The 72,089-nt window shown below is 37.8% G+C and overlaps 1 protein-coding gene across 1 annotated transcript; it reads left to right on the top strand.

The window, feature by feature from the left end:
* Positions 1–28,874: 28,874 nt before the first annotated feature.
* RORB (RAR related orphan receptor B) lies at positions 28,875–69,969 on the top strand. The gene is made up of 10 exons (XM_053932671.1): positions 28,875–28,914; positions 37,647–37,732; positions 42,023–42,164; positions 45,228–45,629; positions 60,141–60,262; positions 61,526–61,658; positions 63,850–63,957; positions 65,057–65,167; positions 69,220–69,332; positions 69,814–69,969. Exons 1-10 carry the CDS (start codon positions 28,875–28,877, stop codon positions 69,967–69,969), a joined length of 1,413 nt encoding a protein of 470 aa, XP_053788646.1.
* Positions 69,970–72,089: the final 2,120 nt, after the last annotated feature.

The following is a 72,089-nucleotide window of genomic DNA, read 5'->3' as shown; positions in this document are numbered from 1 at the left end:
TTTAGACCAATTTTTCCCCCCAAATTCAAGATTTCCTTATCAATAAGTGCTCCTGGAAAATTTTAGGAAAGAATCTCACTCACAGAATGAAGGTTTGAGAATAGTATATCATATTGTCCAACCTGAAGTCATGACCAAAACTAAACTGTGTTGCTGCTAACCCCAGTAATCAAGCTTTTCAGATTTGCTGTGCTTTGCCCCTGAGTGTAGAAATACCTGTTGTGTTAGCAAGTGCATGTAACATATTGTTTATGGCAGCTTAGAAGGCGTTCCAAAGTAAATCTGGAACCAAATCCAGTAATTTACAGTTTCAGTCTTTTCAGCTGGTGTTTTTCTTCTAAGTCAGAGCTGATCAAGGCGTTCATGCCCCCATGCTGCAGTTCACCACATCCTGACTTGCTTTGTAAGAACTGTGCTGTACACTAGGCTGTCCAAATCATCAGACATACTAACATACTAGGGGCAAGAGGGGGAAATGTCCTTTAGCCCTTAGCATCACCTTTTGGAGCAAACTACACTGTACTGAAGGCTGAGTACCTTACCCTAAGTACTGTGTAAGGGTGCCTCGTTCCTAGAAGGACATCAGACTCCTTGAGCTTGTCCAGACAAGAGTAACTGAGACAGTGAAGGGCTTTGAGGGCCAGACACATGAGGAATGGCTGAGGTCACTTGTTTTGTTCCCCTTGGAGAAGAGGGTTGAGGGGTGACCCCATCATCATCCACATCTTCTTAGGGCAGGTAAAAGGCAGGCACTGGTCTTCTCTCTCTGAGGACCAGCAATAGGACACAAGAAAAAGGAATGAAACTTAGGGAAAGTTCAGATGGGATGTGAATAAAAGGTTTTTCACTGAGACCACGGTCAGTCACTGGAACAGGGCACCAAAACTGCCAGAGTTCATGGAGTCTCTGAACAACTCTTAGCTGTGTGGTTTAGTTCTATGTAGTCCTTCCAGAAGCAGGTTGTTGGATCTGATGTTCCTTATGGTCCCTTCCAACTTGAGATACTCTGTAAAACACTAATGGTTTGATTAAGAGTTCACTGATTTACAGACATACATATCCTTCCATTATCATGGAGGTTCATCCCAAGGGCACTATATTTTGCACATGTGCTGTAGAGACAACTGCTTCATGGCTAGTAGGATGGCTAGTTGCTTGGAATTTTTGGTCAGCAGTTGGTATAATATACTGTAAAAACAAGTATGTTCATAATTTTAAATATTAGAATACCAGTGAATATTTTTAAAAAACCAAAAAGGCTAATGAGAAAATTAGAAGTTCTCTTTTTAGAACAGCATCGTGTAGTAAATAAGACTCCAGGCCAAACATTGAACAACTAGCAGAAAACAAGCTATTGATTCATTGTTTTTCAATGAACACTGCTTACCCTATGTATTATGTGAGGTAGAGTTCTGTGGAGAACAATAACTGAGTCTTGTAATTCACAGCTGTATCATAATTCATGCACACCAGAGGGGAAAATTGTTTCTAGTATTTCCTATTTTCAGATAGCTTGAACCTTCTTCTTGTGTGCTATGCACATTTTGTAGCATGAATGATGACACTATCAGACCATGAGATGGTTCAGTGTGGTCCAAATGTTAAGTCAGGAACACTTCAAAAATACAGTATTTTGCTTCATCAGTGAATCAGATTATATTCTGCATTTCTCATTAATGACAACAAATGTAAGAGGAGACTGGTCTTGCAGAGAGTTGGCTCCTTCTCTGGTGTTTTGTATTTATGATTCCCTTTGGGAGAGTTACTTTGTCAGCCTCTGATCTTGGTTATGTTGGTAAGCCTGAAGTAATTAAATCCAAAATAAAGGAGTTTAACTCAATTTATATGACCACAACAGAACAAAATCTATCTCTGAAATTGCAGTGTAAGAGCTAGAGAAGATACAAATATTATTTATTGTTTTGTTGAAAATATAATTTTTTTTGGTCCTCACACGATTTCTCTAATTAAGTTTTAACGTGTATTTGTTTCCTATACCTTCTACAACATGGCAAAACAAATAGTTTTGGAGGAGGAGGGAGTATTTTCCTTTCTCTTGCAGCAGGTTTTCAAAGTTAATATAATCTTTCAAATATCATCTGTTCCACTCAGAGAATGGTTTGCAGTATGTGAAACTGCTGTATTGAAAACAATTAAATCATAGCATCCTGCCATCCTTGAAAATGCTGCATTGGAGCCCAAGTTCTGCATTTTGTTTTCATTTAGTGATTACTTTAGACTTTGTGGAAAGGTGCATTGCAGCCTGGGATTATGCTCTGTGTACAGTGGAATCTTCCATCTGTGAAAGGGCTGCAACAAGTCTTCCTGATGGAGTAAAATACATCTAGGTGATAATTAACACTTAAAATTATGTAACCATTCAAGTGGTAAATCATTCCATATTTTGGCTTTCTGCATCGAGATCTAGCTACATCACTGCCCCAATGGAGATAAATGGTCCAGAGAATAAATTAGTTAAATCATGAATTATGAGCCTTTTTTAGCCACTCTTGTTTAGAACAGCAACAGGTATGTACAAAGTAGATGGCCCTGCAGAAAGGTTTATACACAAGTTTTTTAGCACTTTTATATGTACAAATGTACCTTGTGTAAGGGAGGGAGCATGGGTACAAGTGGAAATCCAACACTTGTATCATTGCAATAGAAAGACTGAGTGAATCTAAAGTTGTAACAATGTGAGAGAAGGCAGAAAGAAGGTGGAGCAATTAATGTGATTGCTAGCATACCCATGGTTAAGAGATGGAAGCTCCTTTGGTAAGCATATTGGAGCCATTTATAGAGGTAAGAGAATTAGAGAGGTTTTCTTTTTTTTTTTTTTTCTCACTGTTAAATCCTCTTACCTTGAAGGTTTAAATTAGTAGTAGTAGTTAACCTGATCTTAGGTAGGCAGCAGTGTGAATACCAGTAATAAAGCAATTTTTCTTTCATTACCCAGAACTGAAGTGAATCTGGAGTTTCATACAAGCCATGTAATCCTTCTCCTTATCTGCTCTGCTTCTCTTTACCTAAAATGCTGATAACAAATAGACACCTATTGTGAAATAAAATCAAGGTAACGGGTTTGTTCGTAATGAGGTAGAATTGACAAACTGAGAGAGTGTAGTTTCTTGATTAAATGAAAACACTTTTGCACTTTCGAAGTTTTTCTTTATGACCAGTCCCTGAGGGAAATCACTAATTCAGACTTTGTTCATATTCCAAAATGGAATTTTAACTTGTTGACTTCACTACTAAGTATTTTCAGATGTCAGTCTGTTTCTATTAGCTATGTGACCTACTTTTCTATGGAAGAAAGGTTGCACCTCAAAATAAAGGCTTTGGTATGTGAATACTGTGAGTAGGGATCTGTGGAAGTATTTAAAATTCATTGGTCAATAGATTTGTTTTATTTAGTACTGCTGATGACAGGCACTTGAGTTTTGCTTTCTTGTGGTTGAATCCACATGAGACTGCAAATGGGATGCAGATACTTCCCACTTCCCACTGAGACTGCATGCCTGAATACCAATATAGCATGGGGTCTGGAGTGAAGATAGGGCAGGAGGCTCTCTCCAGGCAGTTGAAGCTGAAGTGATCTTTTGAGATGTAGTAAAAACAAGTAGGTAAATTACAACTGGATCATGGTTGTCGGGGAAAGATGCAGCAGCAGATCTCCTAGGCTGTGTCTTGTGTGACAGTTCTGCTAGGACTGTGGTGTGGACCAGATGAGACCTTTCCTTTCAGTTACCAAGCTCTGCCATGTGCTTTGGACATGCCAAATTTTACTCTATATTCAAAATCAATACTGAAATGACGAGAGATTTTAGGTGCTTCCTGTTCTACAGTTTTTACATCCACTTGTTTAGTTGACGTTGGAGAAACCACTATGACTCCAGTGCCACCTACGGATCTGGAAAACCTGATACACCACATTCATGGAAACTTAGCAAAAAAATTGTGTAAAGAGATTGGGAGTCCTCCTAGAGCTAGGGATGTATCTAAAGTGCCCTCTTCTTCCTGTAAAGGAGATCCCTGTTAGGAAAGAGATGTTTAGGTGAACATGACTATCAAGTTCATATTTACTGGCCTTTTCAAATTCAGAGTATTCCTCCTTAGCTAGAAAAAAAAAGCAAGTTAAGCAGCATTTTGAAGTGCATTAAAACTGATTCTGAGTTGAGGAAGTCAAATGTGTTGAAATTTGGAATGGCAGCTTGACCCCATTTGTCTACTACTGTAGGCATGACTGAGCCCACCCTCTGATGAATGTTCTGTGCCATCATGTCTCTGGGAGTTATTAAAATTTATCACCTATAAAATATTAATTGTACAAATATTATGAATCCTCAAAGTTCACTCTATCTTAGAGAGTGGGTTTGGGTTTATTTTTTCTGCAGAATGACAGGAAGCCCTGGATATTGTGAACTCAAAATTAAATGTGTTGCTCACTGAGTTGTTCCTTAATCTTTTTTCTTAAGATAGTGAAAATGTGGTAGGAACTGTTCAAAAGTGAGCTGTATGGACCTCTGTTCTTTATAAATTTTTTTTTACTGAACGATATGACTGAGAAGTACTGTTAAGCAGTATTGGATGGATTGAAATATCACCAAGAATCTGTAATATGCCATATCATTATCATCCTTTTCTCCTACTGCTTTCTTAAACCTTTTTCTTCCTTGGATAACTTTTATTTATGTAGCTATTTGTATGTGATAAACCTTAATAGAAACAGGCCTCCTTTTCATGTTTTTTTAATAAAAACTTCTCAGAACATGGCCAGCAGACATGTAATGAATCTGATATGTAAGTTTAAGGAATCAAGCCTGCAACCTAATTTCATTTTGCATATTCATTCTGCATGCATGGTAGCATAAGTAGCAATCATGCAAAGAAATAATCATTGGATTATTGACGAGTAATCATTGGTTGCTGGAACTGAATTTGTGGTCACAGGGATATACAGACAAATCATTGTGTATTTACACTTTTATATGTACAAACATACCCTGTGTAAGGGAGGGAACATGGGTACAAGTTGTAGCCAACACTTGTATCATTGAGGATGGTTTCTGCATCACTGAGGTTCAATATACAACTCGTAATGTTTGATAGCAACTCGCCAACAAGTGTATGATTAGTTGTCACGGCTTGCAGATTTTTCAGTAATAATAATGTAAAAAAAAATGAAAATATTATAGTCTTTTATGTAACTAATGATTGTTTATGTAAATAATGATTGTTTTGCTTTCTTCTTTGTGGGAGGAGAGAATTGATGGACTGTTAGTTTGACCAGTGTGGTTGGAGAGGTGGCAATTTCATCCTCCAGTCCACTGCCACTTTTGGAATTCTATATACTGCGAGGTCAGAAATAAAAGTTCCTTCCTTTTGCTCTTTTGGTCTTAGTGTGCGTGCGTGAGTTATTTCGTGTTGTAGTGCAACAGATTATTGTGAGAAGAAGTGCATGTGGAGCTTCACAATGCTATCTTTAGTGAGCTTTTGCAGAGAAAAGCTGAACTTCAAGAAGTTTTATATATGAGCACTGGCAAGTATAGCCAATGCTACTAAGGTTTGTTGTGAACAGTAGCTTAAGGGTGGCAGGAGCTACCCAGTGGCAAAGGAAGGCATGCTAAATAAGTATCTACAGATTGCTTCTTATTTTGGCACAGGTTTATGAGTGAAAGGGAGGATAAGGCAGCTCACCTTTAATATTTTGCAGAACCAAATTATTCCACCCACCTGTCATGAAATAGCGAAACAACAGACAATAAAGATGGTTGCATTTTGCTCTCCAAGTAATTCATGTATCCACTATTTTGCAGTCCAGGCCAGTCAGTTAAAATTATTTAATAAGCTGGTTTAGTTATTCCAGAAAAATTTAGGTCTCTTAAATTTGGCCTTGCTTAAAAACAGTGACCTACAATATGGGTCTCTTGTAAACATTTATATTTTAATAATCAGAACTGTTCCTTTGCTACCCAGTCTGAAGGCAATCATCAGTTACTGCACTGGGGAAACGAGATCTCTATCATTGCTAAGCAGAATTTCATTGTCACAATGATTAAAACCAGCTTCAGTTTCACACTGTAGTTATAAAGAAAATATTTACATCCTGTGAAGAAATAATGATTATTTTCATTGGAAGAAAATATAAAGGAGAAAATGATACTTAAAATATGTGGGGATGACATTTATCTATTAATTAATATCATAGCTGAGAGCCAAGTTCATAACAGAAAAATATTGTAGGCAGATTGCCATGCAGAGAAGAGAAAAAAGAAAGTTGCTTTCTAAAAGGCCTTGATGCTACTAAGATTTGTGTTTCTTCTTGACTAGTGCTTAAGGTTGCCTAAAGCATTGTAGGGAATCAATATACTGTCTGAAAGGATCTCATAAAGATCACCTTGAATGTGACTACAAGAACAAGAGAATAGACATTATCAAAGACTGAACATAAATGAAGGTACTATTTTGTAATTTAACAGAGAACAGTTCATCAGTACAGTTCTGTAAGGTTATATAAAACTGTCCAAGTATAAAGCTAGTCAAGAATATATTTTGTTGTCATTATCATTTTATTCACATTTGCTATATTTCTCTCCCTGGAGTACTGACACTTGGAGGAAATTTTTAAAATGCATAAGGTTGTTCAGCAAGGCTCACTTGTGACCTGAGTTTGACTTCCATCGCCCCTTTGGTTTTGCACTGGGGTAGATAAATACTATGGGCAATTAACATGTTTCCATGTGATGTTGTCAGTGAACTAGAGTTTCCTTTGCTATATACTTTTAAAGGTAGCTATGTATTTTTAATACATTTGAACAATAAAATCGGGCACAGCTTTGACTCTGAATTATAAAGCTGAAAGGAAATTAAATCGGTTGAGCTGGACTTTCCCTTGTAAACCCATGCTAACTATGACCAATGACTGCATTGTGTCTCAAGTGAATTCATAGAATCACAGAGTGCTTTGGTTGGAAGGGACCCTAAAGACCATCTAGTTCCAACCCCCCACCTCCACAAGCAGGGACACCTGCTACCAGACCAAGAGTCTCTATACCCCATCCAGCCTGGCCTCAAACACTTCCAGGGATGGGACATCCACAACTGCTCTGGGCAACCTTTTTTAGCAGGCACTGGTAGTACATAATTCTTGTCATACATACATACATACATACATGCTATGATGTAATGTTTCAATATCTATATTGAAATACATATTTTTGTCTGCTTGCTGTAGAAATATGTCTGCTTTAGCTCTTTGAGAAGTAAGTGGGACAGAATTTTATTGTTAAGACAGCACTGAATAAAAATAGCTGCATTTGTTCCTAAATAGCATTTTAATAGCAATTTGCAATTTTTGCAAAGGTCCCATTTTTCTCAGAAGTCTATTGGACTATATATTTGGACTATTTGGAATATATTTGTAGATATATCAAACTAGAGTAAATTGTTTACCAGAGTAAATTGTTGGAGCCTTCTCTCAAATCTTTTCTTGATCTGTTTCTGTTTCATTCAAAGAAAGAACTCATTTTCTTAGGACTGAAATCTCACAGACCATGGGTATTGTGTTTTTAGGGTCTTTTTAGTTCATTTTTGTGTGGATTATGGGTTATAATTTTTTAAAAGATTTTTCTTTATCATATTTATCCCCTGCTGTGGATTTTGGAGTATTTCTTCCTTGTCTACTAGATTATTCTTCAAAATTCTTAAGCTTCTTTTCCCAAGAATATTTATGAAATATCTGTTTTACTCAAAATAAGATTTGATACAAAATCACAGAAAACCAAGTTAGTATTTGATTATTTAGATAGTATTTCAAAGCAACTTACAATAGACTGCTTATGCTAGGAAAAGCATCCACTTCAATGAAGCCTTGTAAGAGGTTCTTTGAAAAAAATAGTTTAAAAAGATATTTGACATGTTTCCTCTACTGTGGTGAACTTCCTGATTTTTTCTAAGTTTCTAAGGAGTGTGGCTAAACACAACCAGGAGGGCTTTTCTTACCATTTGTTTAGCTATAGGGTAAATGAAAATTTAAAATTAATATAATTTATAATATATTTCACTTGAGCCTTTTCTTAAGAGAGAGTCAATGAACTGTGGTCCATTTTCAGGTCATCATTAGCATGAACTTTTCAATCTCTCCCTGAAAAGTTGAATTTATGCAGTGATGATTTTAATTACCATTTTTTCCCTTTTGCTCTTTCAGATCAATCTACTTCACTTTGGGCCAGGTTCTGCTGATGAGTATTTTGGAATCTGTGCAGTTACTGTATAAGTATACTGTGGGATTTTTTGGCTTAGTTTGCTTAGGTTTTTATCATGAAGAGTACCATTGTTGCTTTTGCTGTTTTTGCAACAAAATGGCAAAGCAAAGTAAAGAAGATGATTTTTGAATACCTGAGGGGTAAAGATAAAATGTACCCACTTATGTGGGTTCTATTGAGGTATCTTATTCAAGTTGGATAACTGATTAATCATATTCCCTGCAAATCAAGTTTTGTCGCTAGTCACCCATTCTTTGGGAAGATAGTTTATTTGTAAAGTCTGTCTTTAAGGGTGGAGATTGAAATAAGCCATGCAGGACCAGTTGATGGCTGGTAGGTGATTCTGCATGGTATTGCAGAAAACATTTATGCAAGGTACATTTGATTGTTAGCTATACATGCATATTTCTAAAACCTTGACTTGTCAGCTTTGTGTAGCACCAATCCCAGTCACACAGTGCTGTCTCAGATAAAGAAGAGCATCTCTGTGGACTTGTTGTTCTCTCAGGGTCAATTTTCCATATTGGTCCAATGCCAGATTGCCATGGTAAACAGTGGGCACATACTCCTTGTGAAAATGCTGTTTGTTTACACTCCATATAAGTACCCTGGTGTTGAGCACACCACCCCAGCATAATTCTTTTTGAAATTGCTATTAGCAATTCCCTTTGCTCTGTTGTTTTGTCTAAGAAAAACAGCTGAAACATTTACAGTGTTGTTCCTTCAGTTTTTGTCTTGGTCACTGCTCCCCAACAAACTTATGTCACAGTCTTTGTTTAAAGAAAAAAGTTAATTAGCTGGGTCATAGCTATTTCTTGGTATAGGATGCATAGGATTTATCATACAGTATACCATGTTGGGTGATGAATTTGCTTCATCCCTTAACAGTATCAGTGGAAAGTTCTCCTGGTTCTGGCCAGGACAGAACTAACTTTTGTAGTAGGCAGGAGGGGGCATGGCTTGGACATGGAGGTTATTCTGAACCACTTCACAAATTTTCCAGGGGCTGAGGAAAGGGACTATCTCCCAAGTAGAAGGAGCTTCTTCCAGACAAATAAACATGGCAGAGAGGAATTCACTCTTGTCTATTGTTGAGTAGGGGTATTCTTGTGAAAAGTTACTTTTCTTGTACCCTCTGTCATTGGTATTGTTGCAGCTGCTGTTTGTTTTCTTATCTCATTGCTGTTTACAGTAAATTGTTCTTACCTCAACCCACAGTCGTTACCTTTTGTGCCCCGAATTCCTTGCTCTGGTGCACTCAGGGGAGAGGGGAGGCAAGAAGGGGAGCAGTACGAGGTTTTAGTGGGTTTACTAAATTGGAGAATACCATTTCAAAAACACAACACAAGTTATTGTCCAAATGTACTAGGTGTTTATTTCAAAATGCTTGGAAGAAAAACATAACTGTTCAGGTACATAGAGATGAAAGATTATCCTATAATTATTATTTGTCAACCTGTGCAAACAGTCCTTAAGCTGTATGTTACTTCAGTTCTTCTTATCATACAGGGATGATAAATTTTAGCAAAGTGAATACGTAATTCCAGTGGAAGTACATTATTTTTAATGTGACACCATAACCTTCAAATGATATAATACTGGTTTCACGTTCATTGCTTGTGTTTTTTCATGAGTTGTGTACTCAAAAATTACAGTGTGTACATGGATGTTCTCAGTTCAGTCAGAGAGAAAAGAGAGAGAATTCTCCCAGGCCTAGCCTGAGAATGTTAGGATGAGGAATGAAAACAATTATTATCTCTCTTTCTGTTCATGTTGTTTATAGATATGTTCTACCACAGTGTGCTATTCATAGTGCACCAATGGTGTGAAAGGTTTTCACTTTGAGACCAATCATATTTCACCTTAGCGATCCTGGTTATAAAAGCACGCTACTTCCTGCTAATAAAAATTATTCTTCTTTCAGCCTTCTGAACATCATGGAGTCTTTTCTTTCCATCCCTGCCTCAACAGCAACATGTGTAAGCTTCATGTTCTGTCTAATTGAGAATTTTACACTTAGGATGTGCAGGTGTACCTGTTGATGCAGAAAAAGGGTACATCAGAATCTGAAATTTTCCATGTGTAATGTTTCTAATTTATGTAAGTAACCTACATTGTATTACCTCTTTAAAGTTGCCCATCTGTATGTCAAGGATGATAAACTACATACAGATGTGAACATAAGATATTAATCCATTTATGGCTCCAAAAAACTTTGGATACTCACAAACCAGCATTATATCTTGGAGCAGTGAATTTTGTATTTGGGTCTCCTCAATGAATGAAAAATGCATGTAGTCTGATGTATCAGCCACTCTGCTGTGAGTGGTTGATGCACCTGAAGGCTATGCTGCCATTCAGTGGGACCTCAATAGGCTGGAAAATTGCCTGGAGAGAAACCTAATGAGCTCAAACAAGGGCAAGTGAGGATAAACAAGGGCAAGTGCTGCACCTGGGGAGCAACAACCCCAAGTACCAGTACAGATCAGAGGCTGACCTATTAGAGTGCAACTCTGCAGAAAAAGACCCAGGAGTTTTGGTGGATGACAAGCTGACTTGGATGACAAGTTGACTATGAGCCAGCAGTGTGCCTTGCAGCCAGCAGGAGCAATGGTATCTTGGGGTGCATTGGGAAGAGTGTGGCCAGCAGGTAGAGGGAAGTGATCCTCTCCCTCAGCCCTACTGAAGCACATCTGGATTTCTCCACATCTGGGTGGGTTCCTCAGTATGGAGATGAGGAGAGAAGGAGCTATTGTACAGGGTCCAGTGGAAGTCTACAAAGATGATGAGAGGTCTAGACTGTCTCCTGTGAGGAAGGACTGCAGCAGCTGGGCCTGTTTTGGCTAGAAAGTCATAGACTCATAGAATGTTAGGGGGTGGGAAAGGACCTTAAAAATTAGCTAGTCCCAAGGCACTCTGCTATGCGCAGCAGCACCCCCTGCAAGGACTAGAACTTTAGAAACCAGAGAAGAAGAAACAGTAGCGAAAAACTTACCTGTCACAAGGAGTGTCCAGCCTTGCACATCATTGGTATCTGATTGGCTAATGCCAATTTTCAGTTGTATTGCTTGAAGTACCCTATATAAACTGTTACCAGGGTTGTATTGCTCAAATGAAGCTTGGGCTTGATGTGTGACTCAGGAACAGATCTTGGATCCTTCTAAAGGTAAAGGGACGGCACAATAAAACTGCAAAAAGGCCCACTGGTGGACTGACATCAGCCACTAGTGATCAAAATAATCATCATTGCTTTTGGGCACTGTTAATCAGGGTTATGAGAGGGGTGTAACCTGGGATTTGCTACTTCTAAACAGTGCATTTTAGAAAGATCCAACTTGCTCCTGAAACAGAAAACACATTTCTTAAATTGTGGTTGTATAAATTATTTCATAGTTGTATCAAGATAAACACAGACAATTGGTTTAGTCAGAAGGCTAAATCTAGGAAAAAAATTGCCTCTGGTTCACTGTAGATAAAAAGAGAATAGCATAGATCTAGGTAATGTGTGAAGCTAGGTAAACTTTATACAGTCTTGAGAGTGTTGTGTTCCAAATTTTCATTTCTCTTTCTTGTAATAAATTCTTAATTGTAATTTTTTTGTTTGTTTGTAATACCATTACATTGGAGCCTCTGTAATGAAAACTTTGGGCTGAAATTCAGGTATTCAAATTTTATAGTAACTTTAGTCCAGAATTAATGTTTAGTTTAATCTTTATACTTTTGCTGGACTTGTGAGTTCCAAACGAAGTGAGAGGGGGTTATCTATGTTCTGCTTGGCTTTGTATTTCAGCAGGTTGATTGTTAAATTTCAAATAGTTACGGCCATTCAGGTAAGGAGTTTGCACTTTCTATATCACCAAAGACTAACCACAAGACAGTGGAGCCAGAAATAAAGGTTATTTTTCTACATAAATGGTTTACTGTTTATGAAATAAAAAAGAATCTGCTGGATTATCAGGTGCTGCAATTTCAGGACCTACAATTAGAAGAAAAGGAAACAAAAGTCCTCTTGCAATGAAAAAGGAAAGAGGGAATTTTTAATGCAGGGTTTGAGGGATTTTCTACAGTTTCATAAAGCCTTTTTAACTGGTATACTAAGTACTAAATCTAAATATTCCCAACATCCTACATCTAGTCCCCCCTTCTACCTTGGAACATTACTTTATTTCTGATGGTTTCCTGTTCATTTATAGTTCACAAATTTGTTGTCTTTCTGAAGTCATCCTCTGGGGTAAAATAAATTGAAATACCAGCAACAGATTTAAGGAGTTATCTTTCTGGCTGGGACCTGTACACATATGTACCATAGATTTGAAGCCCCAAATAAGATTTTTTTATTAATCCCACAGAATGATTCCTCATGGTTCTTGCTACTTGCTGTGCTAAGCTTCCCAGTGATCCATGGCCAGCAAAGGAGAGATAGAGCTCAAATAGAGCTGTAGCACCTGATAAGCTTACCTGTAAATCAGAATGTTCATAGAAGCCTCTGTTAATGGAGTCCATGTTAAAGAAAAAGCTGAACCTATGGCAATGTAATCCAGAATTAAATAGAAAAGTATGTTTGAATAAGATATTTTCTCCGGAGATATGTTTATTCTTGTATACTAGCATCATCCCTAAAACAAAAACTAGTCCTTCCTCTACCAACTACCACCTTTCTCCCCTCCAGGCACCTTATCCCTCTTAACTTAATTCTGAATACTCATGTCAGAAAGAGCTCAGATTCTCACTACCTTTCTGTAACTCCCTGTTTAATAACAACAGTAACAATTTAGACTGATTTTCTAAGATCTCTGAATGAGCTGGTTCTTTGTTAACCTCAAAATGGCTAAACTTAGCAATGTCCTTTAAAAAAAAAAAAAAAAAAAAGGTTCTTTCCCTAAATGTTCAAAACTGAAGCATTGTCTGAACTCTGATTGCAACTTCTCTTTCTACATATGGATTGCAGGTAGGAGTGACTCAGGCACATGATTCCTCTGTACCACACTGACTGACTTATTAAAGGCACTCTGCACTGAAGGGCAGTTCGTCATACTAGAGTATGTACTTGTGTCTTCTGAACTGAAATTTCCTTACAGAAAATACAAGTAAATTACTGTTCCTGTGCTTCATGTTTTTTGTCATGTGAAACCTCTCACATAGTCTAAAATTCCCAGGTCCTGGAATAGAAGAAAGCTCCAGAATTTATATGCTTCAGTTCTGAGAGAGATAGAAATCTCATTTTAGACATTGCTGAGGCATTTTAAGTAGTTTCTGAAAGAGATGTGCCTTCAAATCCCTTAGGCAACAAGAAATACTTAACCTGCCACAGTCATTAACTGATATGTTGGTTAAAAGGAAGCATCATCAGCATCTCCATTTCCTTGCTGATTCTGCATTCAGATCCATAAATGGTTTGTCCTAAGAGGGAATACTTGTTTATGATTCCAGAACAGGTAAGCAAACACCTAGTAAACAAGAACCCTGGAGTAGAAGAGATTATGTACCATGAGTACTCATGAGTCAGGATATTTTTATTGAATATGTCAGTAACTACTACTTAAAGATTATGTACCAGGGAAAGTAGTCTAAACTGCAAACTTTTTGGACCTCAATACTCTCCTGTCTGTAACAGGTTTGCTTTTCTACAGTCCAAATGTCTTTATCAGAAGAAACATGCATGTCTTACAATACGTCAACATACTTCAGTAACTCTGGACACACACAAAGTTGAAATAATTAGAATGATTACATCACAGTTTCAGGTACTCACAAGTCAGGATATTTTTATTGAAAATGTCAGTAACTACTGCTTAAATACCCACATAAACATAATTCTGCTCTAAAAGGGTTATTCAGGGTTATTGATTGATTTGCATTGTTTTGAAGTTTCTATAAAGAAAAGCTGTAACTAATATATTAGCTTCAGACAAGAAATTGTTTTAGGTACTTATGGTCAACAAAAACATAATTATCAAATGTAACATGATTGCTGCTTCAAAATCCCTAGTTAACTCTTCATTTGAATCTGTGTAACAAGATACTCTCTTCTAGGTGATTGGTGAAAATTGTCTTTTACAACCTGTGACATCTATGCCTTATTTGCACTTTGTGATTTTCATCATTAGTTTTGATTCAAAATAAATTGTGTTTGAAGTCTGAAGCAATTCTGTTACAGAGGGTTTTATTACAAACACCTCTAATACATTTTGAGTATTAAAGCACCATGGGTAGATGCTAATAATTTTGCAATTATGACATCTTCCAGTAGCCTCTTGTTTTTCTTCAAACTTGCTGTGGCTGGGTAATTTTCATTTGAAAATATTTACCAAGGACTCTTTTTGTTCTAGTTCTACATGGCAAGATCTGGGCCCTGATACTGCAGTTATTTGCTATGTACAAATAAATATTGCAGCTTACAGAACTTCTTGAAACACTTGAAAAGATTACAGAAGAAATCCGAGGGTGTGGTATAGCGTATGTGCAGTGACTGACCAGAGTGCAGGGCAGGTGAAGGAGTCATTGGCACAGTGGTGGGTGGGCTGTCAGGTGATCTTTCTCCTAAAAACCTACCACCCACTTTCTAAACTGCACATTGCATGTGGAGCCAGGGGTGGCAGTGACAAGGCAAATGGAGATAGTCTCCCATTTGTTTATTCTGGCTCTAGGAAAGAAAGAGGAAACTGAAAGAAAGAATACATGCAGGCAACTTCTACTGGAAAGCAGAGGGGAACTATGTTTTTAAAATGGCTGTATAAAAATCCATGAGTATTTTTAGGAAAGAAGTTAGCAAGTGGGATTTGAGCATAAAATGGGTAGTTAAAGTGCTGGGAAGCTAGAAGGAAAACATCTTAACCCAGTTTTTGGGAAAGGAGACTGAACAGCAAGTAACAGTGCTGATTTCACTTCTTCTGAAGAGGAGAAAGAAAAAGCAAAAGAAGCAAATACTGTTTTCCAGATGCTTGTAGGTACCCTGACCGAAGAAAATATTCAAATTCACCATCATCCTAAATTGGAGAAACATGTAATACATCCCTTTTGGAAAAGTTAAGTGGTCAAAGGTTATCACCTTTTGTAATACCCATACACTTAAATGCATCCACCCTGCTAGGAGTAAGATTGGAGGCCTGTAACAAAAGATAATAATGCTCATAGTAGCTGTTCTCAAGTAATTGTTTTATGAGCTCAGTGTCTATGATCCCACCAAGAATGTATTTAGGTGCTTAACTTACACAAAGGACTTGGATGCCATGTCTTCGCAGATAATCAGAGTTTGCCCAAGTAAATGTACCAGTGTGGACCAGGAGCATCTGTCTTTCCTACACAGAATGGAGATGAGTATTTGCTGTTGGGTAATTTTTACACCTGGGATGATATAAGGTAAAAGTTTATAAGTGGAGATTAGTCAAAGTTAAATGAATAGGTAACATTTCCTAGAATTCTTACAGTATCACATGACCATCTTGCTTAGAAAAATTAGCTGTTATCTGACACTGAGCTACAGAATCACTTAGATTTTGAAATACCTCTGAGGTCATTGAGTCCAGTCTTTAAATGATCACCACCTTGCCCACTAGGCCACAGCACTAAGTGCCACATAGAGTAATTTCTTGAACATTTCCAGGGATGATGACTCTACCCGCTCCCAGGAGAGTCTGTTCTAATGTTTAGCAACCCTTTGCATAAAGAAATTCTTCCAGATGTCCAACCTGAGTGCATGTTGTCTTCTCATCCTTTCAGTGGCTGCCTGGGGAAGAGGCTGGCTTGCACCTGACCACAATGTCCTGTCAGGTGGGTGTAAAAAGTTCTGGCTTCCCATCTTGCTTTCTCTATAGAAGCCTTCACTGATTTTGAGTCTGTTAGGTGACATCCAGCTGAAGCAGTGTACACATCATAAGGACAAGTGATGCCACAAAAACAGCAGATGTGGGAAATTAGGAAATTACACCAGTCAGGAAGTGTGACATGAGCCATCTAAAACTCCTTTTTTTTTCTTTTTTTTTTCAGTGATCTAGTTGCATTTCAGCAGAATATTTAATGTATCAGTGAAAATACACAGTTGCATAGTACATATTGTTGGGACTTCAATCAGATTTTTATGTCTCTTTGTGGGGGTGTTTTCTCAGAGATAATAGAAATTCTTTCTGCAGAAAAGATAATTTTGAAATTTGCCTAGTGAAGACTTGTTCTCTCATAGCTAGTTACTGATACTTGGATTTGATGAGAGGAAGAGGAAATTGTAGATAGTTGCATATTAACTGTTAGCATCATCCACATGTGAGAAACCCTTAGCAAAGAGCCTGCTGTTACATGTAATAGCCCTGACTACTTTTTGGGAAAAGAGCATGAGTCATTTGAAGAAAGGAGATTCATATTTTCTCTTAGATGTATTGTTTAAGGACTAAATGTGTAAAATAGGATTGGCATCGTATAATTACTTGCATCTTACACTGTGATAACTCAATTTGCTTTTCATTCCTAGGTACTTAAAACACTGTTATTTTCCCATCAGACTTTACTGTCTGCCAATTAAAGCTTTAGACCTGTGATGTGGAGAGAGACATTTGTTACAAAATGTTTCACATAGACAAACTGAAAACATCTTGTTTGAATTGCTTTTCTTACCACTTTTTAATGTTTATGGTTTTTACCAGATAAAACAATCTTCATTTAAGATTTTTAATGATGTTTTTTCAGTATTTTTCTGCAAAGCAAAACATTTTAGTTTGAATGCCAGATTTGCTTAGTAATGCTTGCTAAGACAGTATAAGGAAAACCTCCAAATACTGGAGAATGTTGTTTCTTTTGCCTTCTTGGCTCTTAACAGCTAAAGCTACAGTTAGTAAGATGTTAGCATGGGCTGCACTTATGGCTTATATCCCTGGCTTATTGTTTCCCCCATTATCTAGGTAGGTAGTTCTCAGTGGGACCAGTATTACAGTTTTGCTCAGATTTTCTGAGTCACATGATCAGAAGTAATTAGTGTCCAAGGGAACATGAGGTAGGCTTGGTTAATAATTGAGTGTAGAACCACCTGAATTGAAAATACTTATGCTATCCATAGTTTTTCAATGTTATCTTAAGTAATAAGAGCTATATTAGTAGAGACTGTCTCTTGTACAGTAATTTGAGTTAGGGTAATTTTCTTCCTCTGTGTAATTATGGGAAGCGGTTGCACTTTTGAGGTGCAGAAAATCATAGGAATTACCTTATGCATGACACCTGTGCGAAGGGGTACGTGATACACACTTTTCTTTCCCAATAAATAGCATTTATGGGGAGAAGAAAAATAAGTAGAATGGTGATTACAGGCAGATTATCGGTGATTAGAGTATAGATTATACTGAGGATACGGTACCATTAAGGCATTTTTTATAGCAATTCTATTTTTGGCATCTGTAACACAACTGTACTTGTATTTTTAAGAACGCAGCAGACAATACTGTAGTATGTAACATTGATAAATATGATTGTTGTACCATTCATTTAACTTTTTAAAGCAAATTAAGTTCTCTGTCTCAGCACAGAGTGGGAAATCTTCACTTTCAAGTTTATATGTCTTGTCTGGAGACATATCAGAATAAAAAATGCCAATAAAAATATTTTTATTGTACTTTTTTTTACTGGATTTTTAGATTTCATCAGCTAGTCTACCTCATTAGGAAGTTATATCTTGCATTGTTTCCAAGAACAATCAATATAAACCTGTGAAAAAGTGTTATATTTCATGGCCTAGGAAACCATGAATCAGAATCCTTTTGCTGTACACTTCTATGTTTTATGAAGTTGACTAACATGGCTAGTCAACCAGATTTTGTCCTTAGCTTTGGTTTTGAGGGTTTTTTTCAACTTAAGATATAAATTATAAAAGTTTATATTTCACTTCTTTAAATTCATTGGCAGATCCTGGAAGGGGAAGCTGGAAAAGTATACCCAACATAATGAGGGAGTAGTGTGACAGTGACAAAAAGTTACAATAACACCACTGTTCTCCTAGTGGTCTATTCCCTTCTTACAGCCTGTTCTCATTTCTTTTAAAATGTCTGTATTAAAGGCTTCTGACAAGAATGTATTATTTCACTAGCATGGCAAGGAGCTGTATTTGTGATTCATTTGATATTATGGCTTCCCTTTGTTCCATAGCTAATGATATGCTTTATCAGTTGATGAAAGGGAGGAGGTTCTTACTGAGGCCTCTCACCATGTCTTGTGAAAGTGTTCTGATACATTGCTCCTAGTACACCAGCACACATTTGCCTAATTACCTAAATGTCCCTGAAGTTCTGTGTGGCTCCAAAATTTTGCTCTACTTGTTCTGCATCAATGTTTGGGACCTACAAGCCATAGTGCTTTGCCTCACATGTAGCAACATCCCAGAGGCTGCTAGGCATGGGCTTACAGACAGGTTATTCTTTGCCCCATAGCAATTACAAAACAAATATACAAAAAATACCCAGTATGTTTTACACAGCTAGGATGACAAAGCTGTGTTCCATTTAGCCTTAATGAAGTTACAGCTATGTTCACTAAAGTTTTGTCAGAAAAAAATGTCAGGTACTTCGAACAGAGGGGCAGAACCATCACTGTAAGCAAATGCTTACATTTGGCGTATCTAATGATTCTATAAAAATAGCTCATTCACTACTTCCCCTATATTCTAATGTCACTAGTACAGATTTATTAGTTAGTTGCTGTTGAGAAGAAAATCAGGCAAATTTTCAAAATTAAATAAATCCCTAGATATATTGCCCAAGACACCTAAGATACTCTTCTTTACCAACATCCGTGTGTTAGCATTTCACAAACCCAGACCCAATGGCAGATCACTGGACTGCCTATACCCTGCAGAAACATTTAAGCACATAGAGAAGAATTACTTTACTAATCCCACTTTAAGTGTCTCAAGAGTCAGATGTACCGAGTACCAAATTCTTAGGGGTCTCTGTTCTTTGGGGATTTTTTTTTTGTTCTAACCCTAATGTATCTCAGTGTGGATGAATATCTTTTTCATGTCAGCAGTCTGAATAAAGCTGTAATACTGTAATACTCCATGCCTTCATGGAGGACTTTGAAGGACAACACTACAAGCTTTGTCATACACTTGAAGATTCTGTTGAACACAGTAAGTGAAATCACATCACAGTACATTTAGTGGTTCATGCTCACTCTATCACCTGTCTTCTGCCTGCAACGTTAGTTAATAATTTTTTTTTCACTCTTCTAAAATTTGTTAAATTCTGCATCTATTATTCACATGCTGTGCTTGGAAACAAGCCTGTGGTAGTATCTAGAAGAGTGACTTAAAAGCACTCATTCTTTCTGTCAAAAGCATATTATGTGTCTTCAGGAGTGCAGAGAAGTGCTGGCAGAGGTATAAAAGCAAAGCTCTGGGCTTGTTGTTTTAGAAGGGTTTGATGTTCTTTTGTGTATTATTAATGAGCATGAGATTCATGATTAGAAACCCAGTAGTGATGCTTTCTTTGTGACTGACCTTATAAAATGGCAGGCAGTATTCTTGTCTGTGAAAACTACGTGAGTTTTACGTAAGACACAAGGTCCCCATTCTCCTCCCAGCTGTATGGAGAACAAATTCATTAGGTTCAGGATGCCCACTGAAATATTTCTGATATTTGTCATTTCACTGCTCCATTTCCAGCGTTTGGGCTTGGCAGACTGAAGGGACGTGATACGAATACAGTTCAGAAGCAGCATTGCTGCCAATCAAATACCATTTGCTAATGCATATAATGAAGAGGTCCTGGAGAGAATTTACTGTTTTCTTACAGTAAAGTGGAAATACAGAGGTCTCACCCTGAATTATGCATAGTGATTGTCGTCATGACAGATAAATTGTCCCACTTTATTAGGTTTCCAATAAGACATTATAGTTACAGGGAGTCTAGAATTTAAATTGAAACACATTATAGGAAGCAGAGTGTGGTTACAGCAGTTTACAGGGAAAAAACCAAGAGGTTTCATTTTATACTTTGATTAAAGTATAAATGTAAGGCTTACATTTAGATACTAGAAAACTCTTGAAAAAGCTTTCATTTAATATAATTTATTTAATTACCTAATATGTATAAATCCTTCTAGTTTGGTTTTTATTTTCAATGTGTAGTCACTACTCTTCAGATCATTTCAGTAACTATAGAAGAATATTCAGGTTGCTGATGTTTCTGGCTTATAAAAACTACAGAATGCCATTTACTCTTTCTTAAAGAAAAAAAAAATTAAAATGCCACCTTAGATTTATCTCTGCTTCTCTTGTGAGACATAAGTCTGTGTAAAGCACAGCTTTCCCTAACAGTTCAAACCAAGTGCTCAGGTTGCTGCAGAAAGCTGAAATTTATTGTCAACAGACAGAGAAAAGAGCTATATCAAAATAATTCCCCTTAGCATGCAAAATTTGGGGCATGTAGCTATTTGTCCTGTGTAGGATTTGGACATGTTCTACATGTCCAAATTGTGGCATTCATATTCAGACTATCAAGCAGAAAGTGTGTAATATAGATCAGTGCTTTCAACTTGGAAGCAGCTATGGGAGTATTCCTTCTCATAAGGTGACTCACAATTTAAAAATTTACTGGCTTTTTAAATTGTAGTAAAAATATCAATAAATTGGGCAACCAGTGAATATTGGAGCAAATCATATTGGCCACTAGAAGAACTAAACTGATCTAAAGAAATAATCAATAGCTTCCCAGGCAATAGCTCATTACAAACTGTAATCTGGAGTGTAGGAGTCTAAAATACCTGATTTGCTCCTGAATGTATTTAGCTGTGAATTTCTCTTTACACATGTCAGCGACATGTGTCTTCCCATATAGGGAAGAGACTTTTTTATCAAGAGCAGTCAGTCACTTTGTGGTCAGACTAAGTGTCAGGCAAAGCAAGTCACACAGACTTTGCAAGTTTAAATGGGGATATATAATATTAGACCACCCTATTATTAGCTCACCGCATTTCTAGTGCGGTTCAAAGATACGATTTTTCGTACATGTTCATAATTTCTTTTCCAGTTTTTCCATGGGTGATATTCTGGTCCCTGGTTCATAACACTCATTCAGTGTTTTTCAAAGACCTAAAGAGTTCATACCAACAGAGGAAGCCTGTCACCTCAATGTTATAAGGCTGTCCAAAGATACTTATTTTCTGTACATAGAGGTATGCCCTCTCATCATTTCTGAAGTCTTTTAACTTAAAATGTACTGTACAGTGGACTTACAGACTTTTAGAGCATGCTCTCTTTAATTCATGGCTCCCCTTCACGCAGTCTACTGGGATCACTTTTCACCAGAAAAAATAAAATAGAATAAAAAAAGAGCTGACAGAAAATCCTGTTACCTTTTGCTGATCCTTTTGCTGTGATTGGGGGAGTCACATACATATTATGCCATCCATATTCTATTACACATAGCAGCTCTGATTAAAGCACTAGCATTCTTTTTAAGTTTCTATTGATTTTTCTTTAAACTAGAAAGTAGCATCACCATTTTTGTATCTTTAGCTTGCAAGTGGAATAGAACTTGATTCACATTGTTGAAATGTCCCTAGGGCTGTAGAGACTTAGATTTACAGATCATAAGGATTTCAGGATATAGTAAGACTTTTCTTTCTGTTCTGTATCTGCAAAGGAGGAAGGCCAACATCCAAAAGGGCACTTGCAAGGTTGATCAGAGCTTGCATGGCTGAAAAATATACAAAGCAAAAGACAGAGCGGGATTCATCTGATCACATTCCCCAAGGACAATACCTACTTTCTAAAATAAATGAACAGAAACACCTTCATAAGAGTGCAGGGCCACAATCTAGAAGTTGCTGCTCAATTTTCTACAATTCTGGCAGTTAAGACCAGGGGATATATCATAGGCAGCCTTCAGAAGGAGAATCATACAATTACTTACAGCCTTTTTATAACACTCTATTTTTCAACTGTTGTGTGATATCAGAATAAATGAGAAGAGGAGCTGACCCACAGTCAGTATAATTAATATTGTCAGTGTCACTGACTTTGGAAACCCTGCATCAGTCCATACTGAATGAGGTTCTGATCCAGTAGTCTTGCATGTGCACAGATAAACACACTTTTTTTTTTTTCCTTTTTTTTCCTCTCATTCCCCAGACAGCTATCCAGACAGCTGGATACTTTTTGATAAAACTCCCAAGAACAGCAGAAGAAGAGTTCTGTCTGGGTGTGGCATGGTTTAGGAATGGTACTCCCCAGTTTAGTGCTCCCATTGAGACTCTGTATGTGCCACTCACTCTCCCCCGTCCCCCATTACAGGATGGAGAAGGGAATTGAAGGCACAAAAAGTAAAGATAACAGGTTGAGATAAGAACAATTTAATGGAAACAGCAATGTGGTAAGAAAATTAACAGTAACAATAATAACAACAAAATGTAAAAGGCAAGCAATTCACACATGGTTGCTCAGAATGCATGTTACCCAACCACTCTCAGCCTTAGAACCAGAGCTACAGGACCACTCCATCTATCCCATTTACCTGACTGGAAGGAACACATTCTCCCCAGAAGAGATTTCTTTACTCCTGCCCCTGGCAATGACTTGAGGTGGTATAGAATAACTTCTGGATCCTAGCCATGGCACTTCCTGGCTACTGCAAATGATGAACCCTGTCCTAAGCATAACTAAGGCATTATCCAGCCTATATCCTATACCATCAATATCATACCTTGATCCTACACCTTCCATCTAAATACATATAAATAGAGGTATATACACAAACACAATTTCCATCATCAATGGCCATCCCTCCAAGATATCTGTAGAGTTCATTGAGTCCATGGCTATGGGTTCTCTGTCCTAGATGTCTTCCAGAGCAGGAGGGCTGGTGTGCTGTCAGGTGGTTGTAGGCTGCATCATGAGCTCATGACCAGTGTATCTGGAGCAGTCCATACTCACTGTCCATGGCAGTTACAGCATTCATCTACTAATATTATACAACTAAACATTACAGACTGCTCTCACCTAAAAATCAAATTCCCTTCAGGTACACATCGTGTTTCCCCATCCCCACTCTACATTTGACACCAAGTATGCCAAGGTCATTGAGCAAAAATAGTTCCACATTAGCTTAAAGCTGGACTAATCCAAACTGTCTTCCCTAACACATTCATCAGATGCACCACACTTTATCCCATCTATGATCAGTGAAAGTTTTGATTGGGCAGGGCCAGCTCAGCTCAATTGGTGGAGCCTCTAGTGTAGCTAATGAGATGGCCTTCACTAAATTAAGGTCCCAGTGTGTGAAGGTCCCCCCAACCCATTGCATTCAATGTGGTTTTTAGCAGTCTATTGTGTTTTTCAGCTTTCCCAGAGGCTGGTGTATGATAAGGAATATGATACACCCATTCAATACTGTGCTCTTTTCCTTATATCTAACCTAAACCTCATCTGACTTAGCTTCATGCTGTTTCCTTCAATCGTCTCCCTGGCCTCAAGAGGGAAGAGATAAGTGCCTGCCCCTCTGCTTCCTGCCAGCCTGAACAAACCTGCTCCTCATCCAGGTTCCTCTCTTCAGCATCCTTGTGCCCTTCTTTGGATGCTCTCTGACAGCTTAATGTCCAAAACTGCACACAATAGTTAGAGTGAGGTTGCCTCAGTGCAGAGCAGAGAGGGATAAGAGCAATTTACTGGAAAGAGGAAGGAGATCAATATTAATAACTAAGTGTATAGGATGGGCAAAGGATTCACATGTGAGTGCTTGGAAACAGCATTTCCCAGTTGCACACTCCAGCTTAGAGCCAGCATTACCAGATTGCTCCTTCTGCCACACTCACTCAGCCAGAAAGAGCCCCTTCTTCCCAGACAAGACTCCCTTTTCTCCTCCCCCAGCAACAACGTGAGGTGGTAGAGAATAACCTCCATGACCTATCCATGGCCCCTCTTGTCTATTGGAAAAAACAACAATCTGACCAGAACCAAGATAGGGTGCATCTTGTGTCTGCTTTTTACAAGAGTAAGGTTGCTAGGTCAAAATGAATTCCACTGTACCTCCATTCTGCTCTCCACATTTATTATCTCTAAAGTGATGGCCAGATTTTCTTTGCTTTAGCTAAATTATTTTTACCTCAGCTATCAATCAAACCAGCTTTTATCTACAAGAAGCTGAAGGACTCCCTGAGCTATAGAATTGCACAGGGTGGCTTCAGCAGACCATGTTGTTTGTTGAGTATTTGTAGTTTTTAACGAGAAAAAAGTAATGCCCAGTCAGTTTTTGAATTTTAATATATTTGTCTTTCAGGAGAACGCTATTTGTTTTGTGGTAGTTTTTTACTCTACTTTGGTAATCAGTTTCTGTGCTAAAGTTTCTACAGTTTATTTTCTTTCTAAATTACTGGGATAAATTGTTTACGTTCCTCATTTCCATAGTTCATTCTGTGATTGTGGATGTTATAAAATGCTATTAACTGCTCAGCAAATTAGACTGATGAGAGAATTAACTCATTTAGGAATACGGCTATATTACAAAGTGTTCAGTGGTGTCGAATTCCTTCCTTTCTTAATGTGCTAGTTTAAAACAGCAGGAAAATTAAACCCACTCAAGCTACTCCATTTGCCCCACCCTCTTCTGACAGTGGAGGAAAGATTATAAACTGGCGTCACACTTCAGTGAAAAATCACAATAACCACAAAAATATTCAGAAAAGAGCATAGAAAAGAGAGAGTGTTTTGCACAAAAAAAAGGGTATTCACCACAGAACAAACAAAAACACTTCCCAAAGACAGTGCCCAACGTGGTCCTGTGCTAGGCCACATGGTTTTTGGGAAAACACAGTATAATGTCAGGGAGAGTCACAGCTCAACTTCCCACCCCTAGCACAAAACACTTGAAGAACAGGGACAAGACAAAACCTGGTGGGACCTAAGAGGGCTCTGAAGCAGGTCAAGGGACCCTTCTCCTGGACCCGACTCTGTGTGAGCAGCAGTGGAGACTCAGCAGTTCTGGCTGCAGCTGTGGTTGCTGTGGCTGCAGTTCAGCCCCACCCAGCTGGGCTGGGCTGGGCTCCACACCGCTGCTGCTGCTTTCTTCTGTGTCTTGCAGCACCAAACCAGAAAAGATGCAGCTCAGAGGAATGGAGAAAAGACAGTGGCAGAGAGGGGCTGGCTGTGCAAGGCTGATCCCAAAACTTGCATACCTCCTTCCTTGGGCCCATGAAAAGATGGCAACTCTGCCACTGCTGGCCCTGGCTCCCTCCTGAAACAATATCCCCACCACGATATGGGTGGTACAGAACTAAACAGTGCTAGAAACTCCACCCCATTTCTTTGTAACCCCTTACCTCAAAAATATTTATCATATAAAAAAGGAAATCTCTTTCCTTTTGAACACAGTCAGACAATATTTTGTCATGGATTTGCAAATACGACTTTTCTATGCTCATTGCAGGAAGGCTGGAACTAGATGACCTTTGAAGATCCCTCCCAACCTAAATTATTCTATGATTCTATGATCTCTTCGTGTTCAAACAGTTAAAAAGAATGCTAAGTGCATCGTGATGCCTTTTATTGAGATTGTTTGTTGGTTCAGCCTATTAGGCCATCTTATAGGACAGGTTCATGGTCAAAAGGGAGCTTATAATGTATGGATTTCAGAGCTTGCTGTAGCCTGTGCTGTAGATGAGTGCAGTATTCATTTTGTATTTGTTTGGCTCTTGTAATAATTTTTCAACATAGAGATTTTTCCAGCTGAGAATCAGTGGGGTACATTTCTAGAAATACAAACTGAAAATTACATGGTATCATTATATTTCTGTAAGAGTTAAGATACTTCCATTTTCTTCCTGAGCTCAGGTCTCATTTCAAAAAGTAAATATTGCATAATTTCTGCATCCAAGTTCTGCCTGCTCTGTGTTAGCATCCAGTTGTTAAGAGATGCCTCTGCCTGAATTAAAGTGCAAACAAGTCCAAAATCAATAGTACCGATTTTATTTAATTGTTAGTGTGAGGTGGAGACAGAAATAAGAATAGCAGGAAGAGGGGGAAGACAAAGAGTGAGAGATTCAACTAGAGATACCGCAATGTGAATTCCTCTGTCATCCTGCTTGTGCTTCTTCACACTGTTGTGCTCAGTGCTGGGGGTCCCAAAGTGTTCTTCTGGAGGTACCCCTCTTTTCCAGGTCCAGGTCCCCACTATCCATGAGGTATAGATGCTGTTCCCACAACTTGGAATGGCATGTATGTAAGCAGCTGTTTCCTTTCTCACAGTTTACCATGGTGGGGATTTTTGTCTGGATAGGTTACCCAAATCTGCCTCACCAGGCCTGGCATCTTCCTGTTGCCATCTGCACTCTTCCCACAGTCTGCACAGTGGAATTTGTACAATGTGCTAATTCCAAACCTTCACCTCCATTTAGGTCTGGTATTAATGCCTCCCTATTTGCCATCTCTGCTTTTCTTCCTGTTGTGGTGGCTTATTTTACGAGAGCATCCTGTTTTCACAGTGTTAGAGGCAGTTCATTGTGCTCTTGAAGTCATTACACCCTGATCCCTGTAGAGGCAGAGCATATCCAGCAAGACCTGCAATGGGATTTATTAGGCTGTCAGTCAATGGCAGCTCTGGATGTGAAAGCTGGTGTGTCTGGAGTCATTGCTCAGTACCAGTTTGATACGAAATCATGCATCAGAAGGATACACAGTATTTGGCAGCAATCTATGATTTCTTTCTGACTCATGCAGAACTAATTTTCAGTTACACAAATTACAGAGGGAAAAGAGGGGAAAAAAACCCACTTAAATATTGTTCATTTCTTTTGGCCATTTCTTTGATCCATGTTTTTTATCTGAGAGGAAAGTGGTGTGTCTAATGGGAAACTCTAATATTTTATGAAACAGTGAGACTTAAAGATCTTCTTAGGCAATCAGTACTTCAGCAGAATGAAACACTGTTGCAACAGAAGGAAAATTATACACCAATTATTTACAGGAAAAGTTGGGAAAAGTTATGCACCATAACATCAAAGGGCTTTAATTAATGAAGTAATAGAGTGAACTGTTTTTTACCAAGCTAGAAAATGTTTTTTCATCAAAATGCCACAGGCCAAGAGTTGGAGACTGTATTTAAGATTATAAACCCAGAGCAATACATGTGTGGGTCTATATGTGACTGGTTCTAGGAACAGCCATGAAAAAAATAGCTGTGTAATACTTATGCAAATTTAAATGAGTTGTTGCAAGTAATTAACTCATCCTTACTATCCTTCAAACATTTTCTGTATTATTGGGAAAATATTTTTTCAGCCTGACAATTCCCAGCTCATGTATTTGCTTGTTTTCTGTACTTTTCAGTTTCCAGTAATTCTGCTTATTTTCATAAACTTCAGAACTCTCTCTTAATATTTTCTCTTGCATTGGTTTCTTTATTTGAAAATCCCTCAGTTATTTCATCTAAGCCAAGCAAGCATTCAAAGTAAAGATGGGTGAGATGGCAATTTTTGACTTTTTTTTCGAGTAGTATGTATGAATAACAGTCTTCTGTATGTATCAGGCTAACTGAATCTTGAAAATTAAGTTCTCTCTGTTTTATCTTTGGCATGAATTCCAAGGAAATTGATATGTGTGGTTAGCAAGACAGAACTGTTAGGATCTGAATCATCCCTTATTCCAACAACTTATTTATGCAAAAGGTTAGGGCAATATGGATTAAAAAGGAAATGTTACCTGGATGTGGGGTAACAATGCCACAGAAAAACCTGGGAATATATAACAGAGAGGTGAAAGGAGTTCTTTCAAAGCACAGGAAGTCCACAAAGACTCAAAAGGGAAAAGTGAATTAGTAGCAGGCAGTGCATGTAATGAATGTATTGTCTTGTAGAAATGCTCTCTTCTTACGTACTGTTGCTTTGTTTTATTCTTGACAGAAAACCTGTGTAAATCTTGCTTTGTGTTCAGCTGCACCACATTTGGTGCATAACAGCCACTGCATGTCTTTGCACGTGTAACCTATGAAACAGGATGCAATTCTAGCCATTATAGAAGGCTAGGGGAAAAAAAATGTAGTAGTTCCAGGCTCTGAGCAGCTCTGTTAGAGATTCATACTGAGATCTGCTCCCTAAGTTCCCCTTTTCTGTACAACCTAAGGGCAACTGGGATTCAAGAAGGGCAATTCAGATAGGTCTGTCACATGGTATCTAAAAACACTGGAAGAAAACTTATTTTTTAACTCTGGTTGCAAGTAGGCAAGATGTAGGTTCATGACGTTTCACAACATGGTGATTTTATCTATAATAATTTGGCATCTTACATCTGCCACTCTAGTCATCCATGTCTTTATACATATCTGAAACAAAAACCGATGACAAAAGAAAGCTGAGATTTATTCAGAATTTCCAGGGGAAAAAATTAAAATAATTTGAATTAAATAGGAAATGCATAGATTAATAGAGTATCAAAAGAAAATATTTTTTCATTACTTAGTGCCTCCAGCAGTCTTCTTCCCTTCTTTAATGACATGGAACAGTCTGTGCCTTATTACTTCTTCCATTTAATCTTGTTAATGCGGTCTGTTAAGACTCCACTTTTGCGACAGCACAGGTGTAACTCTGAGTAAGCAGGCTAGTAGGAAGACTACTGTTCTGCTCCTGGAAGTCTTATTTATTTACAACAAAATGTGTGATAATCAAACCAATATAAAACTTAATGCAAATGGTGAGTTGAAATATTTTTATTCTTCACTTCCTTAACATTATGGGACATTACAGTGAAAAATAAAGAGGGAGTTATTAAACATGTTGTATAAGTCCACCCTTGAGACAACTGTAGTTGGAGTTTTACTAAGATTAATTCTTCCTACTGTCTTTAAAAGATGGCAGATTAAATTGGTAAGTAGACAGCTGGTAAGTACAACATTTTTTCAAACAGCAACAGATGCAAATCCAAGAATATCTCCAGCTGATTTAAATGCTTTTCAAAAGATGGAGCAAAAATTTAAATAGGAATGTGCAAAAGTGAAAATCCATAGTGATAATCAAAAATATGAGGAGATATGAAGTTCAGGAAGTTTTAAGAGGGCAACATCAGAATGATTTCAGAGTAATTTCAGGTTGAAATCACTATTATTTATTTTTTATTGCTTGTGTCTCTCATAATTGTGCCTTGTATGAGTTATATTGTGTCTAAAGTAAAGTATTGCAAGAAAAGTGGCGCAGAAAAGTGGATTGGAAATTGTTCCTTTGACTGTGATGGCAGCCACACAAAGTCCCATATAATGCAAGTTAGACCCTATTTTGCTGCAGTGCTCTAATCTAACAGTCCTCATTTCCCTTGAAGATTTTGCATGGTGTAGACTTCTAGGTTTGAGTGTTACTGAAAGTGTAGGAATTTGTGGACATTCAAATGAATCTGTGCAGGTAAAGGGGGATGAGAGGAGGGATGCAAAGATTATCAGTGTGCTGCAACTGCAGTCCAGTAGCAAAAAGCTGAAGAGGGTGCTGCTACAGACAGAGCTGAAAATAACCACTACACCTTCCTTCCACTACGAGATGAACAAAGTTTTTAAGTTCATTTCCATCCCATTCCAGCAAGAAGTAACACTTGGCTGGGTGTGAGGAAAGATAAGGTTGTGTTTGATCCCACAGCCTGGAAAACAGGTCTTCACTGCATGTTCCTGCAGCACCTTTCTCTGTGTTGCTCAGCTTTGTAACTGTACAGCAGAGATCTGTGCATATCTAACACAAAGAATTAACTTCAAGGTCCTGACTACTGTGTGACCATTTCAGCCAGCTTTGACATGCAGAATGGACTGTAAGTATTTATCATGATATCTGAACTCTTCTTTTGCAGAGTTCATTAGTCCATTTATTCAGAAGGGAAAAGAATGCAGATGTGGATTGTTGTATTCAGGAAACAATAGGTCAGAAATACCTGGCACACTCTTAAGTAACTTTCTGAGTAAGGAGAAGTAAGGAGGGAAGATAGTATGTCCTGCTAAATGCCTGATATATTATAAAATATTTTAAGTGAAATTATGATGAACAGTTTAGCAGAGTAAATACTAAGTATAAGTCTCATAGGAAAGAACTTTGCATATGCTATGTATTTTCTGTATAGGCTGCTATTTTTCGGCCAAGTGCACTTTCACTGTTTTAGAGTGTTGCATAGAAAACATGGTCAACACTACTCAGTCATCCCAACCAGCTTATATAAATAAACACTGGCTAAAGCTGCTAGAGATTATTTGCAGAACATTGAATCTGATGAAGTCAAATATGGGACAGCTTGCGTATTAGCATAATAATCTCTTTAGGGAAAGTGTGCAGTATCAGCAGAACCATTGCTTGAATCTTTGAGGGAAACAGAAACTGTACCATAATAATTCAGGATATATTATATACTTAAATTTTTCCCTATGAATTGGCAAGTTTCTGAGCTCTTTAGAAGGCCCAGGATAAGGCCTTGATCATTTAGCTAAATAACTTTGATTTAACTCACACATGGAGCCCAGATCATCAGTTCGGCAACATGTTTGTGTTGTGTAATGAATTGTGTTACTGTAGTAGCATCCTTTGAAGTTACACACATAATTTCCATTAATTTGATTTACTGGGGAAAAGAGTTCAATGATTAATACAGAGAAGTTCACATTGAGAGGCAATGAAAATGCTTCTATACAGATTTACAGAGTGCTAGGTGAGCCATCAGAGTTTACTGATCCTTTAGCACTTTCTGACCTTGATGAGTGCAGACTTTCAGGGATCACATTTTGAGCCATAGATTCTGACAAGGTACCTGAGTTCTGTCTTTTGGGATCTGGACAATGGGCTGTACTTTGTGTTAGTCATCAGTGCCCAGCAGAGGATACAGGCAGTTCTGCTTCTCTTCTGCTGTCATCCTTGCCTGTGAACCATTCCAAAAAATCTGGGAAAGCCCTGAACACTTGTGCTTGTTATGCACTTCAGCCACTCTGTTTTATCCAAATTAAAGAAACAAACAAGCTTCTAGGTAGCAATTTGTGTACCTTTGTCAGATTCCTAATCTCTCATTGTTTCAATAAGTGCTGGGCTGTCATTTGTGGCAGCAAAGCATACAGTATTATTCTGGAGTCCAGGAAATTGCATCATCAATCTTGCAATAACCCAGTGAAAATCCAGGCTTTTTGTTAATTTACAAATTTACAAATTTTTTACAAAATTACAAATTATTTTAATTAATTGAAATAATCAGGTCTGCAGAAAATAAAATATCTTGTGATCCAAAATATATCATTATCTCCAACCTTATATCACTGCTCTTAAAATTGTTACTTTTTTTTTGCTCACAACTACCTTTGCTTCACAGAGAAACATCCAGCCTTGCAGAGGCTTGAAGTCCTTTGCTCCTGTCTAAGTTATGATAAAATTCTAAGGGTCTAACAGCATTTCTGTTAAAAAGAATGTGTCTCTAATAAAAGGTACCTCTAATAAAAGGTATTAAATCTATCTGAAAATCTCATCTGTAACCCTGGATCATCACAAATGTAACAACTTTCTGGTATTCATAAACTGTTAAATTATAGTGCCAGATCTACTGTACTTATTACACTTAGGAAAGGAAAGAAACTGTATTTGAACAAAACATTTTTTTCTTACTTCGGTGCTTATTAGCAGCTAAGGTTGTTATACTGTGCTCATTTTTTCTCCTTATAATTTCACCTTCTCTGCTGAATATAAAAGCAAGTATACCATTCTTTCCAGACTTGTTCCAAAATTAATGTGTAGCAATAAGATATAAAAAGATGAGAGAATATGAACAGTTTTAAATTATCTTTAGCTTTGGAGCAGCTGTAATTATTTGAACTCATATTCAGCTATTTCAAACCATTTGACAATGTTCAGTAAACATTACTATTGCCATGGAACTCAGGAAGACATCTTCCAAAGTATGAATTTACAGTGCAGATATAAGTATATTTCTTCATATGCAAAAAGGCTAATATATAGCACATAATTTTAAAACTTTTTGTCACTCTACCGATATTATTATATATATTTATATGGTTTGATCTTTTGTTTTAATAGATTTTAAATGCACACAATAAGGATGCACAGAGTAACTACATAAAAACTTGCCATTAAAAAAAATTTAGGTTTTAAAATACTCTTTTTCAGTAGTCTTTGGAGAAGGCATGCAAAAGCCAGAGTTGATTTGTAAGGAGAGCTGGTATACAATTCAGTGTGGGTTGGGTTGGGTTGGGTTGGGTTGCATTTTGTTTTGGGGTTTTTTTTGTTCATTTTTTCCCCAGTGGAAGATCATGAAAGAGGAAGGGGGAAAAGAAAACCAAATAACCTTCCAAGTGATATTGATTATAAACTAAAAGAATTTCAGCTGGAGTGTGAGACAGTGAAAGAAATCAGACATGACAATTGCATACACTTATGGGAAAAACCTTCCTTTTTTGCATTAATGTACCTGATTTCTGTTTTGAGCAATGTTCTATCAGATTTCTCAAGATCCAAATTCTAGAGCCATTGTTTACCTTGATACTCAAGACACTTTTTTATGTATTTTGTACAGATGACATCTAATATCTCTCCCAGTGAGACACAGAGATACAGAAGAACTGCTGCTTCTTGAGATTTGTATATCTGTGCTTCTGAGATGTAGGACTGGCTTATTTGAGAACCATCAGTTTTGCAGAGAGTCTCTGTTGCTGTAACAAATTCAGGGGTCAGACCCACAGTCAGAGTTTAATGTATCTCTGTCCAAAAGTGCTAAGATTTTATGAAAACATTACTTTTCTGGGTTAACTGCACCATATAGGTTTACTCTTATGGCTTTTTTGGGTTGTGATTGACACCTAATGTATCTACAGACATTAATTAACATTATCTGGAATTAATTAACTTGCTGAGATATTACTAACTATATAGGTCTCACTGCATGAGGTATGATAGAGTCTCTAAACATAGTAGTATGCTCAGCTGTATATTTTCAGATTATTAAATGCAAAGCACCTGACATCTTGCTGAGAAGCTAGAGAGCATCTATTCCAGTAGTAAAGGATGCCAAGATCTCATTGCCAGCCTAACTTACCATGGAAACTTCTACTAGGTACATGCAAGGAAAAAAAGGATTTCCTGCTCACAGAGGTCAGGATAAAAAAGGCAGAGTTGGCAAGTAGATAAAAATGCTGAATGTACTTAATTTGAAATCAGTTAGAAATAGAAACATGAAAATGAACTAGGCCAATCTACTAGCAATTTTCAAGGAATTCCAACAAAAGGATGATGGGAATTCTTGAAAGATGAAGCAGCTCGATTTTTTTCACTATCAGTTCTCTGATTAGCATTGGTGCTTCCAAGTGCAATCTTTCCTAGAGCTACAAATCAGAGAAAGGACTTCCTTTTCAAAGTTTTTGCCTGGCATGCTTAATTATCATCTTTTGATCAAGAAGTAAATACTGAAAGCTCAAGTCTTTATTACCCCTTAAACCAAAGCTACAGGTCTGTGAGATTATAATCCTGTCTTTCCCAAGTGAAGTTCTCAGATATTATACTGAAATTATATAAAATGTGAGCTTTGTTTTTCTCTGTTAGGCATCAGTTGCATGTGAGTGACAATCCCCACAAATACACACCCGACACATTAGCTGCCTTGTTGACTCTTACCTTCCTTTCAAAAGGAATTCAGAAAGCTGTCTCCCATTAGAGATTCATTCCTAATTTCACCCATATAACAACTTTTGAAACCTGATTATTTTACTGCCTTTAGGATTTTAGTGTCCATGTGTTGGTGAAAAAAACATTCATTCTATTGGTGAAAAAAAAATCAGCAGCTCAGTGTACTTTTGATTTTTCTTGCAGCGCATTTGAGCTATTATTTTGTTTGAAGATGTTTCTAATTACCAATTTGTTTCTGTGTAAGTGTTCATTTCAAATATGTGAGACAATTTGGGATTTGCTTCCTTGATATTTTTAGAATTCCACTCTACTTTCTGTTTTCATGAAAGAATGAATTAGATTCCAGATTGTTATCCCATCATCTGTGGATTAGAATTACTAGTCATGTAGAATTAATTAATTTCCATTGTGGCATTACAATTTTTAGACTATCCCATAAAACTGGAGGCAGTTTCCTATCCTAAAGAACTTTCAATTTAAGTGTAAAGTAAGGTATGAATACTGCAGAGACATGACCCTGTGGTACTGAGGAAGGATGCTACAGCTGGTGGTAGGGGGCAATCACTGTGCAGCATATATACAAACATTATAAATGTTTTCGTAGACATTAGGGTGATAGTGATTTTGCAGGCTTTTATTGAGTGGTACATCTAAATGTGCTTACTGAAAAATTGGACAAGTGGGCTCAGATTGAGGCTTGCATGAAAAGAGGCGGGAGCCATTTTTCTTGCTCATAGTATCAGAGTAAAAATGGGTGAGAAGACAAGTGGGAAGACTTTCGAAGTGGAGCTAAGTAGTTTTGCTCTAATTCCTTCTTTATGTTTACTACATTGGGATTTCTCCCAATATAAGTTTTGTTCCTGTGCTGGTAAAAGTTATCATTGTGGCAACTCCGTTATTGTTTGTTCATTCAATTTTTGCCCTCAATATTTAGGAAGTGGCACTTGGTCAATGCATTTTATATTTTTTAAGGAGTTCAGAAGAAAGGTGCTTATTTTATAATAGCTGTAAAGAGAGTCAGATATACAGCTCCCTGACGTGTTTGTTGGTTTAGTAGGTGAAAGGAGTAAGAAAAATAACATAAGATCATAGGTGGACAAAAAGACCAGAATGTGCAAAAAAGTGTAGTACCCTGTGTCAACTGCTAATACCAAGGTGGTGTGTTCAATCCCCATACAGGCCACTCATTTAAGAGTTGAACTTGGGGATTCTTGTGTGTCCCTTTCAACTCAGAATATTCTGCAATCTGTGACCTGTGATTATATCTGCAAAAGAAACGTGGTATACTCTATGTTCATTACACTGTCTCAAGACCCTTCTGGGAATACAGTGGTTTATTTTTTATCTCTACAATCAAGATTTCTGTTAGGAATACTGAAATTGTTCTTCTGTTCTATGAAAAAAATTTTGGGGACAGTAGCAAAATTAATTTTGCTTTTCCAAACTTATTCAAATGCTTTCTGTGTCCTAAGGATATTTTATTTGTGAGTTCTCTTAAGGAAAAATAGTAGCAATTTCCTAGACAAACCTGCATTTACTAATTTATAGAAAGGTTATTTTCAAATAAATGTTTGAGTTAACTGAAGAGTCACAACTCTAAAATATTTTTTACATATTAATTGAAACACAAAGCCTTAGCATTTAGGGACTTGATCCACAAATACCATGAATGTAGAGCTTATAATTGAGACTCGTGCATGAAATTATTGTTTGCTTACAGTAAAAAGTACTGTGCTAAATGCAATCAGTGTCACAGGATCAATTCTTCTCTCTCTGCTCCCATCAGAGTTACAAATGGTATATGCAAGTCACATTAAAAGTACCTTGATATTTTTGTGGTGTTTTTTTTCTCTGTCTTGTCTTTTCCTGTAGATTTCTTTCTATTCCCATTGTAGTTCCTGCCTCTGACATTGACATATGTCAATGAAACATAAAGCAGCACATGGTCCCAGAGTTGAGACTTTCTCCATCCGCATGACTCTCAAGCAGACCTATGAGCAGTTACTTAAAGTAGCCTCACAAACAGCAGTGCCTGGAGGCGTGTGTTTAACTGTTTGGGTTGTTTTTTTTTTTTATTCCAGGGGGCATAAGGCATAGGAATTTTTGAGCAGGATCATCCTGGAGAAATTTCCAAAGAACTACATGTGCTTCTCTGTTAAGGAGTTCCCTCTGTACAACATGGATTAGAAGCAGTTTTAAAACAGAGTTGCTTGCCTGAGCCTAAAATTATGCTGGATCAGAAAGAGTATGTCAGGAAAATGAGCTCACAGTGGGGAGCTAAAGTCTCTTCAGCCATCCGTATAAGTTCCTCTTGCCTCAGTCCCTTGGAATATGCTGTCCCAAGGGAATAGTTAATTGACTTTCCAAAGTAGAGGGCCTGCTAGGCTTTCACCCTGTGCAGTTTATCCTATAAGCCTCTACCCTAAATAGGAGGATAAAGGAGAAGGGTATGCAATGCACCTTTCAGTGGGAAATGTGGTGGTGGCTCGCTGGGACACAGTACTGATTTTTGATTGTTTAGCTACAGGGTGGTGGGAGGAAGGAAGTGGTAGGAAGGAAACTTCTGGCTTCTGCTAAAAGAGACAAATGATAATCATAAGTAGAAACAGGGCATAATCTTGTTTCCCTGTCTCAATCCATTTTAGAGTTGCATGTGTCTTAATTATTAAAAGTACTAACAGTTACCTATCCTTGTGCTTGGGCTAGCTCTACTAAAAAACTTTTCTACTCAAGGATTTGATGGGTGACTTGAGTTGCAGAGAACTGCTGCTGTTCCTGCCCTGAGCATGGAAAAACAACATCTGCCAGGAGTACTTTGCAAATGTGATGCTGCTTCCAAGTAGGAGGAGAATAGCAGGGAGGCATGCACAAAAGAACAAATGAATGGGAGAGAAAATAAGTTTAACATTTCTTCTCAATTCATCTGACTTAAATAAAGGCACAGTTTTTCCTTACATGTCTAAGTATGTGCTCTTACACCATCATCAAAGGAAAGACACAGGATTCAAAGTAATTGAGAGAATCAAACAGTTGCGAAAAAAAAATTTGAAAGATAATGAAATGTGTTTTCCTTCTCAGAATCAAATGACCATTATGTTTATAAAAGGATCTGAAGCACATCAATATTTAAACATTTTTCAGACTGTACCTGACTTTCCCAGTACATAGCCACTGGCTACCTAAACTCCATCTCTGGGCCTTGCCTGCCAGTGACCCAGTGTTAGAACAAAGCAGTTTGAAGAGAGAAAGATTAAGCAAGCTTTTACCAGTCTGTCTCTGACAGTGGTATTAGTATCTTCATGTCTTGAACGTAATTAAAAGAAAGTGAAAACTTCATCATCTCTACTCTGCTTTAAAAAGGGCATCAAAATACACCCTGTATTTCTACCTCAGAAAAATGGAAAGTCACCAATATTTGAAGGATGTACAAAAAGACAATCCAGATTATTGTTTAGGACCCCTAATGACTGTCATGAGCAGTAATAATTATAAAATTAACCAGCGAAAAAACAAACTTTAAAAAAAGGAATATGGGAAGAAACTTACTAATTGTGAGACATTTTTCAATGTTGAAGAGTTTTGTGGGATGTGGCAGAAACTACATAATGTGAAGCATATAAAATTTGCCAAATGAAAGCATTCAGAAACAGACATACAATACAAAGCATTTTTGTAATGTTGGGGTTCAACTGGTTATCTCTATTTCTAAAGATCTCATTTTGAGAAAAAAATAAACGAAATACAATTATATACCCAAAATATCTGTCTTGTTTTCTCTTTCAGCACAAATTGAAGTGATACCATGCAAAATTTGTGGTGATAAATCCTCTGGAATACACTATGGAGTCATCACATGTGAAGGCTGCAAGGTATGAGATCTTAATGCAGCATAGTCGTCATCATTTGCGTTAGCCTCATGCACCTCTGTACAATGATACGCTCTTGCAAACTTTCAAACAAATGGTGCCTGCTGATGATAAAGATGCATTTCATGCCTAATTTTCCTAGTTGCTTTCCATTTTATCAAATAGTCTTTAGAGCTACCTCCTTGTTTGAAACATGAATGAATTACATCTGGTGCAGTGTAAGTGCTGACACCAACAGGGGCTGGCAACTGTAAGTCACACCTGTTCTACCTTAAATCAGCTTTGAAAGAGGTAGATTTCTTATCTTGTTTCCTATACAACCCATGTAGCATTACAGTTGGCATGTTACTGCTGGTCAACCTTTTTCAAGAGCTCACAGATGTGACTTGGGTCCTTTTCTATTTCCTTTTGCACAATCTGCAGACCAAATTGTAATCTCAAAAAGAAAGAATGCCTTACATTATGAGCAGTGTAAAAGGATTCTTTGTCTTCTTCCTTAAAGGCATTAGTGCAGGACCAGTTGCTGGGAATTGGAGGATAAAAAAAGGGGTGGAGAGGGGGAAATGCTTAGACTCAATATAAACATACTATTTCAGGCATTAGTTCAAATAACACAAATCAGACCCAAGCAAAGAGAAGAAAGGCTTAGATTTTCAATTTTAAAAATTGCCTGCGATTTTATTGTCTAAGGAATTACATTATTACTCATGACAAACCAGAGTTTCATACTACATGTTGGTATTTCCATTTTAATTGTAAATGGGAAATTGCAAAGATAGAGAGGCAGCATCTCTGATTTCTTGTACGTGGAGACACACAAACTAGGATGTTTGAAAATGGTTTCCTATTTGCAGTGTGAAATCACAAGTCTGTACCTAATGCTTTACAAAGTATTAGAACAGCTGAAAAATCTGAAAATTTGAGTGCACCCATTTGCAAAAGAAATACATTATTGCCAGTACATTGAGAACCATTATACTGGTAAAGATTTTCAGGAACATTGACAATTGGAAGCAGAAGAGTTTGCAGTGTGTCTTTGTCTTACTGTGGCACTGGCCTAGAAATAAGCATCTCCTTATGACGATCACACGAAATAGGATTAAACTAATCGATCTGATATTTCAACATTGGCACAAAAGCTACGGAAGGAAATGACTTTAAGCAAAAAAAGAGCATCTTCTCCCAGTTCTCAGAGCCCACGGACTGTCTAGGGGGATAGTCTTCCATAGAAGTAATTAGGGTTAATGCTGGCCCTTGTGTGTGCCTCAAGAGGAGATGATACCACTGTGCTCTGTGAGTAGACTGCTTATTGAGATAAAGAGATTCTCTTCCACTTATAAATTTTAACCCTATTGGGTTTGTGCCAGTTTTGCTGTATCAGATCAATTAGTCTAATCTTGTTTTGTGAGCAAAAAAAAGGTGTCAGTTTTTCATGTCAGTTCCACTGGGAGGCATCCCAGTCTGTCAGAGCTCCCTGTTAAGGTAAGCACTGTTTCTGGCAGTGCAGCTCTGCTATCCATTTAAGTGCCCAGCATTTAAATAGCTATTCACTCAGCCTGCATACGGTCATTTCTGGCTCTTTTTGTCTCGATTTGTTGGAAACCTGAAATGATTAAGAATAGAGGCCATGAGTGGAAGAAGGGGGGTCGAATCACTCCCACAAACATGCACACATGTTGAGCCAGGCACCAGGCAGCCACAGCATTTCAGGATACTGCATCCAAAAATTACAGTGCCAGCGGCGGTGCTGCAAACTTCAAGGAGCAGAAAATCCTTTAATTCATTGTTGCTACATTAGCTATGCTGCAGCAGATCTGTATTCTAAGTGCTTAAGGGTCATCTGAAATACTGCTGTTGGTTTGTATGCTGTCTGCCTTATGCTGAATGTGCATGTGCAGTGGACCTGCTGGACTCACTGAGTAAGTCTGACAGTATTCTTACGGAAAGGGTGAAACCTGGAGATAAGTTTGCATCACATCTATCTCTATGGCTGCTTCTTCACTAAGAAGCCTTTTATCATTTCTTGTGCCTTCCCCCAAAGCAAAGCCCTTTCCACCAGTGTTTTGTCATGAATTAGAAAGTAGTTCATTCAGCAATTTCCTTTCTCAGACTGGTTGTGAGTGGTAGATGAAGTGATCTGTTCAAAGACTTGTCCATGTTAGAAGTACTGGGAAATCTGTCTTCATTAGCTCCTCAGTTATGAAATACTTCTTCCTTCACACAAAATGGAATTATTCCAGTGTAAAACAATGTAGCCAAATCTATATAAAGATACCATAAATATAAAATGAAAGGATTATATCTATTTTATAAGACAACACTTAGATCATTTAGATGCAGGAGAATGAGAACATAAAATTCTCCTCAGAAAAATTAATTACCTGCTGTAAATTAATTGTCTTATGTAACCCTTGATACATAATATGGTCCTTTTTTCCTAAAGAGAGCAAAGATGAAACAAATTCCTCTGAGATGAGATCAACCTTAAAGGGAACAAAAAGTACTGTAGGAGAAAGCACTGTCAATGCTAAATGGTTGAGTGTGGTTTTTTAACATTACTGAATTAATTTTTTCTCTGAAATCCATAGATTCTGCTAAAATCTAAAAGTGAAAACAGAAAACTCTTCACAAGTCAAAACCAAGATTGGCTATAAAGTTCAGCAAGGACATCTGCAATTCGCATCCATTTAGTCTTAAATTAAAGGCAGCACTACCATATCAGGAAAATTTTGGTCAGCTAAGATCAGTTAAGTTTCCACCAGAATTTTTCTGAGTTCCCCCAAAGGACATCTATTTTCTGGAAAGTGTGAATCATAAAATTTAATTTATATTTTAGATACACTGTAACCACTGATAGAGCAAGCTTGACCCAGTTCAAATGGGTCTGTATGCTCGACTTCAAGAACTAGCGCTGGCAGTGTCTTTGGTGCAACACCATGCCTGTCACTGTTACTGACACCCCACACCACCCTCATTCAGCTTGCCAGGACCTGAGTGAGAATTCATGTATAAGCTGTAGCAAGTGAATTGAGGCCTGTAGCACTGCCACCTTGCGACTTTGTCTGTTGCTCAGTATTAACATCCATCAGCCTATGCAGAGATACAGTATTTTTTTCCTGATTTTTTTCATCATTTTCCTGATGAAGTCAGCTGTTGCTTTCTGGCTTCACTCCAAGGTGTTTGCAAGCCACCCCAGAAGGGCACAAGCACTTTGGTGTCACTTTTGGTGACTGGTGTAACTGCAGTAAAGATATTTCTGCTGGTTTACTACTCATAGCCAGTGGCCAGGCTATCCTTTAGCTTTCCCACCACAAACTGCAGCTGCTTGCATTTAAAGTTGCCAAACTGGTTAGGGGAGTTCTCTACTTTTTTTTTTTTTTTCCCTCTGGACATGCAGATACTCCTGACCATATTTTTTTTTTTTTTTTTTTTTTTTTTTTTTTTTTTTTTTTTTTTATTTATTTGGTATAGATCTATTTATTTTTGTTTCTTTTCACCCCCTGGTTTCATTCCTCAGCATGAAGCACCTCAGCTGCTTCATGTCACTTCTACCACTACAGTAAGTTTTGGCACCACCTCATAGCAGCTGGAAGCTCATAAGGATCTAGGTGTGTATACTTCCCCTCTAGCCCTCAGATCTCTAGACACACAGCCCATGGAAAATGCCATTATATTCTCATGGTAGTACCTAAAGGTGTTGCTTTCTCCTTTGTGTGTTGGCTTTACTTGATACAGTCATTATATCCTAGTGCTTTTGTGAAGACTGAATTTTAATTACTTCACTCCTGAATCATATGCCTCTCCAGATCAGATCAACATTTGCCAAATTAAAGTGAACAGCAGACATCAGCTTCTCATGCTATGTGTACCCAGTAACAGTTACCTCTACAGTTACAGTTAGTCTCTTCATTAAAGGGAGAAATGTCAAAACAAGTACTTTGAAGTTATCTCTTACAAATGCTGACAAATTTTTCCTCTATTAGGAGCAAGTATTAGATGATACAGGGTAATTATTGCACAATAAAAATGCATTCTGTAACATAATTTCGGTTTTAACAAAGCAGGATTATATTCTTTACAGAATAATACACAGTTCTCCTTTTTATAATTAAATGTTCTTTAATACAATACCACCGTATCTGCAGAGCCACAGCAAAAGTAGCAGTGCACTAAATAGGGTTTTGCTGTAGTTTTTTGCAATGCTTCTCTGTGTGTGTGTCTGTCTGCATGCATGCTCACGCACATAAATACACTTGTGGTAATACTTGATTTTTCCTGCTCTCTTGCCCCAAGGGATTCTTTCGGAGGAGTCAGCAGAACAATGCATCCTATTCCTGTCCAAGACAGAGAAACTGTTTAATTGATAGAACCAACAGAAATCGTTGCCAACACTGCCGACTGCAGAAATGTCTTGCCCTGGGAATGTCTCGAGATGGTAAGGAGTCAAATCTGTGCTTCACATCTAAGCCCTTTGAAACTTTTCTTCACTGCTGACTTACTTAAACTCCCTGTAGATTTCTGCAAAAAGAGAGAAGAGAAGCTCCATGCTTTGTAATGTGTGTGCTGTGAGATGATCTTTGCCATCCGGTTAACAAAGAAGGCTATTTTCATGGAGAGGGGTGGGGAAAATCACAAAATGGAGAGCAGTATTAGTTTAGAGAAGAGGGAGTCAGAAGTGAAATATGTTCTTCTAATCAAAAGCACAAAAAGCACAAAAAAGGTCACCTCTGGAGAGGTGGGTTTATATTAAGTATTACATTAAACATCAGGATTTATCTTAACATTTAATATTGATGTGTGAAAGCATCCATTTCCCTGAGCTCTCTAAAGATCTGGTAGTAAGAAGGCACAACTCTACACAAATTTACACCTTGGTAGCATTAGGGGTACCAATTTAGGGGTAATACCATTAGGGGTATTCTGTTTGTTTTATTCAGTGCACTTGACCAAATATTTTGTGTTGGAAGAAACCCCATGTCTTTTACTTACGCATTGCCTCCTGTCCCTCTCTGGGTCTGTAGAAGGATGTTTCCTAATTTGGCACTTAAAATGGATCCTATGCCAGTGGAAAGCTCTACGATGTGTGCCATCTCAGGATCCTCTGCTCCTTCTAGAGCTCTGGTTCACCTTTCAGACTGTAATGTGATCAGCCAATATCAGCAGGCTTAGAACATGCATCACACCAAAGCTGCAGGCAATGGGAGACTTGGGCAAGGTTGCCCACAGCTGACATGCCCTGGGCACCATTCCTTGTGCAGGGGGTATCGAGCTCAAAAACATATTTTATATAGTGAGAAAGTATTAGAGGGTAATGTTCTAATTTCTTTAAGCAGTTTATATTAATTTCATTTTCTTTGAAGCAATTTTCTCTCTTAAAAGGTTGACACAAAATATATATTTTTAAATTGAGTTATTGATGGAGAAGTTGCATGAAGAAATATTTATTTAGATGGTCCAGACCATCTAAACTTGTTCAAAATTTGGACCATAATAGGTCTTCTTCTACTTCAGTGTGTCTTATATCTTACTGAAGTTACTTATTTACCAGTCTCACCAACCTGGGAAGGGCCTTTAATCCATGAATTCTTTTTGGTCCTACCATCCAGTTTACTTCACACTTTAGCTCCTAATTCTTCATGGTGATTAAAGAAGTAACATTTCAACAATTTAACAGCACACACTCTCCTCCTGAAAGTAGTATCTTCCAATGAATCGCAGGGGCATTTTAATGTGATTGACAGTGCCATCTTCCCAACCAGTAATTCAGAGACCACTGCAGAGAGACAGAATGAGTGATTCTTCCAGCAGCATCACTTTGTTCTCTCATAGTTGATGTAAGGGTCTTTATGATTGTTTAGGATTAAGAATATTAAGAGCTCTTGCAAATTTAAAATTGACTGTGTGAATTTTTTGATAGAAAACTTTAATTTGATTTTTACCTCTCAGCCATGTAATAAGTGTGTTTTTATCATGCAGAGACAGGATAATAATTGACAGCAGCTGGCAAATCCAATTAATGAATATATAGTGAGGATAAACATTGGTTTTATTGCTGAGGCCCTAAATTTGAAGAAAATATACAGTTGCATTATTCAAAATTATTTAAAATACAGTCATTGTATGTTGTCCATAAGGGTATGCAGCATACCATGCATTGATTCCAGGGGGAGGCTGAGTTTGTGTGACGTAGCTTGTCACCTGAGTGTAGGGCTGCAGCTAAACTGAGCTTGGCAATAAGAAAAAAGCCCTCTTGGTGTAAAAAAAAAAAAAAAAAAAAAAAAAAAAAAAAAAAAAAAAAAAAAAAAAGTGAAAATAAATCAAAGCAGCTGTCACCTTGTTCTGGCACTGTATTTTCATATTATGCTCTACATTTTCTGTTCTTTTTCCTGATTGAAGAATTTCATATTTATACACAAATGGGTTCAAACTCTTCTCAAAGGCTAAATGAGAGTCATGTGCTAATAAATATGATTCTGAAATTATCCAAATTTCAGATGGACTGGAAATACACAGTACAGAAAATACATCTCATAATGCATAGAAGTCTATATTTTTGGAGCTATGTCCCCTTACCTGTTCTGATAAATTCTGCTAAATATATCTCTCATTTGTTTTAAAGCACAATCAGCAACTGCCTCTGCTCTAAGATCCCAAGATCTATCCCAGTAAAAAAAACAGACTTTATAGAGAGATGGGGTGGAGAGTGATAATCAGCTGTGATCTACTATATAAACAGTCTGTGAATTTACTCCTCCTAGTTCCACAGTAATCAGCCTGTCACCACTGAAAATTTCAATCTCAGTGTAATGAACCCTGTTTCTGGGGAAAATGGTTTGCCCTCTTATATTTTCCTCCCTTTCTCATCAGAAGGAGTGCATGGATTTGTACATGAAGATTATTAAAATGGAGATGGCATCAATCCCTAAGACTTTGCTCAGTGGAAAAAATGGCATTTATTTGTGCTGTTTACCTTCAAATCTGTTATTTTCCTCTAGGTTCTAACCTGTAAGATCTTTTTTTTTAAAGTAGGAAGATAACACCCCCCATTTAAAGGATGTGATAGTAAGGCTTTCGGGCTTGTTTTCACCCAGAATATTAATCTTGCTAGTGTACTGTGTAAAGGTTTGCGGAAAGTTAGTAAATGGATATGAATTTACAGACTGTACATTTCATACAGCTCTGGGTAGTTGTTCAGTGAACAGAGAGATATAAAAGGATGCATGATCTTTTTAACATTCATAGTGGGAAGCAAATTGCTTGACTGAGGCCTTCCTGTCAAATAGGAGTTGTTGCCACCTGGTAAATTCAAGTATGCAATATTTTTTCCTTTATGAGATGTATGTGATATAAAGCTTTATATCTTTTCTCATTTCCACAGAGAAAGGTGTTTCCACAGCAAAATTAACCCTGAAAGTTAATACCAGAAGAGTGGTGGGGTTGGGGGGAATCATGAAAAAATTAAAGACGACAATGGTTACCATTGTGCTTTGCTTTTCAGCTGTGAAATTTGGAAGAATGTCCAAAAAGCAGAGGGATAGCTTGTATGCTGAAGTGCAGAAGCACCAGCAGCGACTGCAGGAGCAGCGGCAGCAGCAGAGTGGTGAGGCAGAAGCTCTCGCCAGGGTTTACAGCAACAGCATCAGCAATGGCTTGAACAGTCTGAATAACGAAACTGGCAGCACCTACTCCAACGGGCACGTCATTGATCTGCCGAAGTCTGAGGGCTATTACAACGTGGATTCTGCCCAGCCCTCCCCAGACCAGTCTGGGTTAGACATGACTGGAATCAAACAGATAAAACAGGAACCTATCTATGACCTCACTTCTGTACCAAACTTGTTTACCTATAGCTCTTTCAACAATGGGCAATTAGCTCCAGGGATATCCATGAGTGAAATCGGTAAGGAAAATTCTCATTCCTGTAGTGCAATGTGTATCTATAAGCTAAGCTCCAGTACTGTCTTCATTAATATTTCATACAGGCATGCCATACACAGCTGCACAATAGTTACATGTTCACATGTGTGTGCACACACATACAGAGAATATGGAAAAGAAAATCAGACTGGAACTAATTGACATAACACAAAGGCAGCTCTGTTTTTACTAAGAATTATGCAGTTCTTAAACCCAGCAGTTCATTTCTGTTTATTAAATAGGAGCATCAAAGCAGGTGATGAATCAATCATAACCAAGTGATAATTAGGGAGGGGCTTGTTTCAAATGAGTTCATTACTGGCAGGGTTAAATGATCTCTTCAGCCAACCATCCATATTCTTGTCAACACCCACAGTCCCCACAGCAGCTCATTCTAGGGTACTTACTGTGAAAAAGTACCAGTTCCTACTTCGGCTGCACAGATGTCAATGCAGAACAAGCTCACTAAATCCATAAAGTGCGCAAACTTAGAATGTATTTCTTTGGATATCCCTGCTTCTCTGACTGAAGGCCTTGGAGAGCCTGTCCCTTGCTTTCATCTTTAACAACTGACAGAGACCTCTCTGTGAGGTGAGACTGTTAGAAACTCATTGATTAATGGTGATTTTTGTCTAAGGAGGATTTCTGTTCATCTAATGCTTCTAGTTGTATTTCACCACAGCCACTGGAAGTACTAGGTCTATTACAAAGAAATAACATGAACGAAGATTGGCATCCTAATTAGGTACCTGAAGAAGTGAAATATGCTGAATCGGTTGTGGCTGAGAACTTAATCAAAGGGTAACACTTTGTTAATTGAATTTAATAAAAAAAAAAAAAAAAGAAGAAGGTAAAAAGTCTTCAAGAGCAATTAATTCATTTCAAATCATGAAAAAATCCCTATAGTTCTGGCCTTACTTTGCTGTCTCAGGTACATGGGTGTACTGAGATCTGTAAATGTGTGTTTGTGCTCAGACCTACTGAGGACTGGAGATGTGGCCTCCAGTCAATATAGATTACAGTAGTGGGATATGTAGTAGTTACTGTCTGGTAAAAAAATGAAATTGTGGCTAAAATTGATAGCATGTTTTCTACCCTTGTGTGCTCATGTGTAGGGAGTTCTATAACATATTGTGTGCTTTAGTTGCAAATTGTCCAGGAGAAAGCTAAACTTTTCTGGCACTCTGTTTATTAAGACCTGCTTTATTATCATATTTGGCCTAGGCCACTGTCCAGTAAAACTATACACCCACAGTGTAGGATTGGAGATGAACATTTGTTCCCTCAGCTCTCATGGCCATATAAATATTACAAACATGTGGCTTGTGTGTACCTCAGTCCTGCAACAGTGGATCACCCTGCTGCAAACCAGCTGAGAGGCAATTTAAACAGTCCTTAAGAGCTGTTTCCCTGCAGACCTAGTTCCAAAGGGAAGTGTTTTCAGAGAGACTCAGGAGACGTCCAGAAATGCAGGAGTTCTGATAGTCCATGAATTTGGGTTTGTGCTCAGCTACAGAAATGAGTACAAAGACAGAATATGGCCATAAGACTATATCCTTAGTGGCCAAGAAATCCCTCTGAAGTCAATGGGACCTTTTGACTTCAGACAATCAAAGATTTATCTTTTTAACTTAAGTCAACATAACTTTTATCTCTTGCAGGTTCAATTAGAAATAATGCATCATTCTTAGTTTTTCACCCATTTTCTTTCTTTCGTAGCCATAAACCATCCTGCCCTAAATCCACCCCACATTTCCAAGTTTTTCATCCTCTTCTGAAGCACACAAAGCAGGAAAAAACCCAGAGCAGAGGGAGTGCTACATAGCAAATGGCCTGTTTCTGAGCTGACAGCAAAATTCAGGGGCTCTGGGATTTACTTATTTTCCTTTTGAAATTGAAACTATGGCTTCTAAATTGCTATGATTTTACACAAATACTGTAGACTGTCATTTGTGGCACCTACAGCAGAGAGGTAAGGGAGATAGTGAGAGATAATGTAGTATAACAAATCAGCTGACACGACTGGAAGAGATGCACCATAAAATATTTGGATTAGTACACAGGCAAATGATATTTTCAGTGTTTAAAAAGAAGTAGAAAATGTCTCTAAATGCTGCTGCGGATTGTTGGACCATCTGTAGAGCTGCAGTCTTACAGTCCTGGGATGTACTGATTTCAAATTATAGTGTGCTTAAATTTCACTGCAGAATTGCATCTCACTCCAGTGACATTTAGGAATAAACTCAACTTATGCTAAATAGACGTTATTGCTTTTAACCGTTAGATGAAATCATACAAAATATATAAAAGGTAGAAAAGCTAGGCTGCATTGATCCTTGTGGCTGATAGAAATTTCTTTATACCAACATGTCTAGTGATCTAGTGAATCACTAAGTATCCCAGATCATGATAGTTCTTTTCTGCACTGATGATTTTTTGCCAGGTAGTAATTTCCAGTCTTAGCTTTCTTCTGGCCCTTACGCTCTTCAAATAAATATATGTTTGTAAGCACAACCTCATCTGCCACTTGCCTGATCTTGAGTGCAACCATTGTATTTTTTTTTTCCTCTTGAATGAATGTGTGGGAACTTCTTTTATCCTTGAGTTCCTAGAAGTTTCTGTAAGCTCTCCAAGGAGCAGACTTCTTCACAAGCACTCAGAACAAAAGTAGTCTACGCAGTTTCTGCATTACATGTCAACGAAAATCTAATTCACTTACTCCTTTGGTATTAATGCTTTGCTTGTTTCAAACTCACTTCTCTCCTTTGCAGGGCATTTTTTAATTAAGATATAGTTGACTGTACATTTCCAAGTTTGAATCTCATTTTCTTTTTCATATTTTTCTAATTCCTTCAATCTTGTCACATTATGTCTCAGTCTTCATTGATGCTTTGTGACTTCTTTCAGTTTAGAATTCTCTTAACTTAATTAGCCTGTTATGAACCTTCTTTTTCAGATTATTATGAAAATGTTAAATGCTTGCAAAACAAATCCTAATAATGATCCCCACTGCACCTGACTAAAGTACTTGCTGCAATTGCATATATTACGTTGGTATTTGTATTTGGCTTGCTATCCAACAGTAAGTTCTCTGTAAAATCCAAGTCACAAGTCTTCCTTTCCATGTCAGTTTGATTCAGTTATAAAAATTATATTTTCTAAGATACTCTGTGACATAATTTGCACATCATTTACATGGTCTTCTTCACATGTTAATTTTCTAGTTCCACCAAAAAGTAATCTAAATGGTTAGAGCTACTTTGATCTTTAACAGTTCTATGCTTTAATTTGAATGTGAATGTGTTCTTTTTTATGAACATACATTCATCTACAGAAGACTTTGTAGTGGAAATGGAAATTGTTCAACTTAACAGTTTTGAAATGCAAAATTTTTTACATAGCAACTGTTTTAACATGTAGTATTGGAATGGAATGGCAAGGAAAATATAGCTTATCTTTTATTGTGTGCTTACTGGTATCTATATACTGTGCTAGCAAATAGGTGTAGGAGAAAGACATGCTGACAGATTAAAGTTATACAGGGCTCTGTCACATGTACTTGGTATTATTATATTTCTCCAAATGAGTTAAGTAGGCCTAGATACAACTGCACATTATCTGATCTCTATGAGAAGCAGGACAGGCAATGCCTCCTATGGAAGAGAGGATTAAGTTTAACAAAAAACATTTTTAGATACAGTCACAAATTTCTCATGTAACTGTCAGAGTTTATGATGGAAAGAAGTTGTACAAAATTGGGTAGTTCCCCATTAGGCGCAGCCCACATCAATATTCCACTTCCTGTTACAAAAAAAAAAAAAAACCTCAAAGCATAAAAACATTGCTCCAAAGCTCATAAATACACATACAAGAGCACAACCTCAACTTGTCATCAAGTGCCTTTCCAGTCCAGATCCCTTTTCTTTAAAGGGATATATTTTTGTCCTTAACTCAAAGTATCTTGTTGGGCACTTGATACAGATTTGGGTGGGCAGAACACAAAATAGGTTAGGTGCAGTGACCAGATGTGTTAGGCAGGCTCTGTCACTGCCTGTCCTGCTGTCCTTGGGTGGCATGATCCAGGTGTGTTCCATCAGCCACTGATGCTGCCAGCATGGGAGAGACCCACATCCCAAGGGCTCATGCTGCCAGGGACTTGGCAGCATCATCCTGTTTCTCCATGACCACTGTGCCATTTACACATCTGGGGAGGCAGAAATAATGCAGTGGGAGCTCAAACCATAGGGTGAAATCTGCTTGCCATGTCAGAAGCAAGAATTTTGTCATTTTCAGAATTACTTTCTCTCACACAGCAAATCACAGAGGTCAGCTGGTGAGTGGGAAATTCTGAAGTGAAAAGGGAGCTCCAGTCCTGATGGCAGTGCTTGCTCCCAAGTGTGGTTTTAAATTAGGAGGCATTAAAGGCTTATTTTTAGACTTGGTGAAATTAAAATACTATCTTGTTTAAATATATGTGCATAATATTATCTACCACTGAGCTGAATATTGCATTTTCCTCTCTAAATATGTGGCTCCAATCCTGGTCTGTAAAAGTTGATGGAAAGGCTTCCCTGCTTTAACTGCAGTTGAGATTGCCAGCCTATGATTTCTTAAGGACAAGATTAAATTATTAGCCAACTGTTATGGAAAAAACAGATTGGTTAAGCATTCACTGCAAGTTAAACTTAAGGATGCCCTGTAGCTGTGTATTTGTCAGTAGTCAGTAAGACACTTCTAGAAGGTACAGGAGATCACATAGCCCAGCCTCTATAATTACAGATGAAAGTGTTGCTTACATATATTTACATGACATTTCTTCAACATCAGGCCTGTTTTAAGGTACCCAATGGCTTGCAGAATTTGCATTTCTACCAAAATTAAAGTAAGGTTGGCGAGCTTAGGTTTGACCTTCCCTTTCCCCAGTCCTTCTAAACCTGCCCTGCTATGTGTATCTTAGGGTGGGCAATAACTCCCTAGCACAGATGCCTCATGTGGATTGGAGGAGCCTTATATTTAAGGCACAGCTCTTTAGACCTGGACACATAGACTGGAAAGTGATAGTAAAGGAAAGCCTTAATTTTTTTTTAAACTTACTCAAGGTAGGTATGTTAAAAAAAAGTCCTCTTGGTAACCACAAATGACATTCTGTGCATTTGTAATTTAGTTGTAATTTAGCTGGGTTCATACATTCATCTCAAGAACCACAGTGAACAGTTCTATACTCTGTGAAATTATTTAATTTCCATTGCTGTAATAATGTACAAGCAGGAGTTATTTCACTCTCTCTCCTTGAATGGAGATCTTCACCTGTAAACATTCTGAAGTCCTCTGCTGAAGATCTGTTTGAAAGCCAGTCCCACACCTTTCTTCTTTCAGCAGAAATCTTCTCATTAACTTAAGAAGAATTTAGTTTATTCCTCTTTGTCTATACTCTTCATGGGTGTCCACAAGTCTTAATGTTGGATATGCAATATATAAATACGTATCAGCACCAGGCTGATATCTTAAAAAAACCTGTGCTTTGGTTTTGGTAGCAGTTCTCCATGTGATAAGCATTTCTCATTCCTTAACACCCTTCTCTTTATCTCCAGGGTTTGTTCCCTGTGCCAGATCAAGTGTTAACAGACAGCTTACTGAACATGTATTGGTAAATTAGATGCTATTTCAAGGGACACTCCAAACCACATTCAAAATTCAGTGAGTTCACTAATTAAAGCCCATACCTAAGGTGGCAATAGCATCTATGTTTATGTTCCCTTTACAAAGCCACCACCCACCCCACAGTGAAACAGAAATGATGTTTTTGTAGTCCTGTGTAGTGTTCTTCGGCTTCTTTTTCCAGGCCATGTTTTAATATTTTTTCTACCAACGTGACAGTCAAAATTTACAGGGCTGCTGTCTACACCCTGGCAGCTGTTTTTAAGAGAAGCAATGTTGCCATCTAGTGAGCATTTAAAAATGCAACCTGTGCATTTTACGCACATGCTGTCAGGGCACTGTATCTTACCATCATTACCTATTTAAAGATGACAATCAGAATAAATTCATATTTCAATTCTGTCCTCACTTCAGCTCATTTTACAAGTGAGCTAAAAATATGCATAGAATGGTATCAAAACCAACCTTATCTATAGCCTACATTTTTTAAGCGTCATAATATAGTTCTTTAAAGAGATCAAATTTCTAATCCATTAAAGTCTATAAAATTACTCCTTTTCTCCAAAGACAAGAATGTTTTCTTCCATGACCAAACTTGATAAAAGATGTTCATTCTACTGAGAGTCCAAAAAAAGGTGTTAGAAATCAACCATTTGTAGCAGTCAAAATATGTAAAATACAGTATCATATGTCCCATGTATTACCATATATCATGGCAATCTTTTCAGGAATAACGTTGTGCTGTGAGTATTGTCAGATTACAAATCACTCAGAAAGATCTGTGAAAATCCAATGCTGTGGTAAGTACTGAGGCATGCTGTTGCTGCCAGTTGTGAGAATAGACTTCTGGCTGGTTCCCTGTCATATGCTTTGGACCAGCAATGTCAGTAGCAGAGGAAATGGCTTTCTGCAAGTAATGCTCAAGAAAAGAAGACTGGAGCAGGTGCCAGAACACAGAGGGACTGGGATGTGTGAAAGAAGTATGTTGTCTTCCGGGGTTGTGACTCACACTCAGCCCACAAAGAGGCAAACTGCAGACGAAAATCAAGAGGTCAAGGCAGTGATGCTTTAGGAATCACTGTAGTATATGGAAGTGGTATATTATCTGCCAAAATTGTTATGTTTTGAATTAGTAGTTGCTTGTTTCTTTCGTCGTGCTTTGCATAACCCCTTCATGGATTTGGTGTCAACTTTCCCATCAGTGTTTTTGTTTGGTGTTTCTGGGCAGTCAGCCCCAACAGTTGAAAGGTAATTGTACTTTCTGAGAGCTTAACCAGGGGTCCCTGTTACATTTCTTTGTCATCCTGGACAGCACTGGTTGATCATTCCTTAATCCTAAGGCACAAGGAAGGCATCAGAAGTTTGGGTTTACAATTTTTTTTCTTTCCCAGTACATATGCAGCATCCTAAGTTTGCTTGTCCAAGGCTATAGTCCAGTTTTTCACACTGTGTGCTTTCTGTCTGCTGGCTTTCATCACTCACTTCGTGAACTTCACTATTTCCCACTTTATTCCTGAGAATAAGGTAATGCTGCTTATTTTGCATTTTGTGATGCTGTTTTCAGCTTTGTAGGTAATGATGCCTTTCATCAGTCCATTCAGCTTTTGATATTTTATTTCACAAAACAGCAACAATTCTTTTATACACGAGTGAAAACATATGAGAAAGAATTATAGTGAAATGCATGAGGGAGGATCATAGATGTGCACAGTGGAAGAATTCAATGTGACAAGACCCAGAGCTCAGAGACAAATGCTGACACTTATTATCAGAATGCAGATTTTATAGTGCAGTAATCTTCAAGGAATGAAAGTCACATGTAAAGGGGAATAGTTAACACAAGACATTAAGGCGTGGAGCCCTGTCTTGTGTTCCTTTTTGACTACATGGATGGCTTTTCTTTTGATCAGAGAAGATTTTGTCATTCCTTATGATAACCAAGTTATTCCACTTTCTGACACTATACACTAACATCACTTTCATGCAACTCGTTTGCCACACTACAGGAAAATAGAACCATGGTAGAATGTTTTGCCCTTACTTTTTAACATGTTTCTGTACATAGGTTGCTTAAAATCTTTATAGAGAGCTAATTTGAAGACTGTGACAGTGAAACAAGTGCTAAAAGATATATTATCCTCTCCCAGCTTTTTGCAGGCTATGACAGGGCAAACTCTCACAAACATGCTTTAAAACCAGTAATATTCCAATTATTCCATATATATTTCTCAGATTAATAGAGAACAATGTCCACTGCAGGTAATGCATGCTTAATTGTAAAAAAATAAAACCACTTTATTGTTTCAGAACAGTCTCGTTTTAATATAAAGGTCTATTTGTGCAACCTATGCTGGAAGAAGCTTAGAAACAGCTCATCTCAATATATTTGTGGTAATTATATGGTGCCTTTAAAGTTCATTTGAACTCTAGATATTTTCTTGGCTAGTGCTTTTGCTGCCAGTTAAATGATTTCTAGTTTTTGCTAAATTGTCTGAGTCCCAGGAGAAGTATTACTATGTAGAGACCATTAAGCATTTATAAAAATCCTCTAGGATCTAACAGAATTCTGGGTCCATCCTCGAGGTTCCTTAAGATAAGGACTTCATTCCATTGTATTGTCATTTATATTAATTTATTAGCATTTTTTAGAAAGGCAAACGAAGCACTGATTTATTTTGAAGGAGAGAGATGAAATAGAGAATTCACACACATAGCTTTTACTCTTTGTGCACTCTGTTCATGATGTTAAGCATTCAGTAACTTGAACATAAGGAAAGGCTATTCCTAAACTCAATTCTAGCACTTCTAGTCTCATATGAGTGTTTTTATGTTTCATACTATCTTCCTAGGCCGCATATTGTGTAGTGTTACAAGTTTATTAAACAAATAGGAGTTAAGAAACTAGCTTTTTATGAAAACTAGTTTTATTTTTTTTCCCTTTTTTAAAGGGAAATACTTTTCATGCATTATTGCATTGAGAATGCCACAAAGAGGTGAGAAATGGAATGAGCTTTTTGCAACCACTTTCAGGAAAAAATGTTCCTGTTTATCTGCAAGAAAAACAAATCTAACTTTTCATCCAGTTCATGTAAAAAAATTGAGACCTATGATTCATGTTTTACAGCAACCACAGAGGTATTTTTACTTTATTAGCTGTGTCACTATCTTTACTACTGTCAAAGAATTTAAGAATAATATGAACTCAGTGATTCAGTTTTCAAAAATTTTCATTTTGTAGTCATAATACCCTTGAATTAGTGTACGAAAAAGTGTTGATCCAATGCTATCTTGCCAAGTTTTTAGGTCTTAGAACAGAGCTTTTATTTAGAATGCCTGGCTGGAGTTTTGTTATGTATGCTTACAGCAGCCAGCCAAAGCTGTGATGTTACTGCAGCATTAATTCAAAGTGGATCCCTGCAAGAGCTCAACTTAGGATATAAGGTGAAATAAGCCCTTAGCTACCCAACTGGATCCTACGGGTAAGTGGCAAATTAAAGATTCATTATTCATTTTAATTGAAGAAGATTATCAGTGTTTTAGAAGGCCCGCTTCAAAGTTTTTCAGTTCCTTGTGCAAAAGAAGGGAATGCTGAGAAAAACAAGAGTCTCTCCTGAGAAAAGAGAGACAAATGAAAGAACTAAGGAGCCTGCAGGAAACAAATGCTGCTGTGGATAAGTTCCACTTAGCAGGCCAAATTTACAGCTGGTGAATGTTGAGTGTACTCTGTGGATTACATCCATCCCCACAGCATTGTACTTGACCTCAAGTTGGAGTTTTTCTTTACTATTTCAGTTGAAGATCTCTGAATATTGCAAGAAAGTGCCTGAAAAAGGCAGTACTGATTTATCAGGTGGTGGTAAACCCCTGTGGGTCTGTGGTATGCTGATTTTGATTGTTATTTAGATTGCAGTGTTCAGTTTTCTGTATGTACTTGTATTTAAGCAATTCCTACTCTGCTGATGCAATAAATGTTGGAGCAATTGTAGTCTTTGGAGAGTACCTTTTGTGAGGTAACTCTTGAAATCTAAAATAGGAAGTACAGTAGGAGAAAAAGAAAAAAGAAGATGGGGTGTAGCCTGCCAGAGCAAACAAAACTGGAAAATAGAAAGTCCCAAGTTTATGTGCTGTTGTTCTTCTCTTGCAGCATGTGCTTTTGGAATGTTTTGTTGATGAAAACAGGGCTTTTACAGCCCAGTCCTTCTGTCAGGGCTCTGGAATGATTCTTTAGCTACTCTCCAGCTCCACTGAAATGAAGCAGCAGTCTCAGACACTTGAGTTCCTACAAGTTTTGTAGAAGTGACTACTCAGTAGGCTAAGGAGACAGGCAGCTTTAGGGAAAGGAGGAAGCCACAACCCAGTCCCATGTTCACCTCCAAAGGCAGCAGCTGATGACCAGTCAAACTGAGCAGATTGGTCCCTTGTGCACATACATGATGCCTGTTACCCACCCAGACACTAGGGATGGAAGGTCACAGGGGGTGTGGCAGATGGTATTTGATGCATCTGTAGGGATCCAGATTTGTTGCACTAACTTCACTGCATAACTTACTTCACTGTGCAATCCTCACAGAATCGAGTCTCTTGGTTCTGTCTCTGTTTTAGGCCAGGACAAATCTAAAAACCATTTATTTTCCTGAAACAGCATGGATCTCTCGTGGTCCTCTTCAGCTTCATGATGTACAATTTTCATCTTCTTCTGGACATCTCCTACTATACATTGAACTTCTCTAATTTTTTAACTGCTGCATTGTAAATGCCAAATAAATTATCTACCCATTGGTCTGGAACCTCTCAAGGCCTCAACAGGCCCTGCTACAGGAAGGGCATCATGCCCTGTGCTGTGTGGACTGGGGACCAGCCTGACCTCTCAGATTTCTGCTCTCTAGCCATGCCAACAAACACCATCTGGATTTCCTTGTCCTCTAAGAACAGATGAGGCTCTACAGCTAGAATAGTGGGCCATTATAGAAAGCCAGTGAAGAGACATGCAGGACAGTAATGAAATGTGAATGGAAATGTAAGTAAGTGGAAACCCCATGATGTATTTTGTTCGAGCGTTTCTGGTTTTGAAACTGTTGGTTACAGTTATTGACAGTATCCTTGATTGAGCATGTTGTTTCTGGTTTATCTGTCTGAAAGCAAGTACTTCTTTCTAGATTTTTTTTTTCAATGAAGCAGAGCATTTTTTACTTTTCAAGAAAAAATATCAAGTTACCAATACTAAGAAAACCTAAAATATAGAATGAAGCTGCCTAATGCAAATGCTTCCACATCCTCGTGTATACCAGAGTTTGGATACTGGGAGCATTACTTTCTGTGGACCATGTTTCCCAGACAGAGTAAATCTACCAGAATATGCTGTGATTTTCATATGTCAAGTGATCAAGATAGGATATTTAGCCCTAATGTAATAAACCCAGTATGTAGGCAAAAGAGGAGGAGTAAAGCACCAAGTCTACATTTGTGCTTATGTACTGTGGCAGATAGATAAGCTTTACAAATCCTGCCATTTACAGGCTGGTGGTGTACTGTCATCCAGGCTCAGGGATTCTTTCCATTAGAATTACTAATCTTCATTCAATAGTTGGAACAATTGGTTCTTAGAAAATAAAATGTTACAGACTTTGATTCTCACACCCATGTGGCCAGAATAATCTCTTTTGTTTTCCTTTTTGTACAAACAAACCTGCTGTAACTTATGTAAAATGGCAGCTGACAATATTTCAAGTAGAAATGCAGTTCACATTGAAGTCACAAGAGCAGAGTTGTCTTTTATAGTCCCTGGAGTTTATCCAAACAGGATTTCTAGATGTGTACATGCAGTTACCCAGTGATAGGGAACCCGTGAAATCTATGGCCCAAGATTTTTGAAAACAGAATCAGCTGAAAGTCAAGACTTGATACGTGAAGTAATTGTAGTGGACTCCTCTAGAAAAGAGAAGGAACATGGCTATTAGATTATCACCCCTGTAGGGTACTTCCACAGGGTTTGGGGCTCTGCAGGAGCCCCAAATCAGGACAGGATCTCTCTTCCTGTTGTGTGTAGATGATCTCTTGCTTTCCCCATTGTCCATTATTTCTAGTCCTATTGAAGAACTAACCTGTTGAACTTGGTGGTCAGCTTATTTCAGAGCTGCCAGGTCTCCAAGAAATTAATATATTTGGGGTACAGGACTGTACCTGTGATAGGACAGGTTTACATCAGATGTCATTTATATTGTTGCCAATGGTTTAGAAATGTCGTTCTCATTGGGATTTGCCAAGATGTGCACTGACTCCAACTTCATTAGCAAAAAGGTGCTAAAATCTGAAAATGTCAGGGGAAAAAACAAACTCCATGGTCTGGAGTGGAACCCTTTATGAGTGACATTCTTTGTTCTGCCTATGTTGGATCTTCTGTTCCTGGACCATCTGAAAAGCCAAGACTGGTGTATACTTCTTTTACTTTTTGCATCATGTCAGCTCTGCCACCCAGCTGTAGGCTATATTTGCATAAAGCTCCTTCCAGGGATGTCCGCACAAAGTGTAAACAAGCAACCTCCTCTGCTTGCTCTGAATGAGCAGTTCCCTTCTCCTGAGAGACCCAGTGTACTCTTCCCATCACACACTCAGTCTTGCCTAGCCTGCGGCACAAGAGTCTCAAGTCTTATCTTGCACCTAATTCCTCTTTGAATGCTGCTTGTTGCAATTGCCCCAGGCCTTTGCACATCTAAATGGGTTTAATGTCAGCTCAACATAAGCATAAGTGTGTAAGGAAAAGGTGCATGGGGTAAAACACAGGATGCCATCCCTAGAAAGCCCTGCAGAGTTTCTCAGCTCTTCATTCCTCAGGTAAATACATAAATTCTAGGAAAAGGAGGGGAGCTGAGGAGCTTTGCAGTCATGTAGAACTGCTTATTGAATATATTTTGAAGTCACTGAAATCAAGACATCTTGTTTTTGGATTGTTGACATCAGGTCACTTTATCTGATAAGAAATCTGTCTACGCAGTAATATGAAATTATGTGAGACATTTATTGTAAGAGAGATGCCCATTTATCTTCAAGATTTTTATTATAAAATGCAACACCTTACCATCAAAGGTTCAAACGTCCATCTAACCTTCCATAAAAGAACAGTGGGTAGATCACTCTGTTAATACACATTCTTGGTTATCTTTAGGCTGGACTCAATTTTTCCATTAGGAAGCCTAAAGATAGAGTTGACCTATAAAAGGTTACCTGCACAAATTCAATTAAGCAAGTTTTATTTTTTCTATGCAAATCTGCAACTTTTTTATCTTCAGCACCTTTCTACTGAGTCTCAGTTTATTAACTGTGAATAGCACTGTCCTTCAAATAGCACTCCTCTAGCAGTGTTTACAGGGAACATGAACTTCTGCATTCTTTTTTCAGCTTCCCTTCTTGCTGGTGTTTCTAAGTTCAGTCAATATTTGGCCAAAGAAGCAGATTTATTTTGGAACTTCAGGTTCCAGATCCCTACACTATGCAAACTGTTGAGGATGTGAACAATGGTATACCTAGTTCTTTCTATTTCCCATGCTCAGGTTTGGCTAATGCATTTTCAATGTCCTTTTCCCTTTTTTGACAAATGTTTTCTGTGCAATGCTGGTTCTGCTGCAAGTGCTTCAGTTCACTTTTGTGGCTTCAACTTTGTTCCTTTGTTTGGCTTAAGCAAAGTTTCCAGGCTGAAGCAATGAGCTTCATTAGATGTTTAGGTCCCAAAGTTGCAAAATAGGAAATTATTAGTTTTCAGTAACATGTTTTATCACAGCATTTCAACTCCTAATGCTAATGAAGTTGGAAGTTTTTGTGAAAATTTTTTTAATCCACTCAAGTGGCTTTAAGGGCAAAGGTCTGCTTTAAAATACTTGTCTAAGAAGTTTACTCATAGTTTCTGTGGGTTTCCAGGGCAACACTGAATGGTTCCTTTTCTGCTCGTATCCTGCATTCCATGTTGTGAAGTAGTTTCTAAGGCTGCAATGTCAGGACAACTTTAATGTCGCTTAGTGCTATGTGTGAGATTTATGTCCTCCATCTCTCCTTCTAAACCCCAGGATACTACTTTTAGCTTTCACCCCTTGGTAAAACCAGTCTCCATGTTCTTGCTCATCAAATTCAATCAGAAATGATCCAGCTTAAAATAAACTTGAGAAAAAAGAGATCTATTTCCTCTTCTTCTATGAGTCATGCCAAGGTAATGCAAATGTTCACAGCAAGTTCAAGCAGTCAGTCAATTTCTTAGAGACCTGGCAGCTCTGAAACATGCTGACCACTGAGTTCAGCAGATTAGTTCTTTTAGTAGAACTAGAAAGAAATGGACAATGAGGAAAGAAAGCAAACACCTACACACAGCAGGAGGGGAGATACTGCCTTCATGCAGAGGTTGTGGCCTAAAGCCTGAAGAGGTACCCTGCTGGGTTGGTAATCAACAACAGTGTTCCTTCTCTTCTAGAGACTTCAGAAGAGTCTACCAGTTACTGCATAGGTTTGTGGCAGACAAAAGCAATTGGGTAAACAGGATCTCCAAATGAAATTTATTTAAACATATTAAATCACTTTCAGAATGAAGATTCTGTATAGTTTCACAAAAATAATTGTTATTTTCGTCTGCAGATCCACTGTTTATCAAGATCATTTGACTTTGGGTTGAATATTAAACATTTTGCAATAATCAAGTTCCAAATTAAAAACAAATGAGAAAGGTAGCATTGGAAAGAAAATATTAATTTTCTTAAATGTGCATCTTAAATAATTTCATTGTTTTCAGCATTTTGCTTTTGCAGATCACTATTCACTGTTTCATGCAAGCTATTTTTTGTTCTCCTTTTCACAGATCGAATTGCACAGAATATCATTAAGTCTCATTTGGAGACATGTCAATATACAGTGGAGGAATTACATCAGCTAGCGTGGCAGACCCACACATATGAAGAAATAAAGGTTTACCAGAGCAAGGTACAATCCTGTAATATGCTTTTTCTTCTGCTTGAAATTGTTAACAGAGTAATTTATTTGGCAAGAATACACTGATAAGTTTCGTACAGGTCAAAATATACTTTCACTATCTTTGGGGAACTGGTTACTGAAAGCAAAGCAGTGACACTTCATAGAAAGAAGCAGCAGCTTTCCAGCGTATTGGGCTGTTTGTAATGTTAAAGCTTAGATATGGTCGTGGAATCCAGTTTCTGTGCTTGATCTAAACCTCAGATCTAAACCTCATGCACAAATTCAGTTAATTTCAATGTGATTATTTTTGGATCCTCTGTTGTAAGGATTTTAAGAAAATTAGACAACATAACCTTGTTTCCTTATAATTTTGAAAACACATCTGCTTTTTATGTGAATAACAAACACCTGTCACTTACAACAGTAGATAATAGCAAACTGAAAGTGCCTCTTAAATTGAAGCTTTTTAATATTGGGTGGAAAAACAATCTCATTACACTACATTTTTGTTCTGCTTCTGCAATTCTCAGGTCAAGTTGAGTCTTTTTTCCCCTGGCACATCCTCACATGTAGTACAGTCAACAGGAACCTCTGTGCCTCTTGCACTGGCTTTATTAGTGATGAGTCTTTTGTCAGACTTCAGTTGGCACATTAGTTGGTCATGTAAGACACAGGAGAGATTCCAACTTGTTCATTGAAATCTATGGGGCTATGCAGTATTAGGAGGAATAAAAACCATACCACAGTTGGCAGAGATATGGCATGAAGCCAGGAGCATCCATTTACATTTACACACATGTGTGCACAAGGAAAATGATTATCAGGAAGTCAAAATTTTTATGTAATTTGTATTCAGATACTTCAATTATGTATTTTAAGTTTCAAACTAGGAAAAATATTCTGTTGAATAAATTAATGGCATTGTGCTACTTCTTGTCTAAGAGTACTGTGGAATGTGTACATTTTTTGTGCCACTATTAGTCTGCCCTGCACAAAAGCCAACATTAGAACCACATTTTAACACTGGGTAGTGCATTCTGCTCCTTTGAAGAGGGAATGTCAGAGTTCAGGTGAGTGGGACAATGGCTTGTGAAAATAACCTATTGAGAAGTGTTGGGTACCTAGAGAAAAAAGATGCTGCTAGCTCTGCCTGGGTATGGGGATGGAGTGTGGGGAGTGCTGCTGTCTGCAAGGCCACCTGAAGAATTTAATGCACTGATGTACCTGCTCACTGCTCACTGCTTTGCTTTTCCGTGTGTGTTTTCCTGGAAGACAAGAGAAGCTCTGTGGCAGCAGTGCGCCATTCAGATCACCCATGCTATCCAGTATGTGGTGGAGTTTGCAAAGCGCATAACAGGCTTCATGGAGCTCTGCCAGAATGACCAAATTCTCCTTCTTAAGTCAGGTGGGTAAACACCAGAGGCTTCTGACTAGTTTAGCACCCAGCACCCTAAGAATGTGCTTTCCAGTCTTTTCCTGCAAATCATTTTAATTTTGAAGGAGCCCTAATTCCTGTCTGTTGCATTAAGTACATTAACCTTGCTCTATTTTTCCACATTCATGATGTTACTGCCTTCTGATCACCTTCCCTTTACAGTCAGTTGTGGTTATTAAGTACACACACACAAACACAACCATTGCAAAAACTGCAGTCTCCAACCTGACATGTGGTGGAAGGAGCCTGCAAATTGAGCTGGTCGAATCAGTCATTTGCCACGCTGTAAAATCCCCACTTGTCATTAATGAAATGAAGGCAGGCTCACTGGGGCCTGCCTCTGTGGTCATGTTTAATCTTTTTAATGAGACTACAGAAATACTCTACAGCCAATGCACAGGAGGGAAAATTCCTGCTGGTGCCAGTTCGTTTCAGAATAAATGAGAGCAGATTACAGCAGTGTGCTCCAGCCATGCTCTCTCTGCATGCCAGGTTTGCATGTGTGTGCATAAGGGCAAGGGGAAAAAGGCTTTCCTTTCATATCAAGGGACTCAGTAATTTCTGTCCTCCAAAAGAATCCTGACAAGATTTATCATGATTATGCAGTAACACTGCCAAGCTCAGGAGGACAAAATGGCATGACTAAGTGAACCACAATAATCATGACTGGTAATTAACTACGTTTACCCTGTCATATCAGTTTCTTGCTCTCTCCATGTGTAAAAGGTAGGATGCTGTGTGAGGCAGCTTGTTAAAACAAGTGCTTCTGTTTGAAGAGAGATCTCTTCACTAAGGCTGAAAGCCTGTGTGACTTAGCACTCCATATACAGAAATCACAGACTATTCTAAGTTGGAAGGGACCCACATGGATATTGAGGCCAGATTTTCAGTGAATGGCCTGAACAGAGATCAAACCCACAACCCTGTCATTATTAACACTGTACTCCAACAAACTGAGCTAACCTCAGTGGCAAAACCACTGGTGGAAGGAACCACTATTCTAAGGTGGAAGGGATCCAACAAGGATCACCGAGTCCAGCTCTTAAGTGGCCCATAGAGGAATCAAACCCACAACCTTAGCATTACAAGCACCGTGACTGTGTCTTGGTGAGAGACTGGGCTCTGATGATAGGCACAGCTGCAAAGGGAAGTGATACAGAGACACAGGGAACACACAGGCAACCTCCTAGAAAAAGGGAACTATAGCACAAAAACTAATTTTTTAAAATCTCATACTAATTTTGAAAATTGTGCAGATACCAGTGCATCCCCAGGAAATTTCATTTGACTGGAAAAGCTAACAACACAACTGCACCTTCAGGAAAAGACTGATTTCACTCTACTGTTGGAAAACATTGTTAAGCTGTAGCATATAAAAATATGTCAGGTTTTATTTTCTCTTTTGCTGTTAATGCTGACCAGGAGTTAGAAAACGAGGACTTTTCTCTCAAAAGCGTATCTGCGGAAGAATCCTCAGATTCAAGGTTCATCTTACAGGAGATCTGGATTTAGTTAAGAGATCTTAAAATTCTTCTTTCACTTTCTGACTGCATATTTTTGCAGTTAGGAACTAAGGAGTAAAACAAGAAGTGTTTCTCTCTCTATTCAACAACGAGTAAAAAAGAAAAATAAAAACAAATAAAAAATAAAACCTATTTTAGGGGTGCTCTTGGCAGTGCTTTAACTTGTACATTCTTTTTAAAAATGCTTTGTGATGTACTCTGTGTCCAGCCAAAACAAACTGGGATTTTTATATGCCTTGAACGAAGTTGTTTTTTGTTATTAAAAAAAAGTTTAATTATTAAAAAGGAATTTCAATAAATGCCTATTTTTCAGGATAAATTATTTCAAACTGAAATTATTTGCCCAAGATCTAAATTCAGATTCAGTCCAGGCTGCTAATTTTCTGTAAAAGGTGAAAAAATCAGCCTATAGAAAAGGTGGTTAGACTGGACCAGAAATGACCCCTTTCTATACTCAAAGCAGGCAGAAATATTTTTTCTCACATTCATAGGTGTATAATCTTGATGTCTTCAAAGAGTGTCTGTCCCTTCCGGTGTTTTTAATGACTGATGGCTTCGTAAATATCTTCTTGAGATTTCCTGTGCTCTGATGTTAGGCAATAATACCTGGTACCTTTGCTCTTTTTTCTGTCTGCTAGGCTGCTTGGAAGTGGTTTTGGTCAGAATGTGCCGTGCCTTCAACCCACTTAACAATACTGTTCTGTTTGAAGGAAAGTATGGAGGGATGCAAATGTTTAAAGCTTTGGGTATGTTGCTCTTCTTTTTTCCAACCAATTGCATTGAGCCGCATAGCAAGAAATTTGTCTTTATAAGAATTGTGATCCACAGTGGAAATCTCCAGTAAATGTCAAATCCCCAAGTCTCCAAATGCCTAGGTTGGAACAGAAAAAGAAAAAAAAAGGTGACTCCATCAGCTGCTAGCACTGATAGGTGTTTTTCTCTAATAAAAGAGAGCAGCAAGGGGGTTTTTCCAAATAGATTTCTTGCCTTCTGAAGTTTTGATGAACCATGAGTTTATGGCAGGAGCCAAGCTGTTTATCTCTACTGTTCAGTTATGCTTGATGTATCAAATCCCTACCACTATTTGTGTCCTACAGAAGGCAATTTTAGCCCCAGCAATGAGGAGACTAAAATAATGAACTGGTACAACTTGCTGAAAATACTGTTTTGCCTAAAACTTTAAAGTAAGCTAATTTAGATTCATGTACTGAAAAACTTACTTGGTTTCTCAACATGATATTTATTGCTACTTGAAATATTAATAGGGAAATGTTTGTGTTTTGTGCATTCATCAGACTGATATTATCAGAAATTGATTCAAGACCAAACTCAAGGAGAGAGTCTTCAAGTATGTGTTCATCATAAACTTTTTTTTCTTAGTGTGTCTCATAAACGTACTAGTTCTTTACAAGTTTAAAGCATTTATGAATGTGTATTGGTTGATTTATTTTTTATCTTTATGATGCTTTTGCAGATTTTCATAAACATTTGTACTGTTCATTAGTGAAATTATATATGAAAGTTATTTAGGGCTGGTCCTTCCTCCTCCTTAGGTTTAATATCTGTTTAGAAATACCAATTCTTGCCTCAGAGCAAAGGAAAAGAGTATTCTCTTCTAAGATGGGTGTGCAATTTTTGTACTTGACCCTAATTTGTGCTTTTTTTTTTTTTTCTTCCATGTACATTTTTGTGCCATTTTCAGGTTAGGCAGAATTGTAATAGTTAATAAAAAGCACTTGCTTTAGCAGTACAGAAATTCAGGAACAACTGTTTCTGACACCAAAACAATCCCTGCAGGTTGAAGAGCTGATTTCTAGCATTGGTTTTGTCCTCTTTGGTCTGCAGGTTCTGATGACCTGGTAAATGAAGCGTTTGACTTTGCGAAGAATTTATGTTCCTTACAGCTGACTGAGGAGGAGATTGCCTTGTTCTCATCTGCTGTTCTGATATCACCAGGTAATTTTTCATTCCAAACACTGATTTTTTTTTTCCCTATTTATCCACCTCTATTTCTGCATATTTGAATAGCTGTATAAGCTGCATCAAATTACATTAAGCAATGTATTAAGCAGTGGAAGAATGCCTGAATTACCCAAATATACCATCAGGAATTACATATACTGGAGGTAGATCCAAAGTGTAACAAACATGGAGCAGGATTGTGCAGACAAGAAATTCAGGCTGTCCTTCCTCCAGGCCATGTGGAAAGAAGCATGTTACTCAAGAGGTGCATATTTCTCTCAGCTTTTCCAGGGAGTAAAAAACCACCACCCTGAGTAGGTTAAATAGTCCATAACTATGATTGGCTTTTTTCTTGGGAATGAGAATGCAAACAGTAAAAATTGGTGAGCAGTCCTGTCGGAACTTAGTTCCAGGTGAGAGGTAGTGATTAGAAGTGCAACATGCTCTTTTTCATGTATTCATATATCATAACTCTACATAGGCAAGTATGCATTTAAGGGAGTGATGGCTGACCACAGAGGAGGTCTGTTTTGTTATTAAGTTGACTCAGAAGGTGGATCTAATATACAAGCTCACAGTTTAGTGTGGGATTTTTAAATATGTCTCAAGGAATGTAGACACACATTTTCATCTAAGGCTAACCTCTTAAATAGCCTTACAAAAAACACACCATGGTTTTTCCAACTTTTTCTACTGAAGACTTCTTCTAGGTCACCTTGCACTTTTGCACATCTGTGTTTGAGATTATGTTAGTCAGAATTAGACTATCACAGATGGTGTCAACTCATTAATTCTCATCGTTAGCAACACCTACTGAAAGTACTCTCCTCCTTTTTTTTCCACTTTGAGCAGTTATTGCCACCATCTTCTCAGAAGTGAAATAGTTGAGCCAGTGACTCTTCATGGGGTTATGCCAAAATGCTGCACCTACAGCCCTCCAAACATTGACGATTTCCACCTCAAAGGTGTCCCAACTGTGTGCAGGTTTGAGAGCTGTCCCTGCACTACCCGCCCAGATGTCCTGACTTTCTCTGGGACAGCAGATTTGTAATGTCCTGATGGGTCTCTGCCCATCATTCCTCTCTCAGTCTGAAAAGACCAAAGGTGGGTGGCAGAGGGTGCTAGCTGCTGGAAAAATTAGGTAGAACCAAAATTCTGATTCATTTCTGCAGTTCTGCATATGTCCCTTTAGTTTGCAAGGCAGAGGATACATGCAATGTCTCCAATTGCTTTACCTAAAAAAAAAAAAAAAAATTAAAAGGAACAAAAGCATTTGATGCATGCAGACTGCTTATTTCTATAGTGTGTGAGCATCTGTAACTAGACCTAAGACATAACAAGAAGGAAATTATGGGCTGCAGGAGCATGTACATGAGTGAAAGCAATCTTTCTTCCATAAAAAAACTGTAAATCTGGATTGCCTAAATAACTCCTGTTTCATCAGGGCTGCTATGTTTGAGGGTGGGAAGACAGAGAAAATAGTCCAAGATGAACTGATGCTGAAATGTGCCATTTATTTTCTTACAATAATTCAAACAATAGAGAAAGAAATACTTTCTTCCACACTTCTGGTTCCTTCACAATAAAGAGTTTCATCATGGGAACAAATTTAAAAATTTAAAAGTAAAGCACTGATTCACAGAAGTCCCTGCACCAGTCCTTTCATTGACTAATACAAGCATACAAAGATTCTGTACAGAAAGTACTCATATTCAGGTTTCTTTTCTGCAGAAGTCACAACCTGAAAGGTGATTCTTGCAGCCTTCATCTCAGTGTTTAGGCCCCTTACAGAAACCAGAGCAGTCCAGTGGGAGTAAGGGGACCTGAAAACATCTATGAGTAACATTCATCAGTAATTTTGCAGATTGCAAAGGCCAGTGTCACATCCATTTTCCATCTGATGCAGAGGACAAACCCAGATTTTCCATTTCATGATAGATGTAACCACACTGCTTGAAGATGATTCTCTAGCTTGAGTTGTGATTTCAAAAGCTGAAATGTTGTACAAATCCAGTAAAGGCTGCAAAGGCATCTCCACCTTCAAACATACAAAAGAAGCACATGGTAAGACAGGAACATGGCTGCTCCTTTGTGCCAGTCCCTCTCCCGAGGCTTTGACTTGGCATTTTCCTTCTTCCCATCTTCCTTTTGGCAAAAGCAGATCTTGTCTGTTTCTGAGCTGTCTCTCATCTTCTTCCTACACTGTTCTCTAGCCTAGAGGACAGTATACTCTTTGAAGATGGACAAGTTCAAAACTCAAGAAGAAAAGTACACTACTGAATCACTGCTTCTTAGGTCCTTCAAAGGTGGTCACTGATCTATTGTCTTTTTCCTGCACTTCTTAGAATATAGCTAGAGTTACCTGTAAAATTCCAGCCAAATTTACAGATGGTGTTCAGGTGGCAGAAACTACATTTTGGGAGACAGACTTAGCATCTGCTAAAAAGGTTTACCTAACTCTTGTAATGAATTTAAGAACTCTTGTGTAATATACAGCATGCTTCATGTCAGGTGAGTGATGAATCTGTCCTTCAGCCACCTCAGTCTATTTTTAACCTTATTCTTATGATAGAAAGGTAAACCTTTAGGGATTGGTCTCTATGGTAAATCTTTCTAGCTCCAGTCTGCCGCAATAGACATTAATTTAACACTTACTTAAAAGACCAGGTTTTGCAATAGCATAAAGTTTGGCACCTAACCTGTGAAGTCTAAACATTACTGTGTGCTTATTGTGTAGAAAGTGTGTGTTCTCAGGTAATTCTATTTCTATGGCCACTGATGGCACTGGATCCCTTGCCTTACCTTCAGGGAACACAGTTCTCTAATGTTTACAAAATACTGTTTTCCTGATCATCTGTTAAGTAGCTGAGGTTTGTTTTTGTCCCTTTTCACAGTACTTGACAATGAACTCTTTTCATACGCCCCTCCCCAGAGACAGTCAGACAAATGGCAGAATTGTTCTACTCCTGTGATGAAATGTTGCTCAGTTCCAGCCTGTATGGCCTGTGTGTTCATTGAAGTGGTTAACTTAATTCATCTGTATGACTTATTTTAGTGATGGGGAATGGGTGAAAGAAAAGTGAAAGAGTTTTTTCCTGAATTTTTCAATTTGTACATGAAGATTCATTCCTGTGATAAAAGAAGTTTTCCTAATTCCCATATGATAGCTAAAATCTATACCTAAGAACTGATCTGAACTGAGGGAGAAAAAAATAGTTTGCAGTGTGAGAAAACAGAAGGTTCTGTGGTGCTGCAAGCGTACGGCATTAATGGGTTTGGATTGTCTTGGAGTCTGCTACTTCTGTTTCTGTGTGTCTCCAGACTTGTGAAAATACAGATCGTAAGGACAACCTCCTGCAGGTGGCGTTTGAGTCCAGTAGAAGCCATATAGGTCTTAAAACAACTGGGTAGCTGTTATTCTTCCAGATAATCTTGGATTTTGTGTTGTTTAAGAGAACATTTTTAAATAATGAGAAACTTGCACTTTGCAATTCTTTTGAATTATTGAAAAAAGTCTCATGAAGAAAGCCTTTTATTTAGAATATGTTTTTTCTCAAAATACTAGCCTAGTAAATAATGAGATATATTAATGTTTGACTAATTATATTATTCATTATCTTATTTACGAAGAACTGGTTTGATCAGTAAGTTTATTATTTATGTATTAAGACACTGAGATAACATGACATGTTTATCACCTAGCCAGTATGAAATTAGAATACTGATTGTACTGACAGAGAATAATAAAATGTTGAGCTATGTTTCATTTCTGTTCCCCATCTTTATGCCTAGCATCCTGTTTTAAACAAATAGATGCAGAGCCAACACTGTCTTCCTGTATGTTTTGTATGTGTTAATTAAGTGTTCAGGTGATCCTTTAATGGGTTGAGACACTTTGCATCTGAAACCATGTCTTTAATTATGATGCAGTCCCTCCTCGTGAGATTTACGATTCCTGTGGATATTTGCCAGCACAGTACCCTGTGTGCACCATAAGCATGCCCCAAATCTGTGCATTCTTTAACTTCTGTTTTCCTTTTTCTCAGATCGAGCCTGGTTAATAGAACCCAGGAAAGTCCAGAAGCTTCAGGAAAAGATTTACTTTGCACTTCAACATGTTATTCAGAAGAACCACCTCGATGAGGAGACATTGACAAAGGTATGTTCTTTAAACAAAATATCAAGCAGTCCTCAAGCATGACTCTTCTCTTTCTGCAGCCATTTCTGTAAGTATTGTCACATTAATGTAAGCTAAAAGAAATGCACTGTGTTCTTGCCAAGTCAGGCTTGTCTGACTCTTGTCCCTGTTGCCTCTTGCTACTTTTTTTTCTTCAATATCCCAATAATTTTAATTCATACCCTATATAGAATGTGACTGCCTTAAAAATGTGCTCATTGAGGCTGTTCCTTGTTAGACGTATTCTTGGCCCTTGGCTAAATCTTTGGCGGCAGCTGTTTCTAGGTTCTTACAGTAAGAATAATGTCTAGTTCTGTGGATGGGTTTTGATGGAGCTTAGAGTATCATTTTCAGTTACTCAGCAAGATGCTAACATAGTTAATTTTGGAAAGTGTAATTTATACAAAATATGTTTCCACCTTCTTTTTTTTTTTTTTTTTTTTTTTGTTTCAATGTCTTACAGTTAATAGCCAAGATACCAACAATTACTGCACTTTGCAACTTGCATGGAGAGAAACTGCAGGTATTTAAGCAATCTCATCCAGACATAGTGAACACATTGTTTCCTCCATTATACAAGGAGCTTTTCAATCCAGATTCTACCACTGGCTGCAAGTGAAGGGGATAATAGAATTTTCACGTAGTCATGGAATGCATCACTAGTAAGACAAAGAGAAATGTTTCATGAAGAAATTATTTAAAATGTCACTACTGCAACACCAGGAATGTCCTGCACTTAATAGAATTATTTTTCACCGCTACAGTTTGAAGAATGTAAATATGCAACTCTGAGTGGGGATGTCTTTTGCTCTTTTGTTTACTTTTCCTTTTTTTTTTTTTTCATTTTTGAACTGACAATGAACATACAAATATAGGACACTGGGTGTTACCTTTTCTTTTAAATTTACTTTTATTGGGGGATGTTTTGGGAGACAACTGTTCCTAGAATTTTATTGTAGATATACATGATAATAGAGCAGTACTTTGCAGTATTACTCTTGTTGCTTATTGTTAAAATATAATTTAAGAAAATTCCACTTATTAGACTGCTTAGTTCTATGTTTTTAGATAGTTTAATGCATGTGGAAATTTGTAGCTGTCTTGGAAATTATGGTGCATATATGGAAGATACACACACTCACATATATATACATATATATGTGTATGTATGTATATATGTATGTATGCATTATATGCATACATGCTATAACTTAAAATCACATGCCTACATTTAAAGGATGCTCAACCCAGCTGTCATGTATTTCTTACTCTACAAGTAATGTATTAGATTTACTTTGGGCAGTCAAGATTTGCTTTATCAGAGTTAAATTGTCAGCTGCCAATGTGAAATGACAGGATCACTTCTGAGATGTATGTAATGTAGTGCATGTGTGCTGTGTGTAAATCAAACATCAGGAATGTATCAATGGTGCAAAAGCCTTGTCTGGATGGTGTTAGTGAAAAGAGGAATAGGATTGGGTTTATGTTTTATTTTCTCACTGTTACAGGGATAGAACATATATAAAAGTGAACATAGTAGGACCTGATCTCAGTAAAGTATCTGAAACATGGAGTAAAAATGTGACAATCCCATATGTACATTTTTGTGATTTCATACATGATTTTGTATACACTGCTTTGAAAAGTAGCTTCAGTTTTTTGCTGAACTCATTAGAAGGGTAGGTAGTAAGCTCAGTGAAAACCATGGCAAGCCTAAATGTATCTCTGAAGAGGAAGGGAAGGAGGAAAAAAGTCAAAAGTGAGTGAAGTCTGTTCTGTGAAGTTTTGTTACTACAAACAACAGTGTAATTGTCACTGTTTCTGACAGTCATCTAGATGGGACTGATGGCTTCCATTACACTCATACATCTGTGTATGTTTTAAACACATGCATATATGTATGTATATATCTGTATGTATATTACTGTATATATGTGCATATATAGGATTTATTTTAGATTCATCTCAGGAGTGGAGCAAAGGATTGGAGCTTTCTTTTTGTCTGTCTCTGAATTGACTGTACGTGCATTTCCTTGCAAAACCAAAGGCAAACACAGAGGGGAGTGGAAGGCTGCCATGGACTTAATCTTGTGAATTAATTAAGTTTAATCAGCAGTCATTATTAATGCATCTGCATTTTGCCAGTAGTACAAAACACAGATGTTTTAGCTATGAAAGAGGGATTCAGTATCTGCTACATCTCTCTTTAGCACCACTTTTGCCCATTGTGAACTTTTTCAGAGCAATCTCCTCCTGGGATGCCAGCAAAGGGCATAGAGCAGAAATCAGAAGAAGCAGGCAGTAGAGAAGAAAGGAAGTGAAGGCAGGATCACAAGCAGATGCATTTCTTTATTTCAAAGCAGTGCGGAAGCCGGTGCAATCTGAGGCAAGGCAAGGGGAAGCACAAAGGACCTGCCCATTTGCAAGGCTCATGGAAGGGCAGTGTCACAGGGAACCCACAGGGACACAGATGGGCCCTGGGGTAGGTGAAGAAAATTGATCTGTTGTAGTGATAACTTAATGCCTTGTGCAGCTCTGGTCTCAAGCTTCACTTTTCTTTATGAGCAGATAATTCACAGGCTATTTCAAGTACTTTGAGGAGCTCTCCTTTGCCTTCCATCAGTCAGTTTGCAAGTTTGCATATGTATTTTGTGGCAGAATCAAGTCTAGAAAATATCACAATTTGTTTGATCTGATTTAGCAATGCCAGAACAGGTACAAGAATAGTTACAAACTCTC

The sequence above is a fragment of the Vidua chalybeata genome, chromosome Z (assembly GCF_026979565.1).
Source record: "Vidua chalybeata isolate OUT-0048 chromosome Z, bVidCha1 merged haplotype, whole genome shotgun sequence".
In the NCBI taxonomy this organism is placed as follows: domain Eukaryota; kingdom Metazoa; phylum Chordata; class Aves; order Passeriformes; family Viduidae; genus Vidua; species Vidua chalybeata.
This window is presented reverse-complemented; position numbering and strand designations above follow the sequence as displayed.

Bases quoted from the DNA above. Each gene is read 5' to 3' on its own strand.
- RORB (XM_053932671.1), top strand. From the start codon at position 28,875: ATGTGTGATAATCAAACCAATATAAAACTTAATGCAAATG. The intron at 42,165-45,227 runs GTAAGGAGTCAA...TTTGCTTTTCAG, and splicing joins CCTGGGAATGTCTCGAGATG to CTGTGAAATTTGGAAGAATG. The intron at 63,958-65,056 runs GTATGTTGCTCT...TTTGGTCTGCAG, and splicing joins GCAAATGTTTAAAGCTTTGG to GTTCTGATGACCTGGTAAAT.